General features: G+C 37.5%; 2 protein-coding genes across 4 annotated transcripts; both read left to right on the top strand.

Annotated features, from left to right (window-relative positions):
* Positions 1–32,128: 32,128 nt before the first annotated feature.
* LOC113053607 (frizzled-7-A-like) lies at positions 32,129–34,945 on the top strand. The gene has a single exon (XM_026218756.1). The coding sequence runs from the start codon at positions 32,624–32,626 to the stop codon at positions 34,283–34,285; it is 1,662 nt and encodes a 553-aa protein (XP_026074541.1). The 5' UTR covers positions 32,129–32,623; the 3' UTR covers positions 34,286–34,945.
* Positions 34,946–36,910: 1,965 nt separating this feature from the next.
* kiaa2012 (KIAA2012 ortholog) lies at positions 36,911–67,999 on the top strand. 3 transcript variants are annotated; one of them, XM_026218755.1, is made up of 30 exons: positions 36,911–37,079; positions 37,514–37,647; positions 37,758–38,027; positions 42,763–42,877; positions 43,473–43,613; positions 44,018–44,208; positions 44,570–44,756; positions 44,877–45,010; positions 46,487–46,673; positions 46,776–46,940; positions 49,293–49,454; positions 50,478–50,609; positions 50,961–51,038; positions 57,918–57,997; positions 58,546–58,638; positions 58,734–58,925; positions 59,102–59,185; positions 59,280–59,372; positions 59,507–59,596; positions 59,771–59,863; positions 60,699–60,791; positions 60,882–60,948; positions 61,124–61,331; positions 62,175–62,361; positions 62,440–62,566; positions 63,152–63,594; positions 64,041–64,246; positions 64,341–64,513; positions 65,720–65,939; positions 66,243–67,999. In XM_026218755.1, exons 2-30 carry the CDS (start codon positions 37,546–37,548, stop codon positions 66,418–66,420), a joined length of 4,491 nt encoding a protein of 1,496 aa, XP_026074540.1. In that variant the 5' UTR covers positions 36,911–37,079; positions 37,514–37,545; the 3' UTR covers positions 66,421–67,999. The 3 variants fall into 3 exon arrangements, with proteins under 3 accessions (XP_026074540.1, XP_026074539.1, XP_026074538.1); XM_026218754.1 differs by having other exon boundaries at positions 57,930–57,997; positions 62,175–62,566; XM_026218753.1 differs by having other exon boundaries at positions 62,175–62,566.
* Positions 68,000–72,089: the final 4,090 nt, after the last annotated feature.

The following is a 72,089-nucleotide window of genomic DNA, read 5'->3' as shown; positions in this document are numbered from 1 at the left end:
AGCTGAGGAAACAGGGTCTAAAACACCATTTGTCTAAGTATTATAAATCTAAGAAAATGTGTCCCACATACTGAGCAGCCTCCTCCCTCCCTGCTTACTCCAAAAACAACAGGTCACAGGTAATCAATAAGACATTAGCGATAGCCAAGCAATGTTTTTCTAAAGCACATCATCACAAACTGAAGCAAAATAGTGAAAATTTTTAAAACAGCCACTGAAAATTGCCTTTTCAATGTTCAAACTTAAAACTAAAAATAAGTCTACTGAAATTGAGACTTAATGACTATAAACATACTGAAAACTACTTTTGTCATATTCTATTTTCCTTTACTTTTTTTAATAATATAAGTCTATAGTATAATACATTTTCTCTTTCTTTTTCAATTACACACTATCTTTGTTATTAAACTACCATTCAAAAGCCTCTTATGTTCATCAAAGCTGATTTTTCAGCAGCTACCGCTCCAATCATCAGTGTCAAACGGTCCTTCAGAGGACATTCTATGCTGATTTGCTGCTCAAAAACTTTTCTTATTACCCATGTTGAAAGCAGCTGTGCTGCTTAATTTTTGTGGAAACTGTGATACGTGTTCCAAAGGATTCATTAAATGATTAGAACGTTCAAAGGAACGGCCTTTATCTGAAAGGGAAATCTTTTTTAATATTATAAAAGTGATACATTTACTGCATTAGTATAGCTGTTTCACACATGCACATTTTGGTTTGGACATCTCCATGTAAGCGCTTTAGAAAATAAGTAAAACATATGCCATCCCAATAAAGCTTGTTAGGGGGGGGGGGGGTGAAATGCTCGTTTTCACTCAATATCCTGTTAATCTTGAGTACCTATAGAGTAGTACTGCATCCTTCATAACTCCAAAAAGTCTTTATTTTTATTATATTTATAAGAGAAAGATAGTCTGTACCGATTTTTCCCGGAAAAACACGAGCGCCTAGAGGCGTGACGTGTGGGCGGAGCTAAAGAATCACGAGCACCAGTAGGATTTTGTGTTGAGCGAGTCTGGAAGCTGTGACACAGATCCAGAGGCTGAAATTTAACAAGAGCAGCATCAGCAAACGACGTCTCTATGTGGTATGTACTGAAACTGTATATATTTGCTTAGCGGTTTTGGAAAATGACTAAGTTCCACTTTATGTCGACTTTTTTTTTTTTTTTTTTTTTTTTTTACCTGTACATGTGGAAAGTGCAGTTTGATGACAACATCGCATGTTGTTTACTTGATGTGCTTACACGCTGATAGCTAAGTTAACAACACAGAGACATTTGAAGCAGTTTTACTCACCGCATGCGGTTCCAACACATGATCGTGACCCTTTTTCGTTGGGACTGCATTATCCTTAAGAAATAAACGATGTGCAATCCGAAATGCAGGGAACAAACAAAAACACTTGCACAACTCCGTTGATGCTCTGTAAAAATAAACTCCATCCACTGGTCCCTTAATGCTGTTTCTCTTTTGGTAATCTGTGCAGGGTTGTCTTGCCCTGGCAACCAAAAACACACATCTTTTGTGACTTTTCGCGATGCTCTCGCTCTGATCAGTGTGCTCAGCCTCTCAGTTCTGTGCTATACGGGAGCGCGCGCTCTTCCGGCAGAAGTGTCCTCAGGACCCATATAAGGAAATTCCGCTCCATCTAACGTCACACAGAGCCATACTCGAAAAAAACTTTCCGAAACTTGTGACAAACCGGAAGAGGTTTTTTTGGAACAAAAACACTCCTTCAAACGTACAACTTAATTTTTGAAACTTTGTCCATGTTTAGCATGGGAATCCAACTCTTTAACAGTGTAAAAAACTCAGTATGCATGAAATAGCATTTCACCCCCCCCTTTAAACTGCAATTGAAATGGAAAAGGTAGTTGTTGCCGGTTGCACAGTTGGTGAAAATGCAATCTGCTGCTAATTTCTCTTTTAACACGCTACTGCCTGTTACATCAAGCCTCACTGCCAATACACACACATTCCTGCAGACCAGACGTTGTTAACCACATAATAAAAAAATCATCATGGAGATGGAAACACAATCCCTGTTGGAGGTTAATGTAAATGATGATGCTAGACATTCTTGACATCCTAATGCGTCCTAATTATCTAGTGTAAAGTATCTCTCGGTATTTTGGAAAGTGCTGGATGGACTGAGAGCCAATCCAAAAGTCAACAGCCTTAAATAGAAGATACTCATTGCAGCTAAATGGACGCTGAAAATGTTCGACATACTGTCTAGCAAATGACGTCAGCGGCAAATGTTTATCGAAGTTATCTGAGGCATTTATTTTTAGTCTGCTGAGTATAATAGATATTCAATCAAATAAAATAAGTTGGCTGTCGATCCTGTTGAAAATGTGCATATGCATATGATATGAGCAAATAGAAGAAATGTTGGATTCAGGGGCATTTTTAACCAGATCTGACATTGGTAAAGAACTGTGCTGGGATTTGGAGCGGGTCTGATTTATTTGAGGGCAAATATAGTCATATTTTTGGTGCTGCAGGAGGTTTATGAGTTGGGGTGTAGAGACGAGACATCCCCGTTAGCTGAGCACTATTTTCAGGATCAGGCTGTCATGTGCCCAGGGGCTCAGAGTATCTCCATACAGTTTAGCTGTTTGAAGAGTCTGAGAGAGAGAGGGAGGCATGTCAGACATGGGCCCTGTCAGTTAACCTCAAAAAGACGAAAATAATGATATTCCAAAAAAGTCCCGAACGCCAAGACCACAAATATAGCTTTAAATTAGACAACATGCCCTTAGAGCGTACTCAAAACTCAGACAACAGCAGCAAGAGGCTCAAACAAACCCACAAACAACCTAAGAAACAAGACGCAAAAAGCTTTTTTTTTTTTAGACCAAAAAAAGTAGCATTAAAATTGGAATGTGGCTGAAATCATTGTTTCTTAATAATAATAAAAAATGGTTTGGGATGTGACCAAATGCAAACTCAGGGTGTGTTTAGAAAACCTGTTTTAATGGTTTTTTTTTTGCTAGTGTTTCCCAATAGTGTTCAACAGGATGAACCCCAAGAACATGTCTGGGTCATGTTTCACTCTCAAATAAGAAATAAGAAATTATGTTTGGCTTAGAGACAACTGAGCCTTTTTTTACGCACAAGTTGTTTTCTTTTTTCATTTCGAGCCGGTTCATACAGAACATTTAAAAATGCAGGACACAGAAAGGACAGCATAAAGGAAAAACAATGCAAGGTCTTTGAACAAGTTTTTAAAACTTATTTTTACCCGAGCACCCCATTTTTAGAATGGCGTGTTACACACGAGACCATCAACCATGTTCATCTAGTGCATATTTGTATAGAAAAACAATGGAAAAAGCACTGCGGTGGAATACAAAACACGTTCTGTGTGAATAGCCCCTTATAAAACATCCCTTTTACCTTAACTTTAGGGGGGGGGGGGTGAAATGCTCGTTTTCACTCAATATCCTGTTAATCTTGAGTACCTATAGAGTAGTACTGCATCCCTCATAACTCCAAAAAGTCTTTAGTTTTATTATATTCATAAGAGAAAGATAGTCTGTACCGATTTTTCCTGGGAAAATACGACCGGCTGGAGGCGTGACGTGTGGGCGGAGCTAAAGAATCACGAGCGCCAGTAGGCTTTTGCATGAGAGCGTTTGGAAGCTGTGACACCGTGAGGACAAAACCAACCAAAACAAACCATGGCTAACAGTCAGATTCAGCCGTTTATTTATGATCCAGAATCAAATCCAGAGGCTGAAACTGAACGAGAGCAGCAGCAGCAACGACTCGCTCCGAGCGGGGCTCGAACCCGGGTCTCCGGCATGGGAGGCGGACGCACTAACAAGGAGGCAGAGATATTTTAAACAGTTTTACTCACCGCCTGTGGTTCCAACACACGATCGAGACCCTTTTTCGTTGGGATTGCATCATCATTAAGAAATAAACTATACGCAAATCCAACGTCAAACTGGGCCTTGTTTGTAAAACAAGCATCTTCGAAATGCAGGGAACAAACACAAACACTTGCACAGCTCCGACGATGCTCTGTAAAAATAAACTCCATCCACTGGTCCCTTAATGCTGTTTCTCTTTTGGTAATCTGTGCAGGGTTGTCTTGCCCTGGCAACCAAAAACACACTTCTTTAGTGACTTTTCGCGACGCTCTCGCTCTGTTCAGTGAACGTCTGTTGTGCTCTCAGTGCTCTGCTATATGGGAGCGTGCGCTCTTCCGGCAGATGTGCCCTTAGGACCCATATAAGGAAATTCCACTCCATCTAACGTCACACAGAGCCATACTCGAAAAAAACTTTCCGAAACTTGTGACAAACCGGAAGGAGTATTTTTGGAACAGAAATACTCCTTCAAACGTACAACTTAATTTTTGAAACTTTGTCCATATTTAGTATGGGAATCCAACTCTTTAACAAGTATTAAGCATAATTATATTTGTGTTCTTTAATTTATGCTGTAAAAATAGTTGACTTACGAATGAGAACATGGGAAGCAAATGTGTTATGCATTGTACATTTTTTGTTTAAATTAAATTGTAAAATTTAATTTATTTTATACTTTTATGTACAGTACAGACCAAAAGTTTGGACACACCTTCTCATTCAAAGAGTTTTCTTTATTTTCATGACTGTGAAAATTGTAGAGTCACACTGAAGGCATCAAGGGCTATTTGACCAAGAAGGAGAGTGATGGGGTGCTGCGCCAGATGACCTGGCCTTCACAGTCACCGGACCTGAACCCAATCCAGATGGTTTAGGGGTAAGCTGGACCGCAGACAGAAGGCAAAGGGGCCAACAAGTGCTAAGCATCTCTCGGGGAACTCCTTCAAGACTGTTGAAGACCATTTCAGGTGACTACCTCTTGAAGCTCATCAAGAGAAAGCCAAGAGCGTGCAAAGCAGTAATCAAAGCAAAAGGTGGCTACTTTGAAGAACCTACAATATGACATATTTTCAGTTGTTTCACACTTTTTTGTTATGTATATAATTCCACATGTGTTAATTCATAGTTTTGATGCCTTCAGTGTGAATCTACAATTTTCATAGTCATGAAAATAAAGAAAACTCTTTGAATGAGAAGGTGTGTCCAAACTTTTGGTCTGTACTGTATTTATGTGACCAGGACATGTTTTTGCGAGATTGACCCACCAAAGTGCTCAACATGTAAATAAAATACCTTTTGAGTGTTATCCTGAAATATTCAGGAAATACCACAATGTGTACTGTATATATGCTTTCAGATGCAACTAACCAGTAAGTCAACCCCTTTTGAATTCTGAGTCATTAGAGCAGAGACATTTAAAAGTGTCCTTAAAGCTTTTATGAAAGCAAGAGTCAGTTGCGACCGTGTGCAAGATGAGAGGACAGTGAGGAGCAGAGGGAGTCGAGCTGAAAAACACATAATGTTGGAAAGATGAAAAGTACTGAGGGTATGTGAGGAATGCGCTGGGTTTTGTCAGTCACTCACTCCAAACTCTTTGACCAGCAGCGGTACCCCTCCTCTTTTCTCTCCATCCAGCAGTCCCTCGGCCATTGACTCTCTTCTTTCACTCCTTCCTCAGCTCCTCTTCTAAAGAGCTAAACTCTCTTTTCTGCTTTTGGGATCTTGCTCACAAACACACACACACACACACACTGATTCATTTGACTTCAAAGCAGCACTGCATCGACCTCTCTCTCCCCACAAATCACTTTCCTTTCTATCCGTACCCACCACCCTTTTATTCTCTCCCCCCTCACCCCTCATTCTCTCGAGTCCCACAGCCCAGCAGCTGTAGAGCTACAAAGTGAGACGGTGAAGGAGGGAGCGATTTAAAGAGATTGCTGAAAGACAGCCCTGCTTCGAAATAAAAGACTTCACGGGTAAACAAATCTCCATACCGTCGACTGTGTTCAGCCTCTAAGCTTAATTAGTCTTTTCTCTCCATCTCATCACCCGTCTATCTTTCCGTCACCCTCACCTACAGACATTCCTGCACTGTTAGTCGCTCTCTTTCTCCCAAAGAGAGCAAAAAGCCCAACACGGCTCTGCTTTAGTGTCCTGCTGGGAAAGATCAGGTGGGGATGATGGGAAGACTTCCCCTGCTTAGCATCTCATGCATGGAGTGTTTAACCTTCTCATGCTGGGACAGTCGAGGATAAAACAGACATTTGTGCACCAGCAGAGAGCTGCCTGGTGTGCAGCACACCAGAGATAAGTACTATCTGAGACATATTAGGGTAGGCTTCCCATTGTCTGGTCAAACACCTAATAAATCCAGTTTGAGGTATAGTATAATCAGTGTTGGGAAGGTTACTTTGCAAATGTAATAGGTTACAGATTACAAGTTACCCCATTTAAAATGTAATAGTAATGTAACTTATTTAATTACTTTAATAAAGTAATGTAACTAATTGTTTTTGAGTACTTTTTGATTACTTTTCTAAATTTCTAATGAATGTTTATTTGCAACTGTTAATCATTTTCAAACATTTACACCATGCAGGTTTAACCATAAAGTGGTGCTCAATACTGTCAGACTTTCACAATCCTTCATCACTTGAATTAAGATGATCACATTTGAACACATGCACCACACAATCAGACTTTAGTACTGCCTTTTACTTTGAGATTGATCTGATGTTCAATGCAGATTTAAAATCCAAATGAAATAGTTTTTAGATACTGTGTTTAAAACCAAATCATTGCATAATTACATAATTTAGGAAAGAAATAAGCTATATGTGGATGTGTGTAAATATTCAAATGTTATCCCCTTTGTAATCGTTACAATTTTCATAAGTAACTGTAATTTAATTACTCTTTTTTTCTTAGTAGCTGTAAGTGATTACAGTTACATTTATTTTGTAATTAAATTAGGTAACGCCGGTACATGTAACTAGTTACTCCCCAACACTGAGTATAATGTATGAAAATATTTATTAATATATAACATATAGTATTTTATAGGTTTTTATATATAATACATATAATTCATATTCATATAAATAAACACTACTTTTCAGAAGTTTTGGGGTCAGTGACATAGCAAAAAATGTAAAACAAAGTAAAAGTGTTTATCCAATGCTTAAACCTAATATTACATTGCTGTTCCAACTCCAAAGTCTGTTTGAAGATGCAGAAATAGAAATACGTGTTTCTAGCAGTGTTCACATACTAGTATTATCACCGCAAAACTTCATTCCAAGAACGTTTCGCAAGGCAAAACCTACATTACTACATTGTAAGGAAAGATAAGACAATAGCTTTAACGTACCCGTTAAACATCAACGATTACTTTTGTTAAGTGAGCAGGGTAATTAAGTGTGATGATAGAAGCAGTTCTGAGTGGAGCTGTGAGAAAAGCATAGCTTTCATCAGGTTTAACTGACACCACTTTCCTGCCACTGAACCAGCAGGCTTCTACATATCAGAGTTCACACACAGCTTTCAGGCTCAGAATGCATGAATGTGCCTGTACCGGATGCATTGAAGTGTGCACGGCCACAGTGAGTAAAGCAATGGAATTTCTGTCTCCTAGACGGACGGTCACCACATTAGGGTGGGCTTCAGATAAAGGCTGTATAGAGAAAACAGGTATCCACTGCCACAGGGGCCTCTGTGATAACCTGATGGGACCTTAGATGGAGCAGAGGTCCTGGAAGAAAAGAGTTTGGCTTTCAGCAATGGCTAAAGTTTCATCTTTGTCAATGGCTGATCTCACAATGGATAAAAAGTGGGCCAATACTGCTGATACGATGTGTGATGATCAGCTGATTTATGTGTGTCTTAAAGAGATGGTACTTCAAAAAACCATAAGAAATTCTGTGCCGTCAAAAAAACTGTAGTCTTAAGCCACACCTTACAATATATTTGCATTATATAATAGCAAATCAAACCAAGTACCATTCATATAAAAAAAAAAACAGTAAAACAGTTTATCAAGCCAAAGATTAGGATTTTTTTTTTTTTTTTTTTAGAAAAACATTGTTTGTGGTTATTCTCCTTAAACACCTGTGTGAAATTGAAGGGAACTGACTTCTAGTTTGTTATTTAATAAAATGTATAACAAAAGTGAAGATATTCTGTTAAAAGAATCATGCCAAATTGTTTTTGCAATGCAATGACATTCCTATGCATTTAAGTGTGTCTTAAAGGGACAGTTCACCAAAAAAATTTAATTTGTTATCATTTACTCAACCTCATAACATTCAAAATATTCTGAGATGTTAGGATATATTTAAATTCGGATATTTATAATGAAACCTGAGAAGTTTCTACATTCCCAACAAGTCCAGGCCAAAACTTAAAAGATCCAAAACCAAGTCTTGTAAAGAGATATGATCGATATATATGATGAACAGATTTAATGCAGGCTTTTATTTACATGTAAACACAGATTTATTCGCTTTTTGGATCTTCTATGTTGTATACCTGAACTTTCAAATTAAAAAAAAACTGCTCAGGTTAAAAAAAAAAAAAAAAAAATATATATATATATATGTGTGTGTGTGTGTGTGTAATTAATTAACCAAGGACTGATGGGTTTGAAATGACTTGAGGGAGAGGAAATGATGACAAATTATGACATTTTCATTTTTGGTTAGACTAACTGGTCCAAAAGCATCCAAAAAATGTTAGGGCCACAATTTACACTTGAGACAAAAATGTCATTAATGGAGAAGCAGCGTCTAAACACTTTCCAAAATAAGCTTTTAAAAAGAAGAGAAAAGGTAGAGAGAAACTGTTCTCTTCAAAGAAACATTACACAATTGAGTCAAAGTCTCTGCACTGCACCTATAACCTTACAACCCCCCGGGTCACGACACAGAGAGGAGACGGCAACCACTCACTAGCCAGTTCCCAGAGAGAGAGAGAGAAAGAGAGAGAGAAAGAAAGAGAGAGAGAGAGAAATAGAGAGAAAGGAAGGAAAAATAGGGGTGAAAGAGGGAGGGGTGGCTGCCAGTTACCAGTTTAGTAGCAGTCTCTGAGTTTAATAGAAAGGGGTGTTGACTGATTAATATTTATGAATTTGGGAACAGTTGTGTTTTTGTGTGGGACTCTGCTTTTCTCACGCAAGGTGGGACGGCCAGGGGGAGGAATGCATTACTGCTCTGAAGACCAGTGGAAGAAAGAGGAAGACAGAGCGCTGAAAGAGAGATGCTGGACAAAAGAGGGAGAGAGGGTCTCCTCTGCCTTTCCATCAAACGAAATAAAGAAGAGGGAGACAAAAGAAAAGAAGTTAGTCCCTGAGAGGGGGTAATATCAGATTTCTCAAACGTTTGAGTGTTGAGAGGGCTGAACATGATCCAAACTCTTGCATCAGTGACAATAAAAGTCAGCACTGGCTACAATCATTTAGACCATTAGTCACCTTCTGTAAGTGGTGACAGATATTAAATATAGGCAAACATACCATACTGGATAGTCATCTTGATTTACTGGTCATTAATTATAAGAAAACAAAGGCTGACAATAGGATGAGTATGGAAACTAATTTCTTTGACAACTCACTCCTGTCCAGATAGATGGCTTTTGTGAGGCACATGACACACACACACACACACACACACAATCATTGGAAGACTTCTTTTAAGCTTGCATTAGTAAGTCTTAAAACATATTATATAATTATTAACAGACAGTTCATGTTCATGTTCATGTTCATTCAAATATTTATATTCCATTAAATGTATAAATAATCAACTTTAATGCACTAAGGATATGTTAAGCAATATATTATGTAATTTTTATTAATAATAACTTTTAAATAGTAAAACTAGGCAAGCTTAGAGCTGCAAATAAGATTGTTTATGCAATTATATGGCTATTGTGTAATAATGTAAAATATTGTTAAATATTGGTATTATAATACGTTATAGTCCGTTTTCATTATTTATATACTGTTATTAAAGGGGGGGTGAAATGCTATTTCATTCATACTGAGTTTTTTACACTGTTAAAGAGTTGGATTCCCATGCTAAACATGGACAAAGTTTCAAAAATTAAATTGTACGTTTGAAGGAGTATTTCTGTTCCAAAAATACTCCTTCCGGTTTGTCACAAGTTTCGGAAAGTTTTTTTCGAGTATGGCTCTTTGTGACGTTAGATGGAGCGGAATTTCCTTATATGGGTCCTAGGTCACGTCTGCCGGAAGAGCGCGCGCTCCCGTATAGCAGAGCAGAGAGAGCAGAGACATTCACTGATCAGAGCGAGAGCGTCGAGAAATGTCACAAAAGAAGTGTGTTTTTGGTTGACAGGGCAAGACAACCCTGCACAGATTACCAAAAGAGAAACAGCATTAAGGGACCAGTGCATGGAGTTTATTTTTACAGAGCATCAACGGAGTTGTGCAAGTGTTTGTGTTTGTTCCCTGCATTTCGAAGATGCTTGTTTTACAAACATGGCCCAGTTTGACGACGGATTTGAGTATCGTTTATTTCTTAAGGATGATGCAATCCCATCAAAAAAGGGCCACGATCGTGTGTTGGAACCGCAGGCGGTGAGTAAAACTGCTTCAAATATCTCTGCCTTCTTGTTAGTGCGTCCACCTCCCATGCCGAGACCCGGGTTCGAGCCCCGCTCAGAGCGAGTCGTTGCTGCTGCTGCTCTCGTTCAGTTTCAGCCTCGGGATCTGATTCTGGATCATAAATATATGCTGAATCTGACTGTTAGCCATGGTTTGTTTTGGTTGTTTTTTTCCTCACGGTAATGTCACAGCTTCCACATGCTCTCAACGCAAAAGCCTACTCGCACTTGTGATTCTTTAGCTCCGCCCACACATCACGCCTCCAGTCTGTCGTGGTTTTCCGGGAAAAATCGGTACAGACTATCTTTCTCTTATGAATATAATAAAACTAAAGACTTTTTGGAGTTATGAAGGATGCAGTACTACTCTATAGGTACTCAAGATTAACAGGATATTGAGTGAAAACGAGCATTTCACCCCCCCCCCCCCCCTTTAATAAAATAGAATATTCTGTATATTTATTTTTACTTTTATTTTTATAACTTGTTTTTATTTATATATTTTATATAATTATATTATATATATATATATATATATATATATATATATATATATATATATATATATATATATATATATATACAGTATTGTTCAAAATAATAGCAGTACAATGTGACTAACCAGAATAATCAAGGTTTTTAGTATATTTTTTATTGCTACGTGGCAAACAAGTTACCAGTAGGTTCAGTAGATTGTCAGAAAACAAACAAGACCCAGCATTCATGATATGCACGCTCTTAAGGCTGTGCAATTGGGCAATTAGTTGAAAGGGGTGTGTTCAAAAAAATAGCAGTGTCTACCTTTGACTGTACAAACTCAAAATTATTTTGTACAAACATTTATTTTTTCTGGGATTTAGCAATCCTGTGAATCACTAAACTAATATTTAGTTGTATGACCACAGTTTTTTCAACTGCTTGACATCACAGTTTTTTCAACTGCTTGACATCTGTGTGGCATGGAGTCAACCAACTTGTGGCACCTCTCAGCTGTTATTCCACTCCATGATTCTTTAACAACATTCCACAATTCATTCACATTTCTTGGTTTTGCTTCAGAAACAGCATTTTTGATATCACCCCACAAGTTCTCAATTGGATTAAGGTCTGGAGATTGGGCTGGCCACTCCATAACATTAATTTTGTTGGTTTGGAACCAAGACTTTGCCCGTTTACTAGTGTGTTTTGGGTCATTGTCTTGTTGAAACAACCATTTCAAGGGCATGTCCTCTTCAGCATAGGGCAACATGACCTCTTCAAGTATTTTAACATTTGCAAACTGATCCATGATCCCTGGTATGCGATAAATAGGCCCAACAACATAGTAGGAGAAACATGCCCATATCATGATGCTTGCACCTCCATGCTTCACTGTCTTCACTGTGTACTGTGGCTTGAATTCAGAGTTTGGGGGTCGTCTCACAAACTGCCTGTGGCCCTTGGACCCAAAAAGAACAATTTTACTCTCATCAGTCCACAAAATGTTCCTCCATTTCTCTTTAGGCCAGTTGATGTGTTCTTTGGCAAATTGTAACCTCTTCTGCACATGCCTTTTTTTTAACAGAGGGACTTTGCGGGGGATTCTTGAAAATAGATTAGCTTCACACAGACGTCTTCTAACTGTCACAGTACTTACAGGTAACTCCAGACTGTCTTTGATCATCCTGGAGGTGATCATTGGCTGAGCCTTTGCCATTCTGGTTATTCTTCTATCCATTTTGATGGTTGTCTTCCGTTTTCTTCCACGTCTCTCTGGTTTTGCTCTCCATTTTAAGGCATTGGAGATCATTTTAGCTGAACAGCCTATCATTTTTTGCACCTCTTTATAGGTTTTCCCCTCTCATCAACTTTTTAATCAAAGTACGCTGTTCTTCTGAACAATGTCTTGAACGACCCATTTTCCTCAGCTTTCAAATGCATGTTCAACAAGTGTTGGCTTCATCCTTAAATAGGGGTGTTTCTTCACAAAATTGATGACCTCAGTGATTGAATGCCACACTGCTATTTTTTTGAACACACCCCTTTCAACTAATTCAACTAATTGCCCAATTGCACAGCCTTAAGAGCGTGCATATCATGAATGCTGGGTCTCATTTGTTTTCTAAGAATCTACTGGTAACTTGTTTGCCACGTAGCAATAAAAAAATATACGAAAAACCTTGATTATTCTGGTTAGTCACATTGTACTGCTATTATTTTGAACAATACTGTATATATACAGGTGCTGGTCATATAATTAGAATATCATCAAGAACTTGACTTATTTCACTAATTCCATTCAAAAAGTGAAACTTGTATATTATATATATATATATATATATATGTATTTTATTTCTTTTAATTTTGATGTTTATAACTGGCAACTAAGGAAAATCCCAAATTCAGTCTCTCAGAAAAATGTGAATATTGTGAAAAGATTCAATATTGAAGACACCTGGTGCCACGCTCTGATCAGCTAATTAACTCAAACACCTGTAAAGGCCTTTAAATGGTCTCTCAGTCTAGTTCTGTAGGCTACACAATTATGGGGAAGACTGCTGACTTGACAGTTGTCCTAAAGACGACCAATGACACCTTGCACAAGGAGGACAAGACACAAAAGGTCATTGCAAAAGAGGCTGGCTGTTCACAGAGCTCTGTGTCCAAGCACATTAATAGAGAGGCGAAGGGAAGGAAAATATGTTTTAGAAAAAAATTGTACAAGCAATAAGGATAACCACACTGTGGAAAGGATTGTGAAACAAAACCCATTAAAAAATGTGGGGGAGTTTCACAAAGAGTGGACTGCAGCTGGAGTCACTGCTTCAAGAACCACTACGCACAGACGTATGCAAGACATAGTTTCAGCTGTTGCAATCCTGGTGTCAAGCCACTCTTGAACAACAGACAGCGTCACTCGCTTCAAAAAGGACTGGACCACTGTGTTTTCTGAGGTCCAGGGTCAATGCAGCCGTATACCAGGAAGTTTTAAAGCACTTCATGCTTCTTGCTGCTGACCAACTTTATGGAGATGCAGATTTCATTTTCCAACAGGACTTGGCACCTGCACACAGTGCCAAAGCTACCAGTTACTGTAGAAAATCTATGTGAAGAGGAAAATGCGATATGTCATACCCAAGAATATAGAAGAGCTGAAGGCCACTATCAGAGCAACCTGGGCTCTCATAACACTTGAGCACAGCCACAGACTGATCGACACCATGCCACACCACATTGCTGCAGTAATTCAGGCAAAAGGAGCCCCAACTAAGTACTGAGTGCTGTACATGCTCATACTTTTCATTTTTATACTTTTTAGATTTCTAAAAATCCTTTCTTTGTATTGGTCTTAAGTTATCTTCTAATTTTCTGAGATACTGAATTTGGGATTTTCTTTAGTTGTTGTTTATAATCATCAATATTAAAAGAAATAAACATTTGAAATTTATCAGTCTTGTGTTACTGTGTTACAGTCATTGTATTACTTCAACTTAAATGTAGTTAGTTGCCAAGGCAAAATTTCTCATTTTAATTTTATTTCAGCTTTCTTTCAATTACCAAAAACTATATTTCATAATCTTAGTTTACAATAACAACACTGGCCATAGCTCATCTAACAATGAAAAGTCATGATTTACAATTTGTACAATAATGCAAACAACAATTTGTATGTTGTAATTCATACAGTATAATAACTTAAAATCATCTTCCCCCCAAGTGAGATGTGCTGAGACTAAATAATTGTACCAATGAGTCGGATTGGAATTCATTAAAACATTTAACTGAAAATACCAATTTGTTTACATTGGTGCTAAAACACATAAACATTTTAAATTTCAGTTTATTTCTCATACAAACACTATATCGTTTCAGAAGACGTGGAATATAGCACATTAGGCATATTTACTTGATGATACATTCATGGTGTCATTTTAAATTTAACAGCCCCAGTCCTCACTCACTTACACTATATTAACCTTTTGTGTTCACCAGAGAGAAAGCATTATGGGTTTGGAACAGGAGTAATTGGTGAAAGAATTGTCATTTATGGGTTATAAGTAAAAAAAAAATTATTCTCATCCTTTATTCTTTCTCTCCCTCGATGCAGCCTGGGGCCTCGTGGCCCGGCTTGTCTTGTTAATGGCCCTGAACGATGCGGTAATTGGATGTAAATACTATTGTACTTTTTAACATACTACCAAAGCACACCCATTCAAAAGTAGCCTCTCGCTATCTATTCAGTATTTCTACCCCTCCCCACTCTCTCACTCTAGAGGAAGAGAGTAAAAGAGTGAAACTTTTCCATAGGAGATGGTGGCCCAGCTCAAGAATGACTTGGAGGTCTTACGAAGGTCACTGGTTTCTCTGACGTAAGAGGACTGAGAAGAGGATCTCTTGTTTAGGAATGCTGGGTTTGGAGGCATAATGAGGACTGAAGGGTCTTAGGCCATTCGGTGACACCACAGACAGCAAATAATACAGATGCTGTTATATGCCCATAAAGCCATTACCCACAACTCCACTGTCATTAGGAGATTAGAGACTCTGTCATAACCCTAAGAGGCATTTAACATACAATTACACATATTAGAAGGAAACAGAGAAAATGCTAATAAATAGAGTGATACAATTAGGATGCAGTTAAATGGGCCATGTTAAGACTAAAATAAGTAGCCATACTAGTCTTGCATGTTCTCTGAGCATCTTTAGCACACATGAGTACACCAGTCTATCTTCCAGCCAATTACTCCAGTTTCTAATCATCTGGAAAGCCGCCTATTGACATGATTTTTTAAATCCTCTAAAAATCTAGAAAGTAACAGAGCCAAGATAGCATCAAGATCCAACAGAAATGCTTCAAATAAAATCCATGTACAGGTGAGATGTTCAAAATCAAAAAAAAAAAAAAAAAAAATTGGGGAAACTTTTAAAACAAATAAATATTATGACATATTCAGAAGTTTAGGCTCAATATGATTTTTTTAAGTTTTGAAAGAAGTTTCTTATTCCTACCAAGGCTGCACTAAAATATTGGTAATATTGTGAAATATTATTGCAAATTTAAATAACTGTTTTCCATTTGAATATATTTAAATGTGTTGTATGTAATTTTTTTGTCTCTTCTAAAGCATAAACATACCATAATATATTTGCAGATATTTAAGAAACATGCAAAGTTAATATATTTGTTAATCTCCTTTGAAAATGTTAGTTCTGGGCCAGAATGTCAGTCTCAGTTTTGGTTTGTGAAACCCGCCCTCTGCAAGTTTACCCAATTGTATTTCGGCACCCCAGATTGCATGTTGGCAGGAAACACAACGGGAAACCTCCAGTCAATCTGGCAACATGTGTGTGTGTCAAGTCTGAGGAGGAGGGACCAGGTGAAAAAAAAAACCCTATCCCTATCCAAGATAGCATCAAGATCCAACAGAAATGCTTCAAATAAAATCCATGTACAGGTGAGATGTTCAAAATCAAAAAAAAAAAAAAAAAAAAAATTGGGGAAACTTTTAAAACAAAGAAATATTATGACATATTCAGAAGTTTAGGCTCAATATGATTTTTTTAAGTTTTGAAAGAAGTTTCTTATTCCTACCAAGGCTGCACTAAAATATTGGTAATATTGTGAAATATTATTGCAAATTTAAATAACTGTTTTCCATTTGAATATATTTAAATGTGTTGTATGCAATTTTTTTGTCTCTTCTAAAGCATAAACATACCATAATATATTTGCAGATATTTAAGAAACATGCTAAGTTAATATATTTGTTAATCTCCTTTGAAAATGTTAGTTCCGGGCCAGAATGTCAGTCTCTGTTTTGGTTTGTGAAACCCGCCCTCTGCAAGTTTACCCAATTGTATTTCGGCACCCCAGATTGCATGTTGGCAGGAAACACAGCGGGAAACCTCCAGTCAATCTGGCAACATGTGTGTGTGTCAAGTCTGAGGAGGAGGGACCAGGTGAAAAAAAAAACCCTATCCATTATTAAGAATTATTTTGAGTTTAACCACTCTGTATCAGTTTTACATACGGCACCTTTACATTTTAATTTATTAAAAAGCTGAGCAAGGCTGCATTTATATGATCAAAAATACAGTAAAAATAGTAATTATATAATATAATCATTTTGAAAAGAACGTCAAATAGATGCTTTCTCACTAGTGGCTTATGTCGTATGTCTTATTTGAAATATCTATGTGCACATTCATCATCAGCAATCCAAAATATGACTTATCTTCATGGTACTTTCTACACACGTTAAATGACATAAAAGGTTTATGATGGGCATAATTTGCTAGTCTTGGGGACAGGAAGTGTATGACCACATTCGTGAGACGGATGCCACACCGACAGTTCTCAGGGTATGAACGAAGGATGCCATCAACATGGGGCAGTAGAAGAGAATTTGAGGATGGAGAGACATAATAGAGGAAGGACATCCAAGAAGGAGCGATAGGGAGGAGTAATAGAGATATGGATGGATATGGGCAATGAAAGGAAGAAAGGAAGGGGTCACTCTCCTGCTGGGGGGCATCCTAGCTGATGGTCCCCACCATGGTTTTATCTGTCCTTTCTTCCTTTGTTTCAGCCTCTTCCTCCCTTAATTCCCTTTATCTCTGTGTCTTTCTTTCTCTCTGATGACTCTTTCTCCCTCCCCCTTTCTCTTAAAGCAGAGAGTCCTGTTCTATCCAGGAGAGAGAGATAAACTTCTGGAGACTTCATTGGATGCTCTTTAAGGTGTGTGTGCTAAAGCATACGCATGTGGCTTTAGCAACGTGAATAGTTATTATCCATTGATTGAGATGTGATTATATCTTGAAAGGAAAGAGAAAAAGCATCAGGCATTTAGGTTTGCTAAGGCACCTACACTGCGCATTCAAAAAGCCATGACAGTAAAACAGATGACCAAGAAAGAGTGGTAATAAAAAAACAGGTAAAACACACTTACAATTTTAGTCTTAATTTATTGCTTCAAATCAGTTATATACAGACACAAACAGATACAGATACAAAAGTCGATGGGATTTTTCAACTGATTTATCATTTGATATTTAATCTCTACTACATTCAGATGCACTTACTCTGGTGAACACTGAGGAAATCTTTCAAGTGAATCAGAAAGTGATGACAATGAGGAGCTGGTAAAAACATATGGCTGGCCAATCCTGATAAATTCACCTGAACTGAGCGGTGGGCCAAGAATAAAGAGAGAGAGAGAGAGAGAGAGAGAGAGAAAGGACTACAAATTATTTTTCTCACAAATAACATGGTTAAAGACTTCATGAGTGCATTTAGCAACAAAGTTGGCAACAAAAGAAATCCATTGAGTTGTATCTGGTCATGTGACCCAAACCTTACTATACATGTCAGTGATTCTGTAAAGCATTCTCTACTGTTTCCCTTCCTCTGTCTCTCTTTGGCCCAAAATCATCTCTCATACAGAGCATTCAGCCTCAGAGTCCGAGATGATAATATATTCCAGCCACAAAGCCATCCGAACAATGCTGCCTAAAGAAAAGGCTCTTGCTGCCTTCCTGAGCAGTGCCCTGCCTCAGCCCCACGTTTTGAGTTTCCCCCTTCTTCAAATGACAAAGTAAATCCTCCTGGCAACTCCCTCTGAGGGGCCCCCACCCCCCATCCTTACCCCCCGAGCTCCTAAGCAGACCAACAAAAGGGCCCATTTGCACGGTGTGAAGGTATACTGCAGTTATTAGTGTGGAAGACTCCAGAGGGTCAGAGGAGGGGAAGCACCCTCCTGCCTCGGGACAATGCAGGATAGTGGACAGAGCCAGGGGACTTGGGTGCTGGTCATCTCGACTTTCTTCTGACTTTCGTATTATGGCTTTATAATTATAACTCAAAATGAAAACTTGGATTTTAGAATTTTGGATTTTGGAAACTATTCACAAATGGAAACTGACTGCAACTAGAATGTTGTCTAGTAAAAATTACATTCTGTATACACATATTCATTTAAAAATTACGGTCTTTTAGAATATACAGTACTGTTCAAAGATTTGAGGTCAGTAATAAATATTTTTAGAAGAAATTAATACTTTTATTCAGCAAGGATGCATCAAATTGATGAAAAAAGTGGCAGTAAATGCTTTTATAATTTCACAAAAAAAATTATATTTAAAAAAAAATGCTGTTCTTCTGAATTGTCTATTCATTACAAAATCCTGAAAAAAATGTTAAATGGTTTTTACAAAAATCGTAAGCATGAAAACTGTTTTCAATGGTGCCAATTCATTTCTTGAGCAGCATATTAGAATGATTTCTATGATTTTAGAATGATTTCTTATGCGAGCTGCTGAAGATTCAGTTTTACAATTACAGGAATACATTTTATTTTAAACTGAATTAAAATGTAAAACAGTTGTTTTAAATTGCAATAATATTTAAAGATATTACTGTATTTTTAGTCAAATGAATGCAGCCTTGATTAGCATCAAGATACTTATAATTGGTGAGCATAAGAGAAATAAAATATTGAAATGGTTTATATTTATTTCACTATATATGAATGCTCAAGATAGACTGCAAATGTAACACTTTTACATGCAATTTGGACTGTGTCTGTGGTGTGAGCAATCTATTCTAAAATTTTCTGGACTCCTTTTACACCTGTATTAGTGTTGTCCTCTTGTGATTGGTTCGTCCAAGGCAGATGTTAATACCAGCTGTAAACAAGACCTACAGTACTGCAACTAGCTTCTTGGGGTATAATCAATTTCCCATGGCTCTGGTCAAATTGAAAATGTCTTAAGACAACATAACTATGGGCTAAAAGACAGGTCAAACCTCCATCCTCTGCCCTGAAGCCCATCCTGTCGTTAACCCCCTCTTTATCCTTCTTTCTGAGGGCTTGTCCTTTGATTCACATCTCTGATCTATTTCTATTTCACATTTGGTTTAGGTTCTTGTGACCTGAGAGGAGGTGCCAGGCGATAAAGTCTAAAGGCCGATCATGCAGCACCTCATCATTCTGATGCAGGGTCAGGTAACGTGAAAGAAACTTCAGATGCACATGGGGAACTCATCACCCACTGCTCTCAACTCATAACATGGCAAACAAATGTGCAACACACGATCCACCACCTTTTCACTAAAACAGTATTTCTGAAAGACAATTTGGGCACAAAGAAGGGTGTGGGACTTTTTTTTGGTGGTAGTCTGCAGAACATTCTGAATTCCAGAGAAAAATACATCTTATATATCATCCATAAGGTATGCAAATTACAAAGCGTGCGCCTGTACAACATTCATTGTGAACCTAGAATACATCCAGTGCACTCATCTGAACTGAGTAATGCTTTTTAGTATTTGCAGATAACAAAATAATTCTGTGGTGGTATTGCCTCCTCAATAGAAATTTACAGTAAACACAATTATAGCTCAAAGTATTTCCAAGTATGTTCTACTACTCAAAGTTATTGAAGAAACAACCTATATTTTAACATTGTGACAAAACATCAGAATATACATTTTGTTCTTCTGAATGCTTTGCAATAGGAATCTGAACGCAAGGCTCAAACATGGTGACAGAAAGGCCTTGACAAGATTCACACATGCCAAAGGAGCGTCTACAGGTCTGAGGCGTTCTACTAGGGTCAGGTCATATGAAGAGAGGACTGGCCAGTGTCTGTTTACTGCGACAGAGCAGATTTACAATATCCAGTCTCCTGTCCAACCTGGAATCCTTGGAATGCACTTTGGTCACCTCTACAGGCATAACACTATTGGGACAGGGGTTAAAACTCCATTGGTTTACTGATAAAACAGACTCTCTCTCTTTCCTCCTCCACCATTATTTTCTTTTTCTGCTTTCATCTTAGATATACTCAAGAATGGACTGGCTATTGGAACTTTTCCTAGTGGGTCAATCTAGTTGTCGGCTGGCTCTCAATTTAGGGGATAGTTGATTCCAAAAATGAAAGCATTTACTCACCCTCCTGTCGTTCCAAATCTGTATGACATTCTTGCTTCTGTGGAACATAAAAGAAAACATTTTGAGAAATGTCCAATTGCATGAGAAAACATAATTATTTCGGAATTTTATATGTATGCAATTCTATGATTTTTTAAGGGGAAAAAATTTAAGCATGAAAGTCCAACCCTAAACCCAATCACCAATGGGACATAAGCAGACTGCATGAAATTGTGCAAATGAGATTGTACCATTTGTAAAATGGTTATGAATTAGCATGAAAGTGTGTTGGAAATGTATATGTGAATTTTTATTTTTTTGGTTACAGTAGAATTCAATGGTTTATACTAGTTGAAACAGCAAGCAATATTTTCTTATTACATGCATATGTGCTACTTACAGTGGAGGATAATCTGCTTTGGGTTGTGATGGGCTGGCATTGGTCCTTGGCTGCTTATTACTCATCCCTGAGGTACTGAAGCTGTCAGAAGTTTGGAATAGAAATAGGGCAAGAGACTGAAGTGCTGAAAGTAAGAATAGATTTTAAAACTTCTAGTCACGGCAGTCAAACTTTCTTTCTCAAACAGTCCAAATGTGAGTCAAACACCTCCTGCAGCAACACTACAGCAGTAAATTTTGAGTGCCACACAAACACAAAAAGGATGACAAAGATGTAAAAATAAGCCCTGATTGCTGATAGTATTTGGGGTAGATTGACCATCATGGAAATTTAGTTGCTCGGTGCTTACAGTATAATATGGGCAGCAAATGAGAGGGGTTAAAACTGGAGCATCAGCCAACAGAAAATGCATCTTGTTTCCTTCTGGAGCATCAGTGAATGTTTGAATCTTTTTAAATAGTTGTGTTTGAGTCCCTCAAATGTCCTCAGTCTGAGAAGATGTATCTCAAAATCATAAAGTCACTGCTGGAAAGGGTTCAAATATGCAAAGATGCTGGAAAACTGAAGAATCTGCAGTACCTTAAAGATTTTTCTGAAGAACGCTGCTCAGTTTAACTGTTCAGAACAAACAAGGGACTCATGCACAACCATCACAAAACAGAAAGACAGTCGAGGATCATCAGGTAACAGAACACAGTACTAAGAACCAAGGGTTCCCAAACTTTTGAGTGGGGTTATTTTAATAATTTCAGCAATTTTTTTTGTCTTGTGGACTAAATGTTAATATATTTTATGTACAATATCTTACTCAGGACAGTAATAAATAAAAAATAACATGCATTTAGTATGATCTCTCTTATTTTTTGAAAATTACTCATATTTTCACAGATTCTGCAAGGGGTGCCCAAACTTTCGAGCCCCACTGTACATGGCACAAACAAAAGTTGCACAAGCCGCAAGAACCTAACATAGCAGTGGCACACTTCTTGACTTGGTTATGCCTATACTTCTATAAACAAAGATTCTTAGCAAAGAAAAAAGTTCAGTAAAAGAAACCTCTTCTTATTAGCAGTGTAGGGTTTTTGAGATCATGGCTTAATGGATCTTTGGAAATCATCTGCATGCTTGTGTATCTAATGGACTCTACCGCTTCCACATCTAGCCTTGCCACCAGAACTTCCAGTGCACAGAAGAAATGGTAAGAAAATTAAGCACAAATTAAATCTTGAGAAAGTGTAATACTACCGGAGAAAGTAATTAATATGTGTATACGTATGTGTGTGTGTGTGTGTGAGGGTGTGTGCGTGTGCGTGTGTGTGTTTTAACATCCCAATTATGTAGTCCATTTACATTAAATCCCCTTTTTCAAATTCAATACACCCGTCTCAACATTCAAATCAACAGCCTATATATCCAAACAAAAATATATCCTTGTTTGATAATCCATTACACTTGGACGTACATCACAATACAGAAGAAAAGATCTGTTGCTTCAGTTTCATCACAACTTTAAAGAGTATAAGACCCCTGGGCATTATCTGTGATAATTTATAGTTACAGTTTATCCTACTTTGCATGTAATGGACAGTAGCCCCACATCCACTTCCAATACCCCTTGGAAGCTTAGCGCAAAACACAGCCCTATGACAGCCATAGAGGAAAGTGTGGAGTGCTCCGAGATGAGGAGTTAGAACAGAAGAAATAGTAAAAGAGAGAGAATACGAAGATAAATAAAACATGAACAGAGAGGGTACCTGTCCAGAATATAGATGTCTTTCCCCTGCCTTTACCTGTCTGAAGGACTTAAAAAGCTTATTGAGGTTATAAGCCCCCTTACTCTCTGGGGTCTGGCCCTCCCTGATCTACTCTGTGATAGAAACCATTCCCTCATTCATCCACATCATTCAGCTTATCTTCTATCGTTCCTATAGCATCCCCTTCTCCTCATTCATTTGAAAGGTCAGGTGTCTTACAAGAGAATAAAGTGGATGTGGATGTATGGAATGAAAAGAATAGCAAGGTCACCAGGACTGAGAGAATTTAAATTCCAGTCTAATTCCAGAAACTGAAATGTGCAGGATTCAGAAGATGAAAATAAACTTTGCTTTTCTTTTTTTAGTTTTTTAACTAAATCCACTATGAATGTTGTCTTGGCAAGACTTTATTTTAAAAGATTTAAAATAGTTTAAAAAGCTTCAGAAGCTCAGACAGATTAATAAACGGATGGATGGATGGATGGATGGATGGATGGATAGATAGATAGATAGATAGATAGATAGATAGATAGATAGATAGATAGATAGATAGATAGATAGATAGATAGATAGATAGATAGATAGATAGATAGATAGATAGATAGATAGATAGATAGATAGATTAAGTACAATTTTGGAAGTTCCAATGTATGGTAGTATTTGACCCCATTCTGTGCTTGAAGGGTTGTGCACTGTTACCGGGATCTGTCAGCACACACACACACACACACACACACACTTTTTGTCACAGTTGAACACAGCCAGAGGGGTCGTAGCAGCACTCCAGCTCTCCTGGGGCTAATTACTATAAGCATGACTTCAGCCTCAGAGGGATATTTAGCTCAAAGAATGCTCCATATAAACACACAAAACAATCTATGACTATCACACACACTTGCATGCAATATTCAAAATCCATAGCTATTTAATTCTTACAAAGAAAGTCCACATTCATGCACAACTCAGCAGCCATCACAACAGAATCTCCCAAGCTGCTTAAGCAGTATGAAACAGCATCATGTGGACTGTAATGAATGCAGCAGAAAATGAATCAGCCCCATGCTCACCAGCTCACCCCACAGGCCTCATCCCTTTATCCTGCTTGAAGCTGCAGTCTTTTGTCTGGAAGTGTTAATATCCCTGACTGTGCAGCGCTAACCTCAGTGGTCCAGCTGTGAGGGGATCAATACCGAACCCCAGTTCTGCTCTAGGTTATGTAAACGCCTCTTGAACTTTACAGTAAAAACACCAGGCACCAGCCCTGAGCTCCGCTAAATGTTTTTCTTTTTTCTTAAAAGCCAACTATCTGACAAGGAGAGGCGGCATCCAAAAGTCTGGGTCGACGCTGCTGTGATCAGCTGGGAGCATTGATTTTATGTCAAGCTAAGAGCCAAACCTGCCAGGCACAGTTGGACTGGCTGCCTCCTTCATGTTTAACTCTCCTAGCTGCCCGCTTGGCTGTTTGTTTAAAGAGGGTGATCGATACAGACACCCCTAGCATCACCACAACACAAACAGCTTCAGATCAACCACATAACTCTTTCACACAAGAGCTACAGGGTGATCTCATTAGTATTCACATACTGTAGATATACGTATGTAGTGTTTATTTTTGTGTGTTTGGACAGAGAGACTTTCCAGATCATATAACTTTAAAAGTTTCTAAAATATATTGAAACAACCAGAAACAGTGATGTGCTGATCACTTTAATTTTACCAACAAATCCCTTCTTGTAGGATGATCAAGTATCAGGAATTCAAGACTTATATTATATTATACAGTTATTTCAATCCTATTTTTGAGGTTTGTCCATAAAAGCATATATATATATATATATATATATATATATATATATATATATATATATATATATATATATATATATATATATATATATATATATATATATATATATATGTATATGTAGTAGAGACCAAAAGTTTGGACACACCTTCTCATTCAAAGAGTTTTTATTTATTTTCATGACTATGAAAATTGTAGATTCACACTGAAGGCAAACTCTTTGAATGAGGAGGTGTGTCCAAATTTTGGTCTGTACTGTATATATATATATATATATATATATATATATATATATTAAGAAATGCATTTTTTATTATTATTATTTTTAAGTAAATACATTATATAATATTTTAAATGTATTTACATTTACTTTATATATGACTGAATTGAGTCTTTATAATTATAATTTGTAATGTTAAAAAAATGTAATGCATTGAATAAATTTGATTACATTACAAATAATTTAACTACATTTTATAGTAATTCTGTATTATGAAATGAAGCATTCAATAAATGCAAAATGCCATAGACAACTAATATTGCTAAATATTTCTATTAATTTAAAGGTGTTTATACAAAGAGTTTCAGATATTGTAAATATGTTTGTATTGCCATTCTACGCAAATTCAAAGCTTCTGTGTAAAAAAAATATTCTATGCAAAGCTTGTGTGTCTAAAACCACATAAATACACTTTACACATTTGTGGACATTGGGGAGGTGGGGTGGGGGAGACATTAAAAAATGTTTAATGTGGCATGATGACAAGTTAGTATACATTCTTTAAGGTAATCATCCCACATTAACTTAATACAGAGTATAGGAAGACATTTGAATACTAAAGAGATCACATTTGCTATCTGTCTAAAAGCATGGAGAAAGACAGCAGCACACACAATGTGGTTTGAGATATAATTGAGATAAGTTCTTCTCTACAGCCCACCCCCCCATCCCCCTCCACAGATGAAAAAATGTGTGGAGCAGCTGTTTCCTACAGACCCTTGATTCAACTTGGCTTCTGCAGCTGTCAGGGTTCAAGGGATGATATTTACCCTTATAGCAGTATAGCACAGGCAATTCATTGTTTTATCACATGTTCCACTGCACTGAAAGACTCTCGCCAGAGACCTGATCGAGTGCAATAAATTTAAAAATCCAGGTGCTTCAATAAGACAGCATCAAACAGTAACACACATCACATACAGGCTACGCTCCTTTTCCCGAAGAAGTCATAAACAGTGGACGGTCCCCTCCTGCTAAAGTGCAGAACGTATTGAGAACCTGTACTCCCAGCCGTCCAGCGGGTCGCTCTGTTTATTAATCCTGTGTTAGAATACAACTTTCAAACAGCACACAGCTCCCAGAGGTGCCCTGGCCTTGCTTTTTTTTTTCTGGCATGTGATAAACACAAGATGGCCGCACACACCCCAGTTGGTTTACATAAGACTGTTAAAACATCCCTCTGCCTCTTGCCCTCTACACCAGCAGCACGTACCCTTCCCAGCACAGCTCCACCAGCCAGAAACAGCCGGCCTGCTCATTTGGCAGCAGACCGTATACGCATGGTGTATTTGTGCTGCATAAATCATCCTTTCATCGCACAGTTTCTCCTGGCGGACATGTTTTTTTCCAGGTTTGTGGAGGTAGCATACCTCTGCCCTGTACTGTGGCAGCTCTGTAAACCATTGATGGATCCAGTCCAGCTGGCTGGGTGAGCAGCCCTCTGCCTGACATTCTCGCCCTCTCCTAGCCCTCTCCAGGCCGCCTGACGGGCCCTAGAGCCCTCGCCTACCACGTCTGCTGACCAAAAACAGCCTCTTTTTTTAATCATCTCATTTTATTCAACCTTCTTCACTCAGTGAGTCAATGAAATTAAAACCTCTGTGAAAGAAAAGAGTACACTTTCATGATGGTTTCTTAACACACTTAAGTACACTTTTTAAAAGTGCACTTTGTGATGATGTCAAATCAAAAGTTTTACTTTAAAGTATATTTGTATGTTTGACTTATTTGTGTTGACCAACCTACTAAAGCACATGTAAAATACTGTAGTGTGTTTATTACATTTAAGGCTGATATATTTTAAATGTATTTAATTATAAATACATGACATTAAAGTATATTTTAGTTTAGCATAACCACTTGTCATTCAGCGGCAGTAAACTGTAGAAGTCATTATTAAAGTCCAACTTTGGAATAAAGCATTCTTAAGTTGAGTTAATTGAATTTGAACTACAATACAATTATACTTAATTGTAAATTATATGTAAAAAGCATTAAATATATCCAAAAGAATTACAAGCATAATTACATAATTATGTAATTACATAATTATAATCGTAATGCCACAGCTGTCAGAGAACATTTTCTACAAATTATAATTAAATACATAAACCTATGGATGCTATGTTCCATTGTTTTATGTATTTAATTATAATTTGTAGAGAATTTGTGCCCAGAAAGTTTTAAGGGAAAAAATTGTAAGCTGGTTTTCTGGTCTTGTCAGGATTTAAATGAGTTTTGTACACTGTTAGTCAGACTGGGAAACCAACTGGCCACCCAGCTAAACTAATTATACACCAACTTGACCACATGAAGACCAGTAAGCAGCTAAGACCGGCAAACTTCCTTAGGCTGGTTTTAATCAGTTTTGCGGGAGATAAATGGTTTTTATAATTTATAAATTACATTTTTAATCTAAATATGTGAAAATGTAGTCTGTAGTAAAACTATTAGCTTCACATAATAAGATGTCTCCAGCAGTCTATAGTACGTCTGCTTTTAGATAGCAGGTTTACAGCCTCCTTTCAATCTCGCCTTTGATGAGCCTATGATTCTCTAAGTTGTTTCCCCTGAAATGTATATTCCCAGATGGCTGTGTTTAGGTTAACGGTATAGTGTGTTTATGCTCTGAGTACATATTCCACTGTAGAAAAAGAGAATATCTTGCTCTGAATCAAGGTATTACAGGACAGACGCCTGCACTCTGACAGCTGCTCACTTGAGTTTAACAAATGACAGACAAACCCCATCAGTGGAAACTTTCAGAAGTATGTCGCCCAGAACAGGAGGGGGGAAAACTGTGCATGGGGTCAGAGGGAAAACACTAAGAAAAAGCAGAAGAAAGGAGGGAAAGATAAGACGAAAGCTGTCAACTCACAAAACATAAACATGTCAAAAAGGGAGTTTATGAGTAAATTATGCTTATACCACTAAACTGTGTGGCGATAGAAGATCTTAAGCATCACATTCTGGTGCAGTTAGGGTGTGGATATCTGTCATGAAGACCCGTGGAGAAAGCTTGGAGCTCTGTTTCCGTAACACAGTGTGATGTTCAGTAAGCTGGATGATCAGAGGGCTAAACCAAAGCTTTCCTCCCTTTTCCAGTCCCCTGTGACAGCAGTACACGGAAAGCTGGAGAGGGACTGAGCTCTTGGCACAAATATTAAATGAGGGAGTTTTAACTGCTAATTAATTGCAGGTCCAGTTCTCTCTCTCTCCTCTCTCTAACACACACACACACACACACAACCAAACACCCTTAAAAATCTCTCACATACTGTACAACTAAGCTTTTTCTCTCACACACACATATCTCACAGAGAGAAACAGACATTCAAAAGCTCTTAGTGTATAAGTGACATATTTTAAAAGGAATTACAAATATTACGAGCTGGCTTTCCACACATTCCATCCTAGTTATGCCTTTATATGTTACATTTCTGACAATAGAGATATAGTATTAACATTTTGCTGTTTATTGTTTCTTTCCAGCCCTTCATTGAATAAAAAGTTAATCCAGAAAAAATGTTTACAGCACATTCAACAATTACATTTACTATGAATATAAACTACATTTTAAGTGTCATTTTAAAGAATTACATTCTGGTTGCACTAGTCTATCATTTTTAAGTATATTATTTGCATACAGTTGTATACTGAGAAATAACTATATAAACTGGAAATTAGTAAATCTACTAACAGATGCATTGTTTGAAATAAAATGGGGGTAATCTGCATAAATATGTTTGTGCGTGCATTTAACTATAATTTGAAGAAAAAACTGTTCCCAGAAGTTGTGCCCATTTTGCACCGTGGAGGTCATGTTTCTCTGGAGAGGCCGCATTAACCCCTTCCACAGTACACTTGGCTTTATTAGCTGAACTGAATAAGCCGCCTGTCATTTATGATTCAGCGCCTGCAGCCTATCCTCAGGCAAAACTCAAGAGTCCAGCGTTACCTGCATTTCATGTGGCTCTCACTCTCTTTCTGCCTTTCTCTGTCTTGCTCTCTGTCTCTTATGACTATCTTCATTCATTCCTTCTGCAGACACCATCCCTTCATCTGCTGCCTGCACCTCTCCCGGTGCATGAGAGCCACTGTCATAGGCAGACTTGCCTGGGGCTTTTTTTAAATATGTATTTGAATCATGATACTCTTTCTAGCCATTAGCTATGGAAATATATAGCAAACAATAAAGGGCATTTACATGGAGCGGAATGCTGTGGCATCCTGCAGGTCCAGAACGACATAATCAGGGTATAAAACAGGGTTGAGTTTTCTCTCTTATATTAACGCTATTCATTTAGACAAGATCTAACATTACTTCAAACATGAAAGTGTTGAGATGTGTTAATATATAGGCACCACCCAGGCAGATATCTGGGTATATGACTCTGTAAAGGGAAGATCTCCACTGAAGACTTGCAGAGAGCCAGAGCTTTACAGACTGACACAGTAGCTAAATGACCAGTGATATACACTTGGCCCGGGACGATGCGGCTCAAAGCGTTCACTGACCATCCTTAAGCGTTTTATTTGGCTTGCATGTGTATGTAGTGTTGAGTTATGTGCCACAGTCCTCAGTAAGTTAGTAACGTTGGTGCCAGACTACGGGAAACTGAGGGCTTGACCAAATCAAAACAGACTCACCCGCAAATTTATAGACCTGCTACTGAAAGAGCTGAATGGCCGTATGGGAGGGATTTTATGCTTGTGCTATTACATTTTGAGAAAAGCTTTTTATTTAATTAATTTTGCTGTAATTAATATTATTTAAAAAAAGACAGAAATGCGAAAGACTAAAACCATTGCATAAGTTCAGAAAAGTGATATTATTTAGTAGTAATATTTGGTGGTTATGATAAAACCATTTCTGGGATAGCAAATTCAGCATGGTGTAATGAGATTTCCTCATGTACAGAACATCCTAAATCATGAGGCTTTGATGGGGTGAGCATCAATAGATCCATGGAAAAAACTCTAAAAGAAACTGCATATAATCTGGAAAACATGTTGTCCAAAATACAAGCGATTAAAACATAGCAGCAATGGGAGGAAATATTCTTGGAAAGCCAACAATGGACTTTTTTTAGTTTTCTGCAGGGTCATGCTAGAGATGTTTCACTTTCAATCTTGTAGCTGGTAGTTTTTGTCTCAAGGGTCGAGTGAATGTTGGCGTGTGTGTCTGTCTAAACGACTCCCTCGGGAAATCAACCTTTCTCAAACCATCACTGATTATAAGTAAAAACATGATTTAGTTGCTTTACTGACATATAGTTAAAAGAAACAACATAATTATTTTGCATGACATTGCAAGACATTTCACACAGTTTTTGCTTCAAATATCAAATCATTTTTTATAGTGCTTCATACAATAGAGACTCAAAAGTAGTAAAAGTAATACTAAACTGGAAAGTAACAGAATAAATGATTCAAACGTCAAAACTGAGACAAATCCAAATTCTGCTTTAGCGCATGTGTAGCAAGACAATAAAAAAATCCTTTTTTAGCTCCAGTCCGTTCAGTATTGATTCAGTTTAGTTCAATAACTGTGTAACGTTCATTATGATAATATATTTGTATGTTCGTAGATGATCTAATTAACAATTTCATTTGAAGTAATTCGTTAACACACTAAAAAACAACATACAGTCTTTTTTAGGCTCACCTCAGATGTCACTCATAAAAATAACGTAGAGACATGCAGAGCTCTAACTGAGTCTATAAAACACAGAAAGAACAATAGATATTGACAAAGCAGTGGACTGATTTTTTGTCAGGATGATTAAATGTCAAATTCAATTAAGCCATAAATAAATAACAATGATCAACAGGTTAATAAAGTTACTATTCAAAGTACAGATGAATAGGATTGGAGAGTTCCTATGTCAAATCTTTTAAACCAGATTGTGTAGTTTATTCTACTACATGCCAACCATATTTCCTTCTTTACCACCATCTACTATCACTCTTCAGTAGCTGAAGTGTAAAATGTGGAGCTGAGCAGTGCGAGAGCTAATAAGGTCCAGTGGGAAACCACAAACATTAATGAAGTCTACTAAAAACTCATATGAACTTCTCAAACTGGTCTAATCGTCTGTACTAAATAATCTCTCAGTCCATCCATACTAACATTTCTTAAAATCTTTTCATATTACAAATAGACTGCTTCACATAGTCTGCTTTAATGCTTTCTGTTGGTCCTACTAAGGTACATTAAAAACAAAATTATGTGCATAACAAATCACTCTTGCAGAGTAGCATTACATTTTCAACCTTATTCCTTTCTTAAAATTAAATAGGAACAAGACTCACCAACTATAAAGTCATGCTGTATTTTAGCACTTAAACAACATCAGAACAACTTACTGGATGTATTTTTCAACTATGATCTAATGAGCCAGAGAAATATACTCTTAAGAAAGTTACATGTCTCTCGAAAGATGAAGTGAGTGTATATGCTCAGTGATCAAACACGGGCTGCTGTAGAGCTACGGTGTGCACCAGAATAAGCGTGCCATAGCGCTCATTTCTGAGGCAGCAGCTTTGGGCTCTGTGTGATTGATGTTGAGGTCCATAGAGCAGATCATCTCCCTCAGCCCTCACATTAACATACCGAGTAACAGGCATACAGCTGCAAAGCTCAGATCTATTTTTAAAACACACTCCAGCAGTGAGAAGAAGATATTTTATTTATGATAAAGAATAAGATATTCAATAAGCCAATAGCTCTGGCTATCGCTGATCTCTGACAGTTATTAATTAATTGGTTTATAATTGAAGTTGTGAATTTTTCCCCCCGCATTTTTGGCACGACTGAAACTGTGTTTGGTTAAGCAATTTTTTATTTCCCTCTTTAAATCTGTACCTTAATCAATATCACAAAATTTTCCAGACAGACTGCATGTAGTTTTTCTCTTAATCTCTTCCTTACATGGACACACTCTTCATGTACATTTAATTCTGCATTCTTTGCCCTTAAGTAGACTAAACTATTTAGCTGATTGTTTATCAGATAAAAGGGTGACTGCATTTTGTACACTGACTCAGTGTTGCCAAATTTTGGATTTGTAAATCAATATGCATATGTTTTAATTGTTAAGGTGACAACATACACAATTATCCTTTGAAGGATTTTATAAAACAAAGAATGGATTTGAATAGAGAAACCAAATTTGACTGAGTATAAGTCACGTCAAAGGTTTTGCATGCCCAGTGAATTACTACACTTTCAAGAACCAGCCTATGGATTTTTTTTCTTTTCTCTGTTCTATAGGAAAGTTTCTGATAGCTGAAACCCTCCACAATTACATCCAAAATGACCAATCAAAAGCAAGACGCAAAGGAAAACAAACCCTGTGATTGGTCTAAACCGCTAATGGTTTCAAGGCGCCCTACACAGAGGGCCGGTGAATCTGAATGAGGGGTGTGTAGAAACCGACGGCACATTATTGTATGCGCGCCTCACTTGCGCTCAAACCTTCAGTCAGGGAGAAGCGCGTCTACTGAGCGCACGCGAGACAAGCGAGGAAAGCGCACTCTGCCCAAGATATCCGACTCAACTTTTCCAGCAGCGACACGACTCTTAAATGCAGCTCTGAAGTCATTGGATACAGACTTACACGCAGGATTTGGAGAGGCGGGCAGAAAACTTTAAATAACAGAAGAAAGGTTCTCCACAAACATTGAAGGAGAAAAGGAAGAAAACCATGCGCTCGTTGTGGATCTAGTTTGGATGTATTTTCTCACTTGGTGACTGTTTGTCAGTTTTTTCTTCCCGAATCCACTCATTTGCCTAACATGATTGCTTTTAGACCACGAGTGTCGTGAAAGGAGCTCAAACGAGAAGTTTTTGTTCGTCTAAACGCATACGAACTGCTCACACAGAAACTTTTTTCTCGGAGCAGCTAACCTAATTTACTTCGAACAGAATCCCCCCAAAAACAGCTCTCCTCAAAATGCAACTCTGTTGCGGGATTACTCGATATTTTCTTCTATTCCTCACCCTGGCCCTGCAGCCATCCGGTGGCCAGAATCATGGAGAGAAGGGCATCTCCATTCCCGAGCACGGATTCTGTCAGCCCATATCGATACCTCTCTGCACGGACATCGCCTACAATCAGACCATCATGCCCAACCTTTTGGGTCACACCAATCAGGAGGACGCCGGGCTGGAGGTGCACCAGTTCTACCCCCTGGTGAAAGTGCAGTGCTCCATGGACCTCAAGTTCTTCCTCTGCTCCATGTACGCGCCGGTTTGCACGGTGCTCGAGCAAGCCATCCCGCCGTGTCGCTCCCTGTGCGAGCGCGCGAGACAGGGCTGCGAGGCCCTGATGAACAAGTTCGGCTTCCAGTGGCCCGAGCGACTGCAGTGCGAGAATTTCCCGGTGCACGGCGCGGGGGAGATCTGCGTGGGTCAGAACACCTCGGACGCGGGCAGCCCGACCTCAAACCCGACGCCCTACGTCCCAGAACTGATCACATTACAGCCGAACGTGGTCAGACCCAGCCAGCAGTTCACATGTCCGCTGCAGCTCAAAGTGCCCACTTATCTCAAGTACCACTTCATGGGCGAAAAGGACTGCGGGGCGCCATGCGAGCCCACTAGACCCAACGGGCTGATGTATTTTAGAGAGGAAGAGGTCAAATTTGGTCGGCTCTGGGTGGGCATTTGGTCCATTTTGTGCTGTGTTAGTACACTGTTCACCGTTCTCACGTACTTAGTGGACATGAGGCGGTTTCGTTACCCGGAGAGGCCCATCATCTTCCTCTCCGGGTGTTACTTCATGGTGGCTGTTGCGTACGCGGCTGGCTTTTTCCTTGAAGACAAAGTCGTTTGCATTGACAAGTTCAGCGATGATGGATACAAGACCGTCGCGCAGGGCACGAAAAAAGAGGGCTGCACTATCCTCTTCATGATCCTCTATTTCTTCGGCATGGCAAGTTCAATCTGGTGGGTCATTCTGTCCCTAACGTGGTTCCTCTCTGCGGGAATGAAGTGGGGTCATGAAGCCATTGAAGCCAACTCTCAGTATTTCCACCTGGCCGCGTGGGCTGTCCCAGCAGTCAAGACCATCACCATCCTCGCCATGGGCCAAGTGGATGGTGACATGCTCACTGGGGTGTGCTACGTTGGCATCTACAACGTGGACTCTCTACGTGGCTTCGTCCTGGCGCCCCTCTTCGTCTACCTCTTCATCGGCACCTCGTTCCTCCTCGCCGGCTTCGTGTCGCTTTTCCGCATCAGAACCATCATGAAGCACGACGGCACCAAGACGGAGAAGCTGGAGAAGCTGATGGTGCGCATCGGCGTGTTCAGCGTGCTCTACACGGTCCCCGCTACCATCGTGATCGCGTGCTACTTCTACGAGCAGGCTTTCCGCGAGCAGTGGGAGAAGACCTGGCACATGCAAACGTGTAAGCGGTTCGCCGTCCCTTGCCCGGTCAATAACTTCGCCCCCATGTCTCCCGACTTCACCGTGTTCATGATAAAGTATCTGATGACCATGATCGTGGGAATCACCTCTGGATTCTGGATATGGTCTGGGAAAACTCTGCAGTCGTGGCGCAGGTTTTATAAAAGGCTCAGCAATAGCAATCAAGGCGAGACGACGGTATGAAAAAAGAGCGGCTCGACCTGATATAGTCTCTGTCAGACTTTGACCATGCAACTTTTCTCTGTGATAATGTCTCGAGCGCAGACATGGCGAACTGTTACGCGAAAAGACACTTGTGTAGTGATGCTTGTGGACACTACTGTGTGCCTAGACGTTTCCAGAGTTGAAACGGACCGTCTGCACGAGTCTGTTTAACTATTGGTTTTTCTCATAGAGGCTATCTGTATGTGAAAAAGACTATTTCTGTGTAACACGATAGCATTTGCAGATGTGATCTCTGTGGACAGTACTGAATGATCTGCACAACGCTCACAGTTTTGTACCTGAAAGTATCGGACGCAATTTGCCTTATACACATGTACCTATCCTTGTTTTAACAGGGGACTTGGATGACTTTCGCAGCGCTCCGTCGACAATCATGCATACATTGGCGCACATGGACCGTCAAGTACGCGTAGGATTGGGATAGCCTACTTATATGCATGTGTACAGCTGTGAATTTATGCAAGCACCCTTTAAACGATGTGTAAATAATCACATTTTCTGAAAGAATATATGTATTTATGAAATAATCTTGCTGTTTTTACTTGATTCTTTTAATTTGGTAAGAGACCTTTGTATCTGTACAGTGTCGCTGAATAAAATGATTAGATTTTTAACGAATGGACTCTTTTGACTTTACAAATGGCATTACAGTTTTTGTTTTGTTCAAAACCTTTATAATATATATAATATTATAATATATATATATATATATATATATATATATATATATATATATATATATATATATATTTGAAAACAATTTTGAAAAACAATTTTAAGCAAATCATAAAGTGCTCAGTGACAATTTTGTTGAGCCAAAAGCGATATTACAGTAGGCTACTAACTTGTAAAACGAAAATGACATAGCTAATTTAATTTTAAATAGTACGAAGTCATCCTGAGTAAATCACCCCAAATACAACTATATTTACTGCATTAGTAAAAGAAAAATAATAATAATAAAGTGTTTATTAGAGAAACTCCCGCACCTTGATGATGGAGCCTGGGCTCTGGCGCCACCCACAGGCGACTCGTGTGGAGAACACTTGATCATAAGAGTTGATTTTAGTCTTATGAATGAACAGGTTTCAAGATAAGCAACGAAAGATACGTTGTATTTTATTGTTAAGCATAAGTTTCGTTCAAAATCCCATGCACAAAATTAATCTCCTGTAGCCTACTACTGGATAGCTTTAATATATTTAAACGGACTGCTTTGTTACAGCCTTGAAAGAAGTAGACAATATAAATGAGCATGCTGCAAAGGAGAATTAATCAATCAATTAATCTATACTGCATTATATTATATCATGAATTCAATAGAATGCATATTTAATTTCATGAATCGCATTCTGTAACAATAATTATATTGTATGCTGTGTACACACAGAGCAAAAATTTATCTTTAAGATAATAATGAATAATTAATAACAAACAGCAGATGAATACAGACATTGAAACAAAGTATGTTATATTATATTAAGCCAAAAGTGACTCAAATAATCTGTAAATAGGATGCCCACTGTTGAAGTAGTATCCCTAAGTTTAACATTTCATTTTACAGAACTTGTTCCTGCTTCAGTAGGCTACTCAAAAAAGAAAGAAAAAATACATTAACAATTCCAAAAAAGTTAAATACATGAATAGAAACATAAATCATTAATTTTGAATTACTTCAATTTGGGCCACAAATGATATAAAGCTCAAAAAGATCACAATTATATAAAGGAGGCAATTTCTTATGACAATAAGAGGTTATCAATACTCAACGCAGACTAAAAGGTTCAGAAAAAGCAAGAGCTTAGCACAGAGGGTGTATGCAGGTTAATGTTAAGTATCCTCTAACATTTTGTCCTCATCAGCCTGTTGAGCCCTGCAGGTGGCCAGACTAGGGCTCTGTTCACCATCAAAAAGTATGATCTCACGGAGCAATAAAATGATTCACCACGTAACTCAAGGCACATGGAGATGTGGTTGAAGAGGCTAGTGTTGTGGTTCAGGTTGAATAAGTCTTCCCTGTACAGTTAACTGTGAAGCTCAGCATAAACCTCCAACCTCTTGGACATCAAGAGTATAGTTAAAGACATGAGCTGGTAAAAAGATCACAACCAATGTACTGTTCCTGAAACATGATTATTATCCGTGCCAGACACAATAACACCTGCTGTCATACATCACTCCCAGTGGCTTTCTTTGTGTATTTTTGTTTTGTGGCTAAACTGTCACGGTATCCTCTCACATTATTTAAGGACATCCTGCAAGTCTTTAGCTGTAAGCTTGAACGATTTCTCCTGTCTATTTGATTGATGCAGGGGTTTATGTGAAGGAAGGAAAAGTCTACTCCTTGTGGCACAGTCAATAACACTAATTAAAGACGTGCTATCCCGGGCATATGACAGGACATGTTGTGCAGGAGACTCCGTTCAGGTTATTCACAAAAGCTGTGAGCTGTCATCTTCCCTTTGTTTGTATTTTAGGACGGGTTTAACTAAGGTAGTCAGAGTTGCTGGGCTGACCAGGAGGGGTAATTGCTTGGTTGCAACCAAGGCAACAAGAAAACAGTCCTCAGTCGAGGAGCTGTGGAGAGCCTGGCAACTGCTAAGCTCAGTAAACACAGACATTCGTAACATGGGTCGAAATGATTCTGTAGCATGTAAAAGCAGCAGGCGGGGATGCTGAACGAACACTCAAATGCATTCTGAATTACAGAGAAATGGTCGCTGAGGAGAGGGGAGCTGGGCCACAAACTGAGGTACGAGAACAAACATGAGAACAAAAACGGCTGACTCTCAATAAGTTGTTATTGTTAAAAAAAAAAAAAAAGGTTTCTGAAAGCTAAATTACCTAAATGTTCAAAAAGGGAGGGGGGGGGGGTTACAATAGAAGAGAAAAAAAAATGGGTTTCCCAAAGAACCTGTCACTGAACCATTTTTGTGTGTGTGTGAAGTTTTAATACTCAGAGGTACTTCTTCCATTATAAAGAACCTGAATAGAAAGTTTCCATAGATGTTAAAAGCTGTTTGTGGATCCACAGATGCCCATAAAGAATTTAGATTTTTAAGAGTGAGTTTTATGTTTGCTATAAACTATCGTTATTCCAGATTAAAAAGACCTTTGGTGTGATTTTAAAAACATGCTGTTCAGTACATGATAAGGACACGATCATGATAGGATTATCTTTTGTAGCATTCATTCAGAGGAACAGTATCAACTCCACAATGAATGATTTTGTCCTGTCATTGCTGAGTCGTGGGTATGGCCAAATTGTGCCAAATGAAGACGGTCATGCCGGAAGACTGGAGGTCTGTTTTGAACCACAGGTAAATGTTTCTGTCTATATATGTCCAGTTTCAATGAGTCAAAGATAAAGTTTGATTTATTTGAATGCTCTTCCACACAGTCAACTGAAAACTGTTTTTTTCTTAACTAGGATTACTTCAACTGGAAATCCCAGCCTCCACTGCTGCATCTTACCAGCAGTGGCCGTATTTTTGGAGGCCTGGAGCCTGCGCCTCCGAAAACCTACAGTACGAGGAGAGGGCCTCTTATTCTGTATTCAGAGGACCTTGCACTGGCATACCGATCTTGCCAGGTTAACAGGAAGAGAAAGGCTCTGAGCTGCCCGAAACAGGAAGCTGAGAAACAGCTGCACACACTGCAAGACCTGACTGGAGCCATTTTGGCTTTTGGCAAAAGGAAGGTAAATCTAAGTAGAAGAATGAATTAAGAAAACGTTATACACCAATTCTACATTATTATCCTTGTGAAAAACGTACAATGACAGTACACTTTATAAAGAGTACTTATTTTCAGATATAATACACTTTAAAAGAATATACTTACATGCAAACTGAATTTAATGTTTGCATGTCAATTGCAATCAAATTCAAATGTAGTATAGTTCAAATTAATATTAAATGCAATTAGTTGAACTTTAACATGCTTTTTTTCAACTAACATAATTAGGATTCAGGTAATTTATATTATATTTATATATTGTTTTTGTCGTTTAAATTTGGTTAAATCAGCATTAAAAGTCAAAATATTGTGTCATTTTTACTGAAATCAAAAATTATAATCAAGTACTCTTAAACTCTGCAGACCTGGTACCGGGTCCGAAAATAGCATGCCATATGTTTGTGTCTCATTTGCATATCCTTCCTTATATGGTATATGGTATATGGTGGGTTCATTTGAAAGCTTAGAGTGTTTTCTTTACAAAGAATACCATTAATTGTTTTATGATACATAAAGTAGTCAAATTAAGCTAAGAAATATTCCCCCCCCCATAAAATTCCATCTAACGATTGCGAAAACGTTTTCATAAGAATGTGTATTTAAAATATTTTTCACAAAACAGTCAAGTCATATATCACAAGAAAGCTCTCATTCTCAGGAATCTGATGATGTAGATCATTTTATTGTGTGACAATCACAGATCGAATGATCTTCAACAGAATCGCGATGTAAATTATTGCAAATTATTATTTATACATTTTGCACCGCTTCAGTCAGCCGCAAACAGCCACGCATACCTATATACTCGATAAAATCTTTTAGATTAGAATCTCTTCTTTCAAACAAGACCATTTTTACGTTTCTGCGTGCTTCCATTGCTGAGATATAAAGCGTTTTGTACAAGTGCGCAAAAGCGCTCCAAGAGCTGTATGATTGACAAGATCTTCAACTCATATAGATGGGTCTAAAAGCCTTTCTTCTGCTATAGACATCTGACCTCTTTTGTGAAGCGCTATTTGTCCTAATAGCTGCCATTCACAAGTCGTTCCCTCCAATCGAAGGTGTGATTCAGCACCGCGGGGGTGCTGGAACTGGACAGCGACTGCCCACTCCTTTCCGCCCGTGTGACGCGATGGTCTCTGGGAAACCGAGTTTTTGGCTGCTTCTAAACAAAGGCCACGCGAGGCAAAACTACAAGCGGCCGAATCTCCGGATTTATAATGCATAATATTCATAAAACAAGTTATGGGTGGCCACCGCCGTGGAGAGGCCAGGACGCGCATCTGGTAAGCCTATACGCGTGCTACTTGCCTTTTATACATATGATTCTTTATTCTGAGGCCTGGAAGCTCCGGTAGCAATAAGCTAATCTGTTTATTTTCAATATCGTACAGTATTTGACCGCATCTCAGTGAAGTTACAGTAATCAGTACAGTACTGGGGGAATAAACATAAATTAGTTTGTTGACGCTCCGAAGTTCGCGTAGAAGCTTCGGGGAGCGTGTTTATGCTGAATCAGAACCGAAACAAACAGACACGCTGAAAAACATCAAAATATTAAATATGAATGAGACAGGCGAGGTCTCCCAATCTTTACACGATGCAGAATAGACATAAATGAAATGATATGAAGCTGGAGATTGTGGATTCTATTTTAGATTGTGATAGACCAGATATTTTTTATAATTTTATGCATGTTGCTATTGTGTAATTTGACTTATTCTCTTTCAAAGACTGTTCAGAAAACACACACACAAAAAAAGCACATTGTATTGAGATGGTTCATCATATGTGAAACAAGATAAATAATACTATTTGTCACAAACAGAAGCTTTTTATGTAACTTCTGAGTGTTTTCTGTAAAATAATATACCGAGATCACATTATTCCATACTGCAAGTGTGCAAAAGATGACTTCATACTTATTTAGACTAAAATTTTATACAAAAATGGTATTATTCCTTCCTTCAGTTGGAATAGAATAACTTTAGCATAGATTAGGATAGAAAGACATTTCTGTTTTCCTCTAATAGCAGACAAATGTTAGAAAAAAATGACATTGGTCTGAAGTTGCTAGGCCTTTCATTGCCTGAGCTATTCTATTTCAAACTTCAGGTTACACAAATAAAATAAAAAAGCGCCTTGTTTTTTTCCCTATTTTTTATAACACAGACAGCATATATTGTCATTTTTATCAATTTCAACATTAGGTAGGAAAATGAAAAACGGAAATCCCCAAAATAGCATTTGTGCTTAATTTCTTTAAATATTACTTAACAGTAATAAAAGTGAAACTTTAGGTAACATTTTAGATTAGAAAACATTTGTTGTGATGCATATCACCAGCATATTGACTGTTAATTAGTACTAATAAAGCAAATATTACTTCATGACCATATTCTAGACCACTTAACCCTATCCAATAAGCAGCAAATAGGGAGTTTATGAATATGTGTTCCCTAATCTAAAGTGTAAAACAAAAATTCATTACAAAGGTGCAATGTTCACTTTTTAAAAGTGTACTGAAAAGTGGTAAACACTTCCATGCCTATGTTTCTAATGAACAATTAAGTGGCATTTAATGTCAAGTACAGTCTTATTTTAAATAAATATTTAGTGGTTGTTCCACAAAAGAATGTTGTTCCTGGTCGTGAAGTTCTGGAAACATCATTCATTACTTGATTAATGGTCAAGTTTAAATAACATAAGATATTGAAAAGACTGCTGAACAGAACAGTCATCTGATTAATGTATTAGTTAACATATACGTATAAGACCGAGTACTGCATTAAATGATTCCTTATCTGTCAAATTTCTTCAGTTGGGAGCCCCAGATCAAATACAAATGAACCATTGTGCAGATCTGCCTAAAGTTGCCTCCTGATTGCCGCAGAGCAAGAGAGGTGGGACGTAAACTTGAGGGACAGACCAGTCCACAGTAAATCTTACAGAATTTTACTGCCCAGAAAAGCTGAAACTCAGGTTCAGGTCAGGGTGACGGTATTAGTTACCAGCCCTGATCGCTGCACCTCTACTCTTCTGGTCGGAGGTAACCCCATCTTGATGGCAAATAGGGGAAATGTGGTGTGTTCATTTTACATTTCACTCCATAATCTTTCACTGAGCGCTTTAGCTGCACCTGGGCCAGGCAGATAACACTGCAGTCAATACGCAACACACACACATACACACACACACACGGTCAGTCCTCAAGGTGTCTTCAGTTTCCACACATTCCAGGTCAATCAAACTGGTGATTTACCCATAATGTGCCGTTTGACCTCCGTGAGATGTGAGCTGCAAATCTTAATAAAGGTGTCCTGAGGGATTTTACATAACCACACAGTCCATAATCTATCCAATTCCTGTCCAGCACAATCTGCTAATGCTCCACAGCCCTTGACTGTTCCCTCATTATATGCACATTAATCCATCCTCTCTCTGTGCCCCTGAAAATCATCTGTCGATGAGGAAAGAAATCAAAAGGATCATCGAATCAGGTGTGCATTTTGGATGAAAATGAAAACTCCCCTGTGGCTTAGTTTTTGTATTTTTACAATGTCCAACTTCCATCATTCAAACATAAACCCGCATGAACCATCAGATGAGAAACTGTCTGAATACTCTGTGATCGGCAGGAAAAGAGCAACTTCAATGACACCGAGAAATTGCTGCAGTATGTGACCGAGACGGCACCCTCTCGGGGAAAAGGGGAATGATCCAGGTGATGGGAGCTGAATGCAGTAATCAGTGTGTTTACCTCATAGACATGAGGGTTTGGACAGGGATTTGGAGGGGTTTCCAGTGAGAAGGGCCTTTGGTTGTGGGTGGCCCATGTGAAGTCTTGATCTGTAACGTTCAACTACAGCAGAATTTAAACAACACAGGTGTGCTTCAGGGACTCAAAAATGGCCACCATAACTTCAGCAACGCAAGCTGAATTCAGACAAATAATGCTCATTATTACTGACATAACATCTGTATTATTGATAAAGCTCAATCTAAATATATATATATATATAAAATTATAATAATAACATGGAAAACCATTTACAATCCACCAGGTTTCAACATTTTTAAATGCCACGATTTTGGCAGTCCTAAAACACAAAAATTAAAACAAAATAAAATGAAAAAACAAAAACAAATCAAGAATAGAGATAAACGGATAATGTCCTGGCAGAAAACTTTACAGATAATTCTTTCAGCATTAAAACACAACAAATTGAAGTGCATATTTTAAAATACACACCAATTTTTTTTTATATTTTCAGTGTATTGTAGTTTGTTTTTTTAGACTCTTTTAGGAACTGCTTTCAAAGCATTGGCACCTGGTTCCTCTTTATTATTGTTAAATGCTCAACCTGGGAGATCAAAACATGTCAGTTCTCTTATATTCTTTTCAATCTATCCCAAGGTTTTGCATCCAAAAGAATTCCAGTGTGACTTCCAGCTCGGCATTCACGTTTTCGTATTCTGTTGGTGTTTAATACAAAGGGGAGGCCACGTGCAGAGAAATCCATCGTGCTAATAAAGACAGATGACCTTGAAAATAACTGAACGTTGTGTTTGAGCGGTTTCAAAAGAGATAATGTGGAACATGTTTGGAGAGACCTGAAAAATCATAAAGATGTAAAAAATAATAATAATAAACCACATGCTCTTTATATATGATTCTTTGTTTCCTTTTGTCAAAGGTTGGATCTCTTGCCGGTGTAACACACCCCTTGTTGCCAGATAAACATGTTACACAGAACATCAGCATGCATCACAGACCTGGAGAGAAAAACTATAATTCAAGCCAAGTTAAAGGTGAGACGCTCTAAACACTCTGGGCAGTGTTTTATATATTTTAAAGGTATATAGAATAAAGGGCAAAAAATGGTTTAACATTATCTTTATTTAAAGTCATTTATAAGTTCTTAAAAATTTGAACAAACAAACCAATCCGTCATCATTTACTCACCCTCATGTAACAGTAAAGGCATTAATAATATTACAAAAGATTTCTGGTTTTGGTAAATGCTGTTCTTTTGAACTTTCTATTTTTAAATTAAGCAGCTGAAAAAGCGTTGATAATAAGAAATGTTTCTTGAGCAGCAAATCAGCTTATGCAAATGATTTCTGAAGGATCGTATGACACTGAAAAATAGAGTAATGATGCTGAACATTCAGCTTTGCATCACAGGAATAAACTTGATTTTAAAATATATTGCAATAATAAACAGTTGTTCTAAATTGGAATAATATTTCCCATTATTACTGTTTTTACTGCATTTTTTATCAACTAAAGGCAGCGTGCTGAACAGCTTTTCTTTCAAAAACCTTTTTAAATCTTACAGACCCCAAACATTTGAAAAGAACATTATATATCTAGCATAAAATGATATTTCTCATTGTTTTTCAGGAGAAAACACTAATCAGATCAGATACCAGCCACGTTTCCTCTGTTCCCCTCGGCCCAACAGGGCAGACCTGGGACCTCTACCACCCATATCGGAAGGTTTGGTACATGTACAACTCCAGGAGAAAGCTCAGGCGCCATCAGGTAGAGTTCATAAAACACGAATGACACAAACGATCAGATAAATGGTGACTATTCAAAAGCAGTTCTTGATTAGATCAACAAATCCTGTGCAGCACAGCAATGTCTGCGAACACAATGAACAAACTCAAGATATATAACTGTGTTTGGGCCAGTGTTTAGTTCAAATCCATTCAGACGGTGAATGTTTACATCTTTAATAAACGCATATCAGATACCTGCCTCTGAATGCACTCTATTCATGCCGGGACTGAAAGCATTACATTTGGAAAACCCTTCCCATTGCCAAGAAGAAGTAAAAACTGATTCCTAAACCATTACAACCATAAGCAGCTTCTCAAGCCTTTGTGAAATTGGACACACAAAATAATGGTCGCCCCTAATGTCTATAATGATCTTGATTCCAGATGAAGAAATGACCTTTAAGACCAAAGAACAGAAAGACCAGAAACCGAAAGAGAGGAAAAGACAAGTAAAGAGTCTCCGGATAGCGACTGACACATGCAGAGCTAACATGAGTCCGATTCCTGAGACAGAACCAGCACATCAGACTGAAGATCAAACAGTGACTCCAGCAACCGTAAAAAACACCTCTACAGTATGTTCATCTGGCTTTTTTCCTCTCTTTTCCAACAGTGACCTGAAATTCCCTCTGACCATTTAATCGACACTGTGCTTTTGGCATCATAAGGCCAGACACTTGGAAAGGTCTACTCATAAGTAAACATCTGACCTTTAGCAGCATCTGATTTCATTTTCTTGGTTAATCTCTGCCACTGATGTAATATACTGCTGTTTATTTGGAGAATTTGGCTTTTGAGCCTTTACAATGAAAAACGTGGAGCAGAAACGCTAAGATGAAGTACACTTTTAAGTCCATGTGTTTTTCCAAACTATGTGACCATAACTTCAAAACTCAGCTAAAGAGCTTTTCATTATTTCGCTCTGACATATACCAGATACTCCCACATCTGATCGACCATCCCCAGGATCTAAGCGGCCGTGGGAAGCGCAGCCGGATGGAGAGTGGAGGTGGTGTTGGAGAGATGTGCGCTCTGAGGTCAGTGTATGTGGATTCGTCTTTGGAGTGCAGCCCACTCTCACGGGTCAACTACTACGGTGGACACATGGAGGGATCCCGCCAGAGTAAGACAAGAACTAAATCAGCATTTAGCGACCATTTAAAGTCCATAAAATCCATATGTGACATCCAGATTCAAGCATGAAGTTATAAATCTGGTGTTCTGCAATCTATGTTTGTCTAAGTGAGACATTGCGGAGGTGAAACTCACATGAGGAGAGTGAATATAGAAACAGATCCCAGCTTCACCGTTTTCCACTTACCACCCATTAACCAGAGTTCACTGGTCAACTCAAGCTCTGACATCACTTTAACAATGGTAAGAATTCAGTATTTGGCAATTGCAATCCCACAAAACGTCTGTAGACACATTTATCTCATTTTCCACTTTTAACCTCTGTGATGACAACATCTTGACAAGATTTGTCAAACATTTTCTAAATATTACTGAAGTATGCATTGTAAGAACACCTGGGGCTCTTATTCATGCACAAACCTCAAAATCACTAATATAAATGAACCTATAATTTGTATTTTTTTTTTTGTTGGTCTCTCTGTTCTTTACGTTTCTGCATTTTAACATCTGCTCTAAAGTGATACTGCTGATATTGCTGACTCCTGCATGATAATCACTCGTCATGTTCTTCATTTGTAAATCAGAAATGATTAAATAGTGAAAAACTTTATTACAATTTATTAGAGCAGTTTTCTATTTTAATGCCATTTATTTCTGTGATGCAAAGCTGAATTTTCTGCATCATTCTAATATGGGAATATTTCTTATTATCATCAAAGTTACAAACAGTTGTGCTGCTTAATATTTTTGTGGAAACTGTGATACTTTGCAATGCTCCACCACTTGAGCCACAAAAACAAATAAATACTTTCTTACATGCACACACACGTTTGTTTGTTTTTAAAGTGGCGACATCCCATAGGCGTAATGGTTTTTATACTGTACAAACTGTATATTCTATCTCCCTACACCAACCCTACACCTAACCCTAACCCTCACAGGAAACTTTGTGCATTTTTACTTTCTGAAAAAAACTCATTCTGTATGATTTATAAGCGTTTTGAAAAATGGGTTAACATGGGTTATGTCCTCATAAGTCACCCTCTCCTTGTAATACCTGTGTCATACCGATGTCATTATACAGAGTTGTGTCCTGATATGTCACAAAAACAAGAGCACAAACACACATACAGATTTAATTTATTTCTTTCCAAAATTGCACTGACTGCTCTGAACAAAAGGACACGTTTAAATGATAATTGTTTAATTTCTTATTTTGGGTTTATGTTTTTTTTTTTTTTTTTTTAGATTAACTGTCATAGCTATGCAAAGATTTGATTTCAAAAACAGTATCATAGCCATTAAACTATTTCTTATGATTTTAAATCTGTATTTAACCTCTGAACGATCTCAAAGTAAACAGTGGTGCTAAAGTCTGATTTTGTGGTGGCTGTGCTTTAAAATTGAATTACTACAACCTTAATTCAAATGATGAAGGATTCTGACAGTGTTGAGCACTACTGCAAGGTTAACCCTGCCTGCTTTAAATGTTTCATAAAATAATCAAATGTAATCAGTTGCATTACTTTAATAAATTTATTGAAATAGTTACATTTTAAATAGGGTAACTTCGAATCTGTAACCCATTACATTTCCAAAGTTACCTTCCCAGCACTGTGTAAATGTTCTGAAACAACATAACAACCTTGTCTCTTGTGAATTCCAAAAAAAAAAAAAAAAAAAACACTTGCATGTTATACTTTTGGAACTGTCTTTAAGAATCAAACGGAAATAAAGGAGAAAAAAAGCAGCTGTGAGAATTTACCAAAAAGGGACCTACACATCCATCTCCCTGACATCAAAGTGGGAACTACACATGAAAACCCCTCAGAGAGACGCGTGCACAGCCAAGTGCTGCTGCTTTTCCCTGCACAAACAGAACAAACAGACACCCATCAGCCAGATGGTATGCAACATCACATTGCATACGATTAACTATAAATACAGCGTAATGTGTTATTTCATCATGTCGCATTTAACTAACCATTCTTTCTTTATTGTGCCTCAGATGAACTCCACAGAACCCCTGTAAAGGAGACTGAGCCATGTGGTGATTTGGAGCATGCAGTGGGGATAGACCAAAGAAAACAGGACCCTCTCTCTGACAGCAAGTGCAGGATTATAGAAATGGACCTTGGACATGTCATGTGGTCTGATGATCTAGAAAAAGGAGGTAATGATAGATGTATTTATCATTCAGGTTCAACACAGTATAGCTGCTTATTCACACATGACTCCCAACATATTTGCTGAAAGAAATATGACAACTCATGATGCATGAGCTTTACAAAACAATCCATCATAGAAAGATCGTTTTTGTGATATGATCTTTTTGAATATAAACCTTTATGCCCAGTGCTGTACAACTGAAGCATTAACCAACAAACTCAAAAACTGGTGCTGGAATTCAATGAAATCTCAAAATCTTGTCAGAAGACAAAACAGATCTAATATTGCTGAAATACATATTGTAAAAACACCTGGGGCTCCTATTCAAGCACAGAACTCAAAAGGACTCTCCCTGAAAGTCAATGGCAGTGCGGTATTGAAAACTGGTGAAGTGATGAAAAATACAAGAACACTGCCAAAACTCAGACTTGTACATGTAACTGTGTTACCAATGAGTCTGCAATCAAGTGATCCTACTAGAATTTAATAATAAAATTCAAAAACACAATAGTTCAAAACAATACTGTTTAATTGTACGTTTGCAGTAATTGTTTGATTAAAAATAATAATAATAATAATAATAATTATAATAATAATAGCGTTGAGGTGTACTGGCCTGTCTCACCTTATGGTGGATAAAGGTAAATTAAATTGATTGAAATTAACATAATTACTAAATGCCAATTGTGAAATATTATTAAAACCTAAATTAAGATTTCTACTTGAATATATTTTAAAATGTTATTTACTCCTGTGACGCAAAGCTGTATTTTCAGATTCATTACTTCAGTCTTCAGTGTCACGTAATCCTTCAGAAATCATTCTAACACGCTGAATTGGTTAAAGAGATGTGCCATACAACCAAGTATACTCAGAATTTGTACTCTGTATTTAACCCATCCAAAGTGAACACACACCCGGAGCAGTGGGCATTATTTATGCTGCAGCGGCCAGGGAGCAGTTGGGTGTTCAGTGCCTTGCTCAAGGGGCTCCTCAGTCATGGTATTGCCAGCCCGAGACTTGAACCCACAACCTTATTTGTAAATGTATGATTATTTATTTAGATCAAATTTATCAATAAGGTTCAACTGATTATAGTTAACGCACTGGTATCGTGAACAAACAATTAACAATATTTTGGTAGCACTTTATTTTACAGTCCTGTTCCTCATGTACATACTATGTACTTATTATAGTAATTAGAATAACTATGTAATAACTAGGTACTAACCCTGAACCTACTTCTAAACCTAACCCTACCCCATGTAGTTACCTTGTATTACCAGAACTTTCTTAGATAAATACACTGTAAGTACACTATAAGTACATGTTAGTACACGTACTGTAAAATAAAGTGCAACCAATATTTTTAAGGTTACTAATTACTAATGTTCATTTATACGACTTAAAATGTTAAAAGTGCATTATTACATTTAGAAAAGGAATGCTGAAAAGTACTTAAATTAATAAATTATCTAAAAGTACTGTGACACCTAATGCATTGACTAATATTAATATATTAAACTTTACTTTTGTCATGTTTTGTTTGTGTTTTTCAGTTTAGAGACTCTTATTTTGATATTACCCTTATTCCTTCCTCTGATTGAGCTTGATTATCACCATGGTTACTGATTATGTTTTTCACCTGTGTCTTGTTTAGCTGCTCATTATCTCATCCTTGTGTCTTTTGTTTCCTTGTTTTTTTTGTTTTGTTTTTTTTTTGTCTGATCTTGTCAATATATAACTGTTGATTTGCATTGTTCCTGTGTTTCTCCTTTGCTCCCATTTAATAGTGTGCTTTCTTTTTAGCCCTTGTAAAAAATACCTCTTGCAAATAGACCTATCTTTGCCTGAACCATACCGTGACAAATTTAATGTCCTACCAATTTCTCATTTTCTTTCTTTTTTTTTAACCATCTAACTTTTCACTCTGCTGACTGCCTTTCTACTTCTCATTAGTTCACACGTACCATCCTCAAACTTGCCTTAAGCTGTAAGCTCCAGGGCTGCAGTGAAGCAGTGCTAGCGTTGGTGGAAGAGCGCAGCCCCCCTCTGAGGGCCGAGCACCTCTTCATGTGTGGCTCAGCTTGTGCTTGGCTGCAGCTAAATGAAGTCTTTAGACAGGCAGAGCAGTGGGGAGTGAGGACGGGGTTGTGGGAGATCCCAGGGGCTGATATGGTAAATAACAACACAGAGGCTAAAGTTCAGTGGTCCATTAGCGCTCAGGGACCCAGGCACAACGAGGCTCTATGAGAACGCTGCACTGCTGTAGATTCAACCTGAGCATTTCTGCAGTCATTTCTTGTTCAGTTTGAGATTGTTGAACTAACGAATCCTTTACCTTTAATTCCCTTAGATCAACATCCCCCTCTTGGTCCACTGCCCCCCCTGGTGGGCCGGAGGGGTCCAGGTAAACAGAGCTCCATGGCGGTGTACAGACAGAACCTACATGACCCTGAAGACACAACAGAAACACAAACAGGAATCACTAGAGGTTGTCTCCCTCTGGAGCTCAGAGGTAACAGCATGCTTCATAAAGGTCTTCCACTTATTAAGTCTGACATCAAGTCTCTCTGTTTCTGGGACCAAACATTCAATCATTTGCTAAACGCAAACAACAACCCATGCTAATATACACTCACAGTGTGCTGTAATACTACCGAAAAATCATGATCCTAACATCTCCCAACTGAAATCTTATTTTTATGAATCATTAAAATATTGGTGTCTAGGACGCTGTGACCCTGGAGACTGTAATTTAAACTCTGAGTTTTTAAAAACGTAGCTTAAATGCATGATGCTGTGTGAACAAATAGTGCTCATCGAGAAATTAATTATAAAATAAATAATACAACTATTTTATAGATTAAAAAGATCTAGATAATAGTAAAATGTAACAATACAAATATATATATATATATAGTATAAAGGATTGTTAAATATAATTTTTTTTCAAAAGCTGTGCCTATATATATATATATATCAACTCTCGTTTTATATAGATGCTGTTGATTTATCTATATTATAGGTTTAGGAATATACTCAAACATACAAAACACATGTGTAAACAAGCCTAATAGGCAAGGCAAGTTTATTTATATAGCACTTTTCGTACACAAAGGGTAATTCAAAGTGCTTTACATAAAAGAAAGTAAAATAATAATGAAGAACAAGAATAAAACAAGCAATTTTAAAACTTTTAAAATTTTTAAAAAATGTACTTATTTAAAATGAATTTAAAACAGTTAGAAATGATTTCACATAAAATAAGATAAAAAAACAGTGAAAATATAGTGCAATAATACTTTTGAGATCAGACTGCTGTTCATGTTCATTTTGACTATGAACAAAGTTTGACAACACATTTTTGTAAAATGCTATCTATGCCACTATGTCAATGTTACTATGCATGTCAGTGTTTCTAATGCAGTGACATTCATGCGTTTTTACATGCTTTATTACATCTTGGATCGCCTGTATGTGGAGCACAGTCTGCTTTTTCCTTTTTTAGTCTCACAGTTTGAATCTCTGTGTTTGTCAGAATGGCAGGGAGGCCAAGCGGTGGGCACCCTAATAATGGGTCCTGATGGTGAAATCATACGCTTGTCTCTCTGGGATCCCGCAGTTGACACTGAGGACCACCCAATAATGGGTGATGTCACACAAGGTCACGGTAATCCAGGTTTTACTTGGTTTTATATTATGCTCAACCAAATAAACACAGAACATAGAAATGTCTAGACTGGCTTTTGCTCGAAGGGGTCTTAAGGAAAAGAAAAAAAACATTAAAATGTTCACAAGACATTATTCTCAACGACGTGTGTTATTAGAGTTATTATGTTGTAAATGTAACTTCTTGTCAGGGGAGACTGTGTTAGTGAATTACAAGTACAGACTAGGTGATGGGTGAAAGTTCAGGTTAAATAAAGGGAAACCCAGCAGACAAAACAAAAATAGAGAGCATAGGAGGTCTGTAACAGACAGAGATGATGTTAACATGAAGAATGTACTTCTTTGTTTCTAGTTCTTAAGGTTGTGACTTCTGAGGGAGATCTGAAACAGCCTTGGACAGCCTTTACACAGGACCACGACACAGATGAAGGTTAGCGTTTTCTATCCAAAGTACAGGAAGAATTTAATCTGGAGTGTTTTTTTAATAATTTGCATAAACATATTACATAAAATAATAGTTGTAATAATACAGTTGTGTTTTATATTTGTGTATTATACACAACCTTTCAAAAGTCTGTGGTCCCTAAGATTGTTTTTTTTTTTTTTTTTAAAGAAGTCTCTTATGACCACAAAGGATGCATTTATTTAGCAATCAATCTATCTATATATCTGTGTGTGTCATTAAAATTTAAAAATTATTAATTATTAAAAATGCTCATATTTTAACCTGGACAATATAATATAATATAATATAATATAATATAATATAATATAATATAATATAATATAATATAATATAATATAATATAATATAATATAATATAATATAATATATAAACATACTCTTGCTTAGAAGAGTAACCGAATAGCAGAATTTTACAATTAATGAGTTTCCATCTCATAGGCTGAATGTCTGATGGAGATGTTGCAGTTTTCATATGGGTTCCTTTAAGAACCTTTCATTAAATTAGCATTTTTACATAACCAACGTTTTTTTTAGAAATTCATCCCATCCTCAAACTCATCTCATATGTGCTCGAACGAGTAAAATACAAGAAAAAATAGTAAAGTACAATGGAACACAAGCATGCATATAAAGCATACGGTTTCCCCTCCCTCCCGCTCTCATGCTGGCTGCTCTACATCTGTTAGTGGTTTGCAGCAGTGAGGTATCCCGGACAGAGAAACTCGATCCCCCCGCAACCCCCCCAGGCTAATCCAGGCCCAGGAGTCTGTGTGACTGACAGATGCTGTGTTTTCTCAAGCCGACCTCTGGAGCTGCTCTGTTTCCTTTATCCTGTCACTGGTCAGAAACTCAACCCCCACTGACCCACCTTAACCCACCGAACCCCCTCCTCCATCTCCATTAGCTCGCCATGCAAGCGCTCTCTTCATTCGCCCCTTTCCTGCTTTCCAGGCCCCTTCAGAAACAGACACTTTCAAAGTAAAGACTCTTTGAGCAAATGGCTATCATCTCAGAGGCTACATCCCAGTACCATGATATATATCAAAGTACCACAGCATAACCATCTGATGCTATCATTGTACTATGATACCATTAGAGTAGTATTTTGTTGTTTATATTTACAACACATTCTAGTAAATCCCCTAGTGATTTATTTGAGTTAAAGCTAAGTTTTAGAAACCAAACAGCTAGATCTGTGTTGCAGCGGTCATTTAACCATTAACAGATGTTTGTGCTGCAGTAGCTTTATGTTAACCTAAAACTAAATGCCAATATGTGTGTCCTTGGGCTTATTCTGGGATGTTTTATGCTTGTCTGTCTGTACACTGACAAAGTGCTAACAAGTTGGTTGCTGAAAATAGCGAGTAGTGTTCAGAGGTGCCACATTGCATTCTGGGGTGTCTGGAATGCTTTAGACGGGTGGCGTTCATTACAGATAGACCCACCGCCAGCTGAAGAGAAGGAATTAAAGCAGTGGAAACAGGAAGTGGGGATATTTACCCTTCTCTGTGAAGCTAAAAAGATTTATTTTTGAAATTTATTATTTTTAATTGAGGTTGATATCAAAGCAAAACTATTCTGTTCCTACAATAATATAATAACAGATAAAAAATACAGTTTATATGTCCTATACGTTAAATGTACTATATATATATCACTGCCCTCACTGGACATTCAATTTGCATGATTTTTAAAACATTTAAAACTCACTGGCATGACAATATGTACTTGCATATATATATAAATGAGCAATGTAATGAACCAAACAATTATTTTAACTCTAAACTCCATTAATATACATATTTTCATTAAATATGCCACTCTCTTTAGAGTTTAGGTTTTAAATTACTCCTACTCCAACTTAATTAATAAAGCACATACAGTAGGGAAAATATTTATTTGATCCCCTTCTTTGCCCGCTTACAAAGAAATGAAGGGTCTGTAATTTTTATGATAGGTTTATTTTAACAGATGGAGTCAGAATACCAACCAAAAAAATCCAGAAAAAAAATACATTATATAATATTTAATTAAAACAATTAGAAATTGATTTGCATTTTGGTGAGTAAAATAAGTGATACCCAAGCAAAACATGACTTAGTACTTGGTGCAGAAACTCTTGTTGGCAAGCACAGAGGTAAGACATTTTAGTGGGCAAACTTGCAAAATCAGCAGGGGATCAAATAAATATTTTCCCCACTGTAATAAAACAACAAAGTTAACCACAGTGGGGTACAATGAAATCAATTAATACCCATGCAAAAACATCAATACAAACTAACCCAGACGGGTAACTACAACTGCAATCATCCCTGATCAAAAGCTACCGCAAAAGTGCGGTCACCTCTGGACTTTAATTTTGATCAAGGAACACATTGGAGATGATGTGCATTAGATCATAATGATCTCTTTGACTCAAGAACATGAATAAGATAAGCAATGTATGGAGGGACTGTAGCACGTAAGGATTTAAAAACAGAATAAACTGATTAAGATTTAAGTACAATAATCTAATTGAAAAAAAAAAAATCTTCTCCAAGTTTATATGCACTAAGAAAGGCTTTATCTTAGCAATCATTCTGAATTTATTAAAAAATAGCAACAATTTCATAATTCGAACGATTTTTACCAATTTCACTTATTTGAATGCTCAATTTTAAAACAGTTACAGATCACAACCAGATTCTTTACTTGATGTTTCCTAAAAGGACTCAATGTAACCAGGTTTAATCCAGCCATAACACTTATTTCAGAGGGACCAATTATAATCACCTTGGTTTTCGATTCATTAAATTTCAAAAGGTTTGCAGTCATCCATGACTTCACCTCATCTACACAGGCCAACAAACGCCCCAATGTACTGGAAAAGTTTGGGTTCAAATACAAATACAATTGAGTGCCATCGGCATAAGAATGAAACTACATAACATATTTATCCAAAATCAATGGTAGCATATGAAGAGAAAAGAAAAAGGGTGCTAAGATCTAACCTTGTGGGATACCACATTTTATGGGTGCCGAGGGCGATACATACTCTCCCATAAGGACCAAAAAACTCCTATTTTGGAAGTATGACTTTATCCATCTTAGGCCAGATCCACAAATACCCGCAGATGTTTCAAGATGTTATATGAGAATATGATGGTCAACCGTGTCAAACGTTGCTCTCAGATCCAGGAGTAGAAGTACAGTAAAATTACCATTGTCGGTCGCAAGAAAAATATCATTAAAACCTCTCAGTAAGGCTGAATCTGTACTTTGATGTTTTTTAAAAACCCGACTGAAACACTTCACTGAGGTTAAATGAGAATGCTCTTCTTCATAATTTTAACCAAGAATGGAAGTTTCTAAAATTAGCTAACACACTCTTATCCAAGTTTGATTTCTTCATAAGGGTTGAACCAATATAGAAATAATATGCAGATCAGATTTGAGCAAAACAGATGTAGTTATTTTAGAGTGAAAATGGGGTGGGGGTGCAAATATGCGCACTCTTCCACTGCCCAAGATCTTTTGAGCCAAGTAATGAGATACATCAACAGTGAAGAGGTGTGGCTAACATTTAGTTATAATAGTGAAGTAAATAACAAGATGAGATGTTTTATATTATATTTTACATATGAAATAAAAGCACACATCCAGTTAAAAACAGTCTAGTGACCTACATTCCGTTTGCATCGCCTGTTTAGACAGAAGTTCAGCTGGGGCTCTGAAAGAAACAGAGAAAGAAGTGAGACAGAGAAAAAAGACAGAAGGAGAAAGCAAGCAGAAGAGCAGTCCTGTTGCTTTTCGGCAGGATTTGTGACATGCAGGATGAATAATTGCAGTGGATGTGTGTGTAAGATCAGAGGGCGTGGAAGGTGAGTGGGGTGTGAAGAGACAGAGCAGAGGTCTCACTCACAGCAAGAATTGGAACAAAATGCAGACCTTCTCTCCTGAGGATGGGGTCACCGCTGCGTTCACACAGCCTTATGTGAGGCTCTTTCCATCCCCCCTCAGTTGCACTCGCTCCCTCTTACTGTCTATCTCCTCTACACACCCGTTTCTTTGCCTCATTGACATCAAAGCAGAGCTGGAACCCTCTGAGGTTCTTCATTTATGAGTCACACTCAGGACCTTCGGGTCAAAAATGACCCAGAGGCCGGGATTCAGGTATACTTTTTTTCAGTAAAATCAATCAAATGTATTTTTGTTCAATAATATTTTTTCTTTCTTTTTTTGTGTTTTGAGAGAATTTTATGATAATAATAATGAATAATGAATTTTTATGCAATAATTATGATCCATTTTTTCCCATTGAATATAATAGAAAATTTATATATGTATGTATTTTTATTTTTATTTTTATTAATGCTGTATTTTATTTTAAAGTACAGCCAAGGCCTATAGAAAACAATTTTTGAAATTAGATTGGTGCCATCTGGTGGACAAATTAAGCATTTTTATCATGCAATAGCACATTTTTACCACTAGAGAGAATGTACAGCTCTCTGTAGAAAGGCTTGTGAATTCTAGTGATTTTTGCACATATTTGCCTATTTATTTCAGGTTGTGGATTTTAATATATAATCACAGATTCTCAAAGACTATTTTTGTCAAGTTTTTTTTTTTTGTTTGTTTGGTTGATTTAAATGGTAATTTCAAGTGCCAGTTTTACTTTATAATACAGTCAAACCTGAACATTGCACTAGAAAGAGAACAAATGGAAAGCATTTTGTTACCCATTGTTTTAATTCTAACTTAATAAAAAAAATTACATTATTTAAATCATAACATATTTTTATTTACCTTTTATTATAAACATTTCCATTAAAATTATTTTTTGCAATTCAATGAACAGTAACTCTTCAAAATTGCCAACAGCAATTATGAACAAAAAACAAAAATAACAGCAAACGTATAATCATTTTCAAACAGTACATGTAAATGGAAAATAGAAAAATAAAAAAAGTGTCACGCTGGGCCTGGGTCGCTCGAATAGGCCTGGAGGTTACTAGGGAAGAATTCCATCCTTTGACCTTACTCTGTTTGTGCGTGTGTGCGTGCGTGCGTGCACACGTGCTTGTGTGTGTGTGTTTGTGTGTGTGTGTTCAAGAGAGAGACATGGTGTGTGACTTTTGCATTTTGGATCCAATGTCTCCCCTTTATTTGATTCATTGATTTTATTTCACATATTCTCACATATCTCTGTTACAGTTTCACCAGTCTCATATTTCCCTATGTGTGTGTGTGTGTGTGTGTGTGAGTGAGTGTGTCTATTTTGCAACCTTGATGGCTTACAGCCTCATGCTTTTATTGCTGTGCACTTTATTTCTTACATTGATGAATAATTTCTTTTATTTCACACATTTCCCAAAATTAGCTTTTGCAATGATACTTTCATTTGTGTGTGTTTTTGTGTGTATAAGTGTGTGTGTGTGTGAATTTTTTTGTCTGTTTTGCACTCTTGATGTTTTAGAGATTCACCCCTTCACTGTTGTATGCTTTTTTTCTGCATCGTGGCTGATTTGTAGATTGTACACACAAAAAAACTCAGTATTTTCATATTTTTGCAAATTTCCTATTCATTTCCTATGTCGGGTCATTTTTGACCCGAAGACCCTGAGTGTGACTATTTTTTTTTCGACCACTTAGACTTTTAAAATCCTGTCCCCAATTTTTTGGGGTGTTCATATACCAAGTACCAAAAAAGTCACCAAGTTTCGGACCATTCCGATGAAGCTACGATTTGTAACATTTTTTAAAAAAAACATTTCGGGTCATAAATGACCGAAGAACCCCAGAGGGTTTTAAAGCAGACAGACTTGCTGAAAAATAAACCATCACTGGCTGGTGCAGGGGTGCAAAACAACTGGCCGCTCTTTGTCCAGACTACAGGCCGGTTGAGCAGGCTGTGATCCAGCGAGAGGCACAAAGAAAAACACTGCAAATCCTACAGCAGCACACTAAACATGCTTGCTCTCTCATGGTGTAATGCAGAAGCCAAGAAATCTGGCATGCAAAAGTGTGTTCGCGAATATCTGTGTCAGTAAAATACATTGTGCAAATGGCAAACTGAGAAACTGGGGTTGCTGTTCTACAACCTAAATCAAACCGCACTGTAACTTCAGAACTATTTTCTCCCACAAAAAGATGGACCAGATTTGACTGAGAAGTTACTAGACACATAAACATACTATTATAAATAAATTTAGTATGGCAAGCTGAACTGCTGTCATGTGCTGCTGAGGTGTTTGTTGACCATGCTTGGGACAGGCCTAAGTTTCTTGTGCCCCCTGGTGGAATGCAGCACTTTTCTATGAGGTTAATTCACCTGATTAGTGGCTATGCAAACAAACTAAACTTCCACCTTAAGGCAGTCCAGTGTGTGCCACAATGAAGTGTTAATTACCAGTGGGATATTTACCAGCCGTGACTTTGTAAATTGTGTCAAAATAAAGATTTTTGCCAGAAGCCAATTGGTACTGATCATAATAAGCTGACTGGGAATGTTGATGGTACAATTCAGTTAGTCATCTTGATTTAGCAGTCTTTTTTGTGACCAAACCAACACAACACAAAATACAGATAAAAAGGTCAGTTTAACACCTAATGTGCACTGTTTACTCATTATTTTGTTGCACTAGTACTAAAATATGTATGTAGTGTCTCTGTCAATAAGTCAAATTATCCATGTAATATTGAGAAATGTATAACTTCAATTTAAAATGAACTACCTTATATTTTAAATATATTTTGAATTTTCAGCTGCCATTAATCCAGTTTTTCTCTAAACATTTAAACAGTAGGGTATATTTGAATGCATTCATTAACTCCTTTATTCGTCATGCACAAACATGTTAGGTCTGTTTGCAGAAGAAGACACCACAAGTAATACTGAAGAAACTACTTCAAACACAGAACGGCTTGACTCTAGTCATGAGGTATGACCACAACCTTTCCATCCACTTGAGTGTAAGAGACACTTTTATAATCTAGCATGCAATACTTCACAGTGAGAGAGAAGGAATTAACTATGAACTTAAGTTCAGTGCACCCACCTCAACATGTCAAGGTCAGATAAAATCCCTTTTAATCAAAGCCAGTTCTGTTCCCAAATTAATGATATTTCTATTATGCAGACAAAGCCAGCATGACTGAAGTTAATATACTTTTATGTGTGGAGCACAGAATTTGTTGATCAGTAGTTGTTTTTAATCAAGCAACATTTTAGGTGCAATCTGTTGTTACATTAATTTTATCTTCAAGGACACCGCTAAGTGCTTTTTTGGCACCAGAGACGTTTTCCATCCCTGTGATCCTTGACATTGTGCAGAGCACTGGCAAAAACACAAGAACTTTGCACCGTAAACATTTTGTTTAGGGTTTTGATCCTAACTTCAGCTTCTTTTGCCAGAAAGCATTAATGATCAATGAGCTTGAATTCTACAGGGTAATTGGTTTTGTGAAAATCACTAAATATTTTCTGTAGAAGTTTAAGGTCAATAAAACTGCAGAGAAAATGAACGCCAAGAAGAGGCAGCATCCATTAGGTTCCCACAATAAAACAGTTCGGAAGAGGCAGGTGAGCTTTCTGAACTTGATAACATCAGATTGAGGATGACCTCTGGGAAATTTCAAGATACATTTCTGTGTAAAATCATATGCTGCTTTCGGTAGGTGTTTAAGATCAGCTCTCATGAAGAAACTAATGCAGAGGAGGAGGAGGAACAGTTGGAGGATGAGGAAGAGGAGGAGGAAGAGGAAGAAGATGAGGAAGAGGAAGAGCAGGAGGAGGTGGATGAGGAAGAGGAGGATGAGGACGAGAACGAAGAAAATGGCTCTGACAATAAACCTGTTAATAAAGCACGGGTGAGTTTAATTTAACATCATGATGTCTTTCCAAAACTGTACGACTTTCTCTCTTTTAAAATTTCCTTTGCGTTACACATTCCACTACAGTAAGTTCAGTGTCCGGAACCAACAAATCACGGCAATAACAAACACAGGATCTATCTTTCTATCATATTTGTGAATCTTTTCTGTAGGTGTTTAGGGTGAAAGCTCATGCACATCAGAACAATGCAGAGGACGATTTCAGCTCTGACTGTCAGAGAATACAGAAAGAAAGAGTGAGTCCTCATTTACCATAATATTATGAGATTTGTTATTACAAAGTAACAGTTCACGGATACTGATTTTGAGGAGAGACACTGTTTTTTGCAGGTGATTAAGCTCAGATTACATGCAGAGCAGACTAAAGCCAAGAGGAAGAAAATTCATTTAGGTGCTGACAATCAAATAATCCAGGATGAACAGGTGAGTCCTCCTCTTTTACATGTATTACACTATTATAAGATTGGTGACCTTCAACCGCTGCAACAAAGAGGTCTTAATAATCTCTGAGACTTAAAAAAATCTTCAGGACACATATCAGTTGCTGTTTTCTGTAGGTTTTTAAGGTCAGATCTCGTGCAAAGCAGACTAATGCCAAGAAGGATGATTGTTTAGGCGCTGACAGTGAAATCATCCAGGAGGAAAAGGTGAGTCTTCCTCTCTTAACTGTTTGCAGCTTAGTACACTATTATTAGATCAGTCACCTTCAACCTCTGCAGCCAGAAAGTCTCAATCTGTGAAACCCTAACCATGTTCAGACCAGCTGACCTAAGAGCTACAGATTAAGGGGGAAATCACAATGAAGATGCTGTTTTGTCTAGGTGTTTAAGGTCAGATCGCGTGCAAAGCAGACTAATGCCAAGAGGAAGGATGACTGCTTGGGTGCTGACAGTGAAATAATACATGAGACACAGGTGAATTCTCCTCTTTTACACTGTGTAGCACACTATTCTAAAACTGATTATCTTCACAAAGAAGCCTAATAACCATCTTGCAACCATGCAACACTGGAAAGAAGTCTCTTGTGTTCAGCATAACTGCATTTGTTAGAATTCAGTAATTCAATTTTAAATAACTGTTTCCTATTTTGATGTGTTTTAAAATGTGTTACATGGTCCATCAGAAATCGACGGAGCCCCGCACATGACATGCAGGAAAAAATAGTAGGTTAAATCATGCACACGATTTACTAATTCATTCCCTCAATGTACTAGTACTAAAACGTGCACACGATTACTATTTCGTTCCCTTGATTTACTATTTCATTCACTCGATTTATAAATTGTGTGCATGATTTACTAATTCATTCCTTTGATTTGTTAAAACGTGCACACGATTGAGCAAATCGAGGGAATGCAATAGTAATCGTGTGCACGTTTTAGTACATTGAGGGAATTAATTAGTAAATAGTGCGCACAATTTATAAATTTTTTCATGCATGTCATGTGCGGGGCTCCGTAGAAATCATAATGTGGTGCTTAAGAATTTTTTTTTTTTACTATTGTCAATGTCGAAAACAGTTGTGCTGCATAATATTTCTGTGGAAACTGTGATACATTTTTTACAGGATTCTTTGATGAACAGCATTTATATAAAATAGAAATCTTTTATAACAGAAATGTTTTTACCGTCACTTTTGACTAAGGTGTACTTGTGGAATAAAAGTATAATTTTATTTTCCTTTAGAATACTTACTAACCTCAAACCTTTGAACAGTAGTATGTGAATGATTCATGTTTTTATCTGTAGACATTTAAGGAGAGATCCCATGCAAAGCGGACTAAAGCCAAGAGGAAGGAGGATTGCTTCGGCTCTGACAGTGAAATAATTCAGGATGAACAGGTATTTCCTTCACTGGTATAACATGTAGCATACCATTATGAGTTATCCATTACCGCCCGCCTGGCTTAATCTGAGTCTTATCCCGTCAAGATCTATTTACCTGAGGAGAGATTAGAGGAAATGAGCAGCTCCACGACTCCCCAGCTCAACAAAACCGGTAACCTGAGTTACAGCTCTGCACAGCAACATAAAGAGTCATGCTGATATCTGATCTGATATCTACGCTCTGCCCTACATATTCCCATTTAAGTTGAAGAAGATTTTGAATCTCTTTGCTCCAAAACCCTTGAAAGTTTTACCTAAACTATAAATAATTGTGATTCTGCCCACAGGGGAGGAGGCCACTAAAAGAAACCGTAAAGTAAAGGCGACAACTTTACAGCCGGAAACAAAGGTGACACGGGGGTCAAGGAGGTCCAAAGGTGTTGCGCCTGCTATCAGCCCTAAATCAACACATCTCTCTCCCAGAGCACATTCACCGGACTCTTTGTCTCCTGAAGGACAGGCAGAAATCCCGACAGGATTACCAACGGAGGCAGAGTGAGTCTCAGTCACATGTAATATTGTGCTCTTGTTTTTGTGTTTATAAAATCTGTCCTGATGCGCAGGACTGGTAAGTATTGTATGTTTGATTTCGAAAGGCCAAATGACAATACATTCCCTGAATTTTCCCAGCGTGCACATATAACCCCTCTATCCAAATAAATGATGCATAAGGGATTGCATTATTTGGAAAAAGTTGATACTATTGTGCAAAATTGTGGCGCGGTCAGAGAGAAACGGTAACAAAAAACTGCTTTAGTTAACTAGCAGTTATAGTTTATAATTATATTTTATCAGAGAGAGGGATAGAGGGTTTTTAATAATAAATATGACCCAGTGCTCTTTGTAATTTCTGGCCAGTAAATCCCCTGACGTCCTTTTAATTTCCCCAAACTCCTCCCTCTCAATTCTGGCCACTTCATCAGTTCTTACCTCTCCAGTCATCAGCCTGCTTGCGTTCCCGTTGTGTTTTGGTGTAAACAAAGCAGGTTGCGACTTCAGGCCAGAGGTCAGACAGAGGTCAAACAGCCTGGCTCCAAGGTTTTTGGGACTCAATAATATCCTGTCTAATAACTGTTTGCATTCCTCTCTCATCACTCCATCTGTCCCAATCTCCGGCACACTTTGATTGTAGCTCAGATTTCAGCCTGAACGCTTCTCAGGTCTTGTGAGGGGTGAGAAAGCCGAGTGGAGATTAGGTTATCGCTTCACATCTGAGCTCATATCAGTAAATCGCTCTCACTCCGTCTGGGCTGTATCTTTAACTTCTGAACCTCCGTCAGTCTCCTCCAAATGATTCCCATTAACATTTATGATATCCATTGTTGTTCATTTTGACAGAAAAGGTCATTCTGAAAACACAGTTGGAAGAGAATATGCAGAACATATGCTGGTGGAGGAAGTGAAGAAAAATAAAAAGTCTAATAAGCACACAGGCAAATCAAAAGGGAAGAGTGTTCAAATTCATGAAGACATTGAGACCCGGAATACCAGTGTTCCTGATGATCCCACTCCTACTTCAAAGAAAGTGGGTTACATACTAGTCCACATGCTCATATTGATTTTATATGCCTTATATTTGTTACAATATTCTCTCAATCTGCAGAAGAAAAAGAAAACAGGAAGAGAGAAAAAAGAAGAGACTAAAGAAGAAAAGGAAGAGCCTACAAAAAAAGCCCAGAATTTGACAGTTAAAGTTAAAAAGAAAAAGGGTCAACCAGCATTTGTTGTAGGTGAGTTTATGTTCAGATAAGCTAGTGAGCTTTCTCCATCAAAATCATAAATATAATTCATATCACAAATCATTCATATGCAACACTTAAAAGTGTTAAGACAATTGTTTAAAATTGTTTTAAACAGGTCTCTTTTTTTTACTGCTCAAAAGTTTTAGTTTTTTTTTTAAAGAATTTAACACTTTTATTCAGCATATATAATTTTTATTTTTGAGCAGCAAATCAGCATATTAGAATGATGGTATCATATGACACTGAAGACTGGAGTAATGATGTTGAAAATACAGCTTTGATCACAGGAATAAATAACATTTAAAAATATATTCAAATAGAAAACAGTTCATTTTTAACATAATAATATTTCACAGTTCACTGTGTGTTTAATGTATTAATGATCAAATAAATGCCGCCTTTGTGAGAAAAATCGTAACAACCCCATATTTTTAAAAAGTAGTATTTATATTTCTGAAATAGAGTATTGCACTGCACTTTAAAAGAGAGCTGCCTAAAAAAAAAACAGATTATTATTATTTTTTAAACAGAAAATACAATTTAAAAAATCCCATTTTAATGCCTCTGCTTTAGGAAAACCTCGGCCACAGGATGTTGAACGGATGGCATATCCAGTGGATGAGCCTGAGAGACTGATGACCCACGAGAGAGAGGTGACGACTCACGACTCAGAGGACGAACTAGAAAACACTGAGAACACTCCAGAACACACCTACACTGACTCTGAAGATGACAGGGACGCTGATACAGACCCAGAGAGTACAGACACACATGAAGCACACCAAGTCTCTCCCGGATCAGTTTACAGCACTCACAGATCCCAGCACTCACTCATTACAGCTCGTTCAGATGCCAGCATTCACAGACTCTCACAGAGCTCCGTCAGAACCCCCTCAATGGGCATGGCGTCCCACTGCGGCCCGTGCAGCCCAGCACCCCTGTCTCTCATCTGCCTGCCTCCTCAGTCAGCAACACCTCCTGCCTCAGACCCTACTGGATCTGAGCCAGGCAATCATGTGAGTATTTCTATTTAACAGCCAGCCTATAGTTTCCCATTGGGATTTAAATAACACAAAAAAAGGCTTTAAGAATTATGAACTTTAAACCAAACCAGCCAGACATGAGCCGAATCACAACATTACAATAATCTGAAAATCAGACAAAAAGACAACACAAAACAAGACTTTCTGTGTACTTTCCGGTTTGATTTAATATGTTGATAACATATATACTGTATAAAGAATCTATTTTAAGTTTACAGTAAAATATACATATCTTTAGAAATATTAAAGCAGTTCTAGGATGAAGGATGACTGACGGACCAAGTCATGTCACGCGGTTTATTTGAGTATCAAAAATCTTGTGCGTGTGTGCTTAAGTAATGATAAAGACCGCTAAAACAAGCACCTGTCATGTAACTGTCATATTCATAACCATACTGTACATGTTAAACTGATTTGAGGTTAAAAGCAACGAGGTTCCACCTAACCAAACCGACAAAAAAGCTGCAGCATTGGCTGAAAAGGCAGAGCGCCGTCGTCTGGAGGTGGAGAAGAAACGGAAGGAGAGAGAGGAGGAAAAGAAGAGACAGCAAGAAAAGGAGGTGACAGAAGAGAGGATGAGGCTGGAACTGGAAGAAGAACAAAGGAAACGAGCAGAGGAAGCGAGGTACAACATGTCACTGCTTTTTGGAAACAATAACGAAATACAATATCCCGCAGATATTGGCAAAAAAAAAAAACTATCACTGTCACATTTGCAGGTTACAGAAGATCAGAGAAGAAGATGAGAGACAAAGAAGACAGGAGGAAGAGATGGAGAGACAGAGGAGAGAGCGGGCAGAGAAGGACAGAGAAAGAAGACAACAGGAGGAGAAGAGGAGGCTGCTGGAACGGCTCCAGAGAGAAAGACAGGAAGAGGAGAAACGGCAGGCTGGTAAATACCTGTGCAGTCATGGTTTCTGATCGGTCCAGGCCCTTATCCCGAGACAGTCTTGATATCTCTTGGACTGAAGTCTGGCTGTGTATGACTACAATGGAACGCATTACAGGACCTGAATCAAGATTATGACTAACTTCCAAACCAAAGCAAGTTAGACAGCTGCTTTTCAAGGGCTGATTCACACAGAACATGTTTTGTGTTTAAGTAAAAAAAATAATAACAGTAATGTAAAATACACGGGGCACAGGGCAGTGAAAAAAAAGTTTTTAAAGTTTAATTTTTTTAATTTTATTTTGAAAACCATGTCATGTGCAGCATGTTATAAATGATGTGCGATGCATGTTTACATAAAAGAAGATGGAAAAGCAGTGCATTGCAATGCAAAACCCATAAGTGAACAAATATATATATATATATATATATATATATATATATATATATATATATATATATATATTTTTTTTTTTTTTTACTTTGAAAATTACACTTTTTTTAACTTCTTAGAATAATGTGTCAAGGGTTATTTTTTATTCTTTTTATGTATTTATTTATTTTTGCATGCAGAAAATTTGAGCGCAATAGTGTCCGTCTAGAGCATGTTTACATAGAGAACAATGCAAAAACGAACTCTTGTGTGAATGGCCCCACAAGGCTGTATTCTCACCAGCACAGAAACAAATAAGCATGTGATTTGGAACAATCTACAGCTACTCAGTGTTATATAAATAGACAGATTTAAATGATTTAAATTAAGCTGATTTAAATTAAGTTGGATGTTAGCATGTTGCTAAGCTAACAATGCAATTAACCCAAAAATACATAACACAAAATATAATATCAAAATATACCTTACTAATTATAATCCTAATTTATACTCATTTAAATCAATATTTTAAATAACTGAATGATTATTTATCCCATGATTTTATTTTTACTTTATTTTTTATGGTCTTTATGGTCATTTTCACTTGCACATGAAGTCCGTGGAGACCTTATGGAGTCCTACTGGTCATTTTATGATTCAAGAGTGTTTGTGCCCTTGATGCCAAGAGTGCAGACTATTACCCAACAGTCAATGCAGCATTACATCACCGAAGTGCGTGTCTGATGGAGGACCACACAGATTATACATCATACAATATGAAATATTCTACTAACTTTATACATAAGTTTGAAAAGAATGACTGTCCTCGTTTTCAGCTCAGCTGGAACGTCGGCGTTTGGAAGAGGAAGCTCGCAAGGAGGAGGAGCTGAGGAAGCTGTCAGAGATGGAGGAGGCTGAGAGACTGGAGTACCTGCGCAGACAGCAGGAAGAGGAGGAGGAGAGGAGGAAAGCTGCTGAGGAGAGGAGGAGGAGGGAGGAGGAAGCAGCCATGCATGCTGAAGAACAGGCCAGACTGCAGGCTGAACTGTTTGTCAGGTATATCACAGCTGCACGACACATCTCAGCTCAGGTTCAGTCATCAATGTTTCATCAACTTGGGTTCCTACATGTGAAGCTGTAGGTTGGTGTTACTTGCTGTAAGTTACTTGCAGAGGAACATTGTCTTGTGCTTCAGCTCTGCTATTCTGTGCGAATGAATCTGATGATGAATGATAGAAGTATGGAATGATGATTTAGGTTAAAAGTGATTTAGGCTAAGACAAAAACACAGTTTTACCACTGAAAAATAATTGTGCTGGAGCGCTTTTGTGAAGTCTAGTGTTTTTCTCTCAATGACAGGCAGAGGGCAGCACTGGAGCAGCACTTAAAGTTTCAGAGGGGTCTTTTTGTGGAGGCTGAAGGCCTGGAGCAGACACAGGATATATCTCGGCCCTGGATTTTCTCCTATTTCGCCCTGTTGAAGCTGCTGGGCTTGGATGACGCTGCATCTGAGGACACACTCAAAGATGTGCTGTAATTCCTTCATTTGAGTTCATGCAGTAAATTCTCTAACCCAGCGCTTACAGCTAGTATTTTGAGTTATGTGCAATTTTCTCAGTAGGTGGACAATCTGTGTCACATGTGAATCAGCTAAAATGCTGGATCGCTCACATATTCTCAGATGTCTAACTCTGTCATTTCAACATATCAGCACTTTTGAATTCTAGACCTGAAAAAGTAATTCAAAATAATAAAATATTAAAACACCCTGGGCATTTTCGTAAAGAATATATATATTTTTCTACATATGCCAAGCGCTAAAACTCATTCAAATGTTGTTGTGGACAATGAATGAGTGTGAGTCAAATGAGGGTCAAAGAGGTTGAGAAGCACTGGCAAAGAGTGAGCAGCGCCCTCTGCTGTCCACATCAGGACATCTTTAGTCACAAGATGACATATTTCAGGTATATGCTCTTATGATTATTATTATTATTAAAGTTCATTTTAAACTATAATAGAATTCAAGTATATGAACGATCGCAACATGCACAGCATCAGCATCTCTAGGGTTAAAGGACAAGCAGGTACATAGGGCAACCATTCTTTGTAAGTTAATGAAAATAGTGTGGAAAACTTGATACAAAAGTTGCATAATAGCAGAATTCATCTGTGTCATTGTGTAACAGATAATAATATTGTCTGCTGGGTCTTACAGATTTGGAATGACATGAGGGTAAAGAGAGTAAATAATGACAGGATTGTCATTTTTGGGTGAACTAACCCTTTTAACCCATGGGTCAGATTTTTAGTCCCTGTTGGAAGATGCCATCAATTTCTCAATTGAAAAGTAGCTAGTCGATGCCACTGATAGATCAGTGGTCTATGCTGACAAAAAAGACGTATGACAAATGAATATAGTCTGCATGTTTAATATCCTCTAATTGAATGGATTCACACTCTGAAGCTAAAATACACTATGGGATTTTATTGTGAAATCTGTCAATTCCGACTGCCCAAAATATGTCAACAGTATTTTACAGTCCACAATAGCAGGAGTCAAAGTCTCCGTAAGCAGGGTATTAGCATCTGCTTTCCACTGCAAGGAAAAAAAAAGAATAGAAAGAAAAACAGAAAAAAAGGCTTACTACAAAAAAACAGCTGGCATATTTTTGATTATCAGTCATAAATGTATGCCCCTTTCTATAATTGTGAGCTTCATCTTTCAAAATAGATGTATAGACAGTTAATAACGTCCATAGTTTTACCATCAAGCCCAAAAGGGGAATAGAGTGGTGTTAAAGACACAGTGATGAAGGTCGTCTCTCTCTCTCTCTCTCTCACGGTGCGCAAACACGCTTTTAAACAGTAAATAGCAAAAACGTAAACTAATAACAAAACATACTTCCAGTAGCTGATTCAAAAGCGCCAGATTGTTGTATCAAAGTTATAATGACCTCCTCTCCTAGATTCACGAAACGGTCGTCCTTAAAATGCGTTGCTGTTCTGTTGTAAGATACAAACAGCATCTCCCTGACACGGCTGCTTCAACACGAACTGCGTTACTAAAACCACGCCTTCTTTCTTTGTGTGAACATTTGTTTGGTCAGCATTACGCAAATATTTCTACATAGTGATGTAGACATGTGGGGTGTGTTTGAACAAAACATTTTAGAGGGGCGTGGCAGAGTCTTAACTTTGATAAAGAATATCTCTTTGGATTTGAGACTTTACAGATCTTCTTCATGCACCAAGAGCTTGTAACACTTCGAAGAGAAAGGAAAAAATGAAATCGCATCATCTGACCCTTTTAACAATGTTTGTCATTTTAACAGCCTAAAGGATTATGCAAATACTACTTCCTATTCTTGTACATCTGCATTTTCTTCAGCTTTCGAGTTTTTGTCAGGTTGCTAAAACATTACAATACAACATTAATAAAGAGTCGCAAAACACAAAACATTTTTTTTTTCTTTTTACATTGAATATTTATTTAACATTATTTAATAATGAAATATCTTGGTAAGACTATCAAAAATGCCCCAGTTAAGAAAATTATAAGAAATTTTACTTTATATAGGGTATGATCAAATGCATAAGATTATCATTTCATTTAATGTAATAATAAATATATATATTTGAATGAGAATCATCAATGAAAAAGGAAATAAAAGTAAAATGTCAGAACTCGTATGAAAATAATAATTTGTGTTTTTATTTATTTATTTATTTTTAATAAATCGATTTATCATCGTTTTTTTTTATGATTATTTGGAACTATGCCATTTCTAGTCTATCTTAACAGTCCACCCCGTCTGTGTGCATCCTCTCTCTCTTCCTCCTCAATCTAACAGACAGGGGCGATTCTAAGATTTTGATTTTAGGGGGGCTCAGCCCCCAATAAGGGTATGATTAAAAAATATTATTTTACTATTAGGGTAGGGTTGTATACTACTAACCTTATTGCAATCCACTATTCCATTGTATTCCCTGTATTTCATATATGGGAGTAGGAGTACTGACTGAGCCATATATAACACTGTAAAAAAAAAACAGTTTTTTTACATGTGACCAGTCAATGGAAAATTTTGAATTGGGAATGTAGATTTGTTTTTTTTTTTGTTTTTTTTGTTTTTTTACAATAAAGACTTCCTGATTCAGTATTAGGACATTCATGTTTATCCTTTGATGATACCACTGCTTTTTCTTATGAAATGTACGTGGAAATTGGCAGAAAATTAAAACAACATAAGGGTTCAATGACTGCAATGAATCTTGGGAACACAGTGGTATTGTGTGTGTGAGGCTGTCTGTTCTATTCTCACCTGACTGTTGCTCATTTGCAGACCTACTCCCGCACGACAAAAAAATGTTGTATATCCATCTACAATGAAATATAAATTATTATATTTTATTTTTATTATTATTATTATTATTATTATTATTAATTTTTAGCTTTTTAGCCTTTATAATCAACAATACGGTTGGTTATACATCAAGTCAGCCCCTGAACATTTATTTCATTTCAAATCATTTAACTAACCAGCTAATATTCATTAAGAATATAGACAAAACATGTATTAATGTAATTGTCTATTGGCAATATGTTTAATCTGTTCTATATTTATTTATATTTATTAAAAATAACATCATTATCAATTTGTCACTTCTATAAATCAATTACTTAAAAAAAAAAAAAAATCACAGATCCCTTTAGCCTACTCTTACTCTAATATATGTATCATGATACACTAATGATTAATTATTACTTAATACAAAATTATGTTTAATAATAGAAAACAAAATAACTCCACATGATGTTTCTCTCTCTGTGCCATTTAGTACTTTCAGACAATGATGTGTGTCATTAATAATTTATGTTGCATGGCTGCATAATGTAATGCCGAAATACACAATAATATGTTTTCAATTTCAAAAAGTAAATTAAAATAAATCATGATCGTTTTCTAAAGTATGTTTTCATGGGTGTTAATCGCTTCATTTTTGTTGGAAGAAAAAAAAACCTGTCACACTGTGATAAAGGCTGAAAGTGAACGCAGCGAAGACGTACTGGTATTGGATGCGAGAACACACACACCACACGCACGCACGCACACACACACGCGCACACGCACACACACACCTTGTACTCTCTGATGTTCGCTCTGCTCGGCGCCCCTGTGGATTGAAAAACGCGCTGAATCCATGCAGACTCAGATAAGGGGAGGAGCCGGAACTTGATGCAGCTTGCCACCGTCTCAAATGAGTTTTTAAAGGGGACTGAAGCGATCACTAATTAATTAATCAAATAATTTTTTAGGGGGGCTGGGCATAAGTTTAGGGGGACTGAAGCCCCCCTAAAAAGGGCCTAGCGACGCCCCTGGGCTGGGCATAAGTTTAGGGGGCCTGAAGCCCCCCTAAAAAGGGCCTAGCGACGCCCCTGCTAACAGAAATACACTGCTCTCTAAATCAAGATCCCAAGATAGAGATAACCAACAAATGTGCATTAACTAAGTTCATTTAATATGGTGTAATATATTTGTGAATTAATTAAAATGAAAAAAAATATATATATATTTTCATGGGTGTGAAATTGAACACTTAAGATATCCAAATGTTATAATTGTGTTATAAATGTCGAAATTACTCGTTTGTCATTTTGCTGAACAATGTTATTTCAATGTAGGCTATTATTTGCATTAATAAATATATCTTTCCCATATATAGATGTTTTTCAGTACGTTTTGCACATTAATAATGAACAAAATGTAAATCATCATAATAATAATAACTCTTAAATCACAGACTTGCTATTTATTATTAAAGAAATGATTATTCTTCCATCCGTACTCAACTGATGACTCAGCGAAAAAGATTGAGCATCGTTTTTGTTATTCTAAATCTCACCGGTAAGGGGCGCCACGCCAACAAAAAAATAAATAAATAAACGAAATAATTTCCATCCCTTTTTAACACCCCTGAAGAAAGTTTTCTTGAATAAGCGGAAGGCTTAAATAATGCCTCTCAAATGTTAAACATCATGCGTCTCTCAGTCTGAGCACAGATAACCCGAGCAGGACCTGGAGGACTCTGTGACTGTAGAAGCAGCTGATCCTTTGTCAGCTTTAAACTAACAAGACTGTGTTTGAGCTGAGCCTGTGACAATGAGTCTCACACGCTCAGAGCGAAGGGAAAGCGTGAGGAATCTGGGCCTGTGATCCCAGACAGGCTGGGAGTGAGATTAGAGGCCCATCTGGCTCCGGCTCGTTCACGGGCACGTTCAGGCTCAGGGTCCCACACTGAGGTCGTGAAGGGACATTTCAGCAGACTCATTTTGAGCTCAAGAACGGAGAAACAGACTCGATAGGAGAACAATTAGCTGTTTATCCAAAAAAGGCCCCTTGTCATTAAGTGAGTGCACACTGAAAATATGTCATATTTGTCAGTGCTTTCGATCAGAAACCCCCTGCAGAGCCTCAACACACATATGCCACGTTCAATTATGGGCTCCCCTCGGACAAGCGTCTTTCAACCCCTCTCTCCTCAAGTTTGAAACGACAAGAGTTCCATTTGTTTGCCTTTAAGACCATCAACAGTCATAACACACCCACCCACACAAAATCTTAATTTTAACGATAAAAGACTAAGCAAAAAAAAAAAAAAAAGTTTCCATTAGACATTACGTGTAATTTAACAGTAAAAATGCAGTTTGTCGAAGTGAAAATTACATTTATAAATGTAACTAAATGAAAATTTAATAAATGTGTTGCACTGCATGCAATCTATTTATTTATAGCAGAAGTCTGGAATATAAAACTTGCAAAATAACGCGAATATTTATTTACCTCAGCTTGTGAAAAAAATAATAACAATAATAATAATAATAATCTGCTTGAGATGGGCTTTCATTCAACAGTTTTTTTTTCCATTGCTGTTTTTTAAACAGTGTATTTATTTATCATGGCTCATTCTGTGTCTGGGGTTTAAATGCAACATGAGGCAATGAGGTGCTGATGCACTGTGGGATTGATGTCTGTGTCTGCCCTCAAATAGTGCTGTGTAATGGCCCTTGCTCCGGCGGGGCATGAGGTGGGTATAGGGAGTCACTGCGGGAAAAGCCCCTGTTTGGATTGCCCTCCATGTGAACATTTTTACCCCTACATTCACAAAAGACCCTACAAAAAGAGAGAGAGAGAGGGGAGGGCGAGT

Source organism: Carassius auratus, chromosome 34 (genome assembly GCF_003368295.1).
Source record: "Carassius auratus strain Wakin chromosome 34, ASM336829v1, whole genome shotgun sequence".
In the NCBI taxonomy this organism is placed as follows: domain Eukaryota; kingdom Metazoa; phylum Chordata; class Actinopteri; order Cypriniformes; family Cyprinidae; genus Carassius; species Carassius auratus.
Note: the sequence above shows the minus strand (reverse complement) of the source record. Positions and strands in the feature narration are given on the sequence as shown.

Bases quoted from the DNA above. Each gene is read 5' to 3' on its own strand.
- LOC113053607 (XM_026218756.1), top strand. From the start codon at position 32,624: ATGCAACTCTGTTGCGGGATTACTCGATATTTTCTTCTATTCCTCACC.
- kiaa2012 (XM_026218753.1), top strand. From the start codon at position 37,546: ATGAATGATTTTGTCCTGTCATTGCTGAGTCGTGGGTATGGCCAAATT. The intron at 46,941-49,292 runs GTAATGATAGAT...TAATTCCCTTAG, and splicing joins TGATGATCTAGAAAAAGGAG to ATCAACATCCCCCTCTTGGT. The intron at 63,595-64,040 runs GTGAGTATTTCT...AACTGATTTGAG, and splicing joins GATCTGAGCCAGGCAATCAT to GTTAAAAGCAACGAGGTTCC.